Source organism: Octopus sinensis, linkage group LG4, assembly GCF_006345805.1.
Source record: "Octopus sinensis linkage group LG4, ASM634580v1, whole genome shotgun sequence".
NCBI lineage: Eukaryota > Metazoa > Mollusca > Cephalopoda > Octopoda > Octopodidae > Octopus > Octopus sinensis.
Genome location: NC_043000.1, coordinates 57,264,372 through 57,336,460, shown reverse-complemented (window position 1 = coordinate 57,336,460; position 72,089 = coordinate 57,264,372). Strand labels below are relative to the sequence as shown.

Below are 72,089 nucleotides of genomic sequence, written 5' to 3'. Positions count from 1 at the left end.
TATGTATGTATGTATGTATGTATGTATGTATGTATGTATGTATGTATGTATGAATGTATGTATGTATGTATGTATGTATGTACGTATGTATGTATATTTATATATATGGGTGTATGTTTGAGTGTTTGTGTATGTATGTATATGTGTAAGTATGTGTGTGTGTCTGTGTCTGTGTATGTATGTATGTATGTCATTATTCAGTTTTATTTCAAGATTTCTTGCCAATAGAGAATGAGCCAGTTTCTAATCTAGATCCAAAGTTCCTTCACTGGAATTTCAGCAACATCAATAGGGTATTTTTGCATGTATATGTGTATATGAACAGATTTGTTTGTTTGTTTGTATGTTTGTTTGTTTGTTTGTTTGTTTGTTTGTTTGTTGTTTGTTTGTATGTATGTATGTATGTATGTATGTATGTATGTATGTATGTATGTATGTATGTATGTATGTATGTTTGTATGTATGTATGTATGTATGTATGTATGTTACTCTTTTTCTTATTCTTACCTCTTCTCATTTCTTTTTCCTTTCAATAAAGTTTCAATGCAATCTACTCATTAGTTTCCGACTATAGCCAACTATGCCTCCCCTTCTTTGACCTTTGACTTCACTCTCATCACACCTTCACTTTACTCTACTTCCATTGTTAATGTGTGTAACTGTGTGTGTAGGTAAAAACAAAACTATCCAATCCTGATTAACTTTTTTTCTTTCTTCTCTGGTATTGGACACAAATTTACATCTTGACCATTCCCTGTCTTCCTTACTCATCTTTCACTCACACTGTCATGATTATACGAAATAAAGGTTGCACAGCGATATCAAAAATGAAGTTAGGTATATCAGTTTTCATGTATTTTCCACATACCATCAAAAAGATAGATTGCTTCTACTTCAATACTATAATGTTGTGCTAAAAGAAGTAGGTACAGGTTTGAAAAAGGAACAGTTGTTTATACACAAAAGATAACAAGTTTCATGTTACAACATGGAAAAAAAAAGCCAGTAAAATAAGTGTTGTTAGTAGGAAATGTATTCTACACATGTTCATGTTTGTAAAGTTAACTAAATGTGACATATGGTGTAAAAAGATAATTACTGCTGAGTAAGGAGAAATAAATAACCTATAGGCTTATTAAGTAGTGAAATAGACAATATGACAAAGTAATTTCTCAATCAGCTTTACATGTCATTATCTAAGACAGTCGAAGTGAGAAAATAGGCTAAGATTGTAAGCAAAAGGCCAGGCTCCCATCTATTTGATGCTGTGGTTATAGATCCAAGATCTGTAATTACAGAATCATACAGATGGAAGCTTAACTTCTTTTATACGGTCTCTGGTGCATCTTGTAATGGTAGTTACAGTAACCCTACTAAAAAATAATTATAACTTTAATTGTGGTAGTAATAATAGTTGCACTACCTCCATTCCATCAATAATAATTATAATAGTAATGATAATGATAATGCTAATAATTGTAATAGTAATAATAATTGTACTGACAGTAATAATATTGATGATAAAAATTATAATTATGATAATAATAATGATTTCAAATTTTGGCAGAAAGTCACCAATTTCAGGGGAGGGAGTAAGTTGATTAATTTAACCTCAGTGATCAATTGGTATTTATTTTATTGACCTATAAAGGATGAAAGGTAAAGTCACCGTCAGCAGAATTTGAACTCAAGACATAAAGATGGACAAGATGCGTTGCAGCCTTTTGCCCGGCAGCCTGACAATTCTGCCAGCTCACTGCCTTAATAATAATAATAACAGTCATTATTTTTATTTTGGTACAATCCCAGTAATATGAGGGAAGAGGACAGTTGATTAGATCAACCCAAGTGCTCAACTGGTACTTATTTCATTGACCCTAAAAGGATGAAAAGCCCAAGTTAACCTCTGTGGAATTTGAACACAAAAGATTTGAAATAAATGCCACTAAGCATTTTGTCCAGTACAGTAACAATGACAACAACAACAACAACAATAATGTGAAGAAGAAGAAGATTAATCCATATAAAAATAGTACTTACAGTACATGTAATGATAATGACAAGAATAACAACAACAATAATCATCATCATCATCATCATCATCGTTTAGCATCTGCTTTCCATGCTAGCATGGGTTGGACGATTTGACTGAGGTCAGGCGAAACAGATGGTTGCACCAGGCTCCAATCTGATCTGGCAGAGTTTCTATAGCTGGATGCCCTTCCTAACGCCAACCACTCCGAGAGTGTAGTGGGTGCTTTTACCTGCCACCGGCACAAGAGCCAGTCAGGCGATACTGGCAATGGCCATGCTCAAATGGTGCTTTTTATGTGCCACCCTGCACAGGAGCCAGTCCAGCGGCACTGGCAACGACCTCGCTTGAATGTTTTTCACGTGCCGCCAGTACAAGTGCTAGTAAGGCGACGCAGGTAATGATCACGCTTGAATGTTGGTTTTAACGTGCCATTGGCTCAGAGGTCAGCTTGTTGCTCTGGCCCTGATCTCACTCATATGGTACTACTCTTAGTGCTCCACTAGCATGGATGCCAGTCATCGAATTTGATTCGATTTCGATAACAATAATAATTTTTTTGTTGGCCACAAGGGATGCAAAACATTTAGGACTATACAAAAGCAAGGACAATGGGGATTTACAGACATGCCTATTGACAATAAAGACACTAATTTTGATCCAAAATTACGTTCACAATCAAAAAATTACAGAATTCAAATGTTTATCCTAATGAAGCAGCTGAGTATAATTAAAGTTTGAATTATATCTGTAAATTTATGCTTTCTACTTTTATTCTAAATATGTTGCTCTATAAGACTGTTTTAGCCATTTATTTATGTACATGCAAGTCTGTTTCACCTAGATTTACAATAATGTGATATATATTGGAATTTAATGATCTATTATAAATTGAGCTCTTAATGAACATGGATATATATATGTATGTTTATCTATCTGTCTGTCTGTCTGTCTATCTATCTATCTACCTACCTACCTACCTACCTACCTACCTATCTACCTACCTACCTACCTACCTACCTACCTACCTACCTATCTATCTATCTATATATATATATATGGAGAGAGAGAGAGAGAGAGAAATATGGCTGGTTCATGGGGTTACCCTGGGCTTCATGTCCATAGAGTGCTTAACTTTACTGCATTTCTTCAAACCCTAAACCTGTTGGCCTATTGTTGGAAAGCAGACTTCTTAACCACACCATGAATATAGATGCACGTACATATGTACATACATACACTCATGCATGCATACATACTTACATACAGGCATGCATGAATGCATGCATGCATACATACATACATAATAAACTCAGTGGAAGAAAAAATCTTATTTGCAAACAAGAAGGGCATCCAGCCATAAAGTGCTTCCATAACAAGTATCTTCCAAAATGATGCTGATTATGATGTTGATGATGAATGTAAGTGTGTGTAACTTTGTATGAGCGCATGTGAGTGTGTGGAGACATATGTATTTGTGTTTATTTTTATACTTCATGTAAATTAAACCAGTACGGTCATATAAAAATAATTGCCATTATTTTAACCAAAATTTTTTGTGCTAAGGTTTTCAAAGATTTTGCTTCCCAAATCATCTTTGAAGTCTTCATCAATAAATGTTAAAAATAAGTTTCAATTTTCTTAATTTTTTTATAAATAATTCTCTACATTTCTATAAACAAATAAAAAACTGAGGATTTAAATTATTTAAGAAGTCTAATATTAAAATCAATAGCACGATAATAAACTATTCTACTGTGTATTCTGATAATATCTAGTGTTTTAGCTCAGCTTTTTATAGATATTTCCCTCACCAGAATTTGCTATAAATAGAAATATACTATGTGCATGCATGCATGCATGCATGCATGCATGCATGTATGTATGTATGTATGTATGTATGTATGTATGTATGTATGTATGTATGTATATCTATATATAATGCATCTGTCTGACTGTGTTTTATATTGAACTGAACACGGAAATTGTTGACATTTCAAAAGGTTGAAGCTTTTGTTATAATAGAAAACCAATCTCAAGTTGATTGAAGAACTGATCTAGTGGAGGTTAGAATATTGATAGTCTTTTAATCCTAATAACTGCTGTGTGCAGTAAAAGATACAGTATCAGTGATGTGTTCTTTATTGTTCTATAATTTCTAATAATCTCTGGTATCTACAGAATGTTCAATTCTAATTTTATATATCATAATCTAGACATATTTCTGATAATAGTTCTTGTTTATTCTTTGAATTACAAAGGTCTTTCTTCTACAAAATTCACTTGAGATAACTTACATATTTTAGTCAATACTCTATTGAAAGCTTAATTATGAAACAAAAAAAAATCTATCAATTTTATCTATAAATTAAAGAATGTTTGTTTTTATTGTGAGGTCTGTAACATACATAGCAATCCTCTTCTGATAAACTGAATTTGTAACTCAGATTTGATTCCCAGTTGTAGCTAATATCATTCCTCTGGTGACCTTGAGAAAGTAATGAATATCATACATTCTCATTGCCTCTTCTCAACATCATCATCATCACCACCACCATCATCATCATCTTTTAATATCCATCTTTCATGCTAGCATGAGTTGGGTGGTTTGATAGAACAAGACAAGTCCAAATACTGCATCATGAACTAATGTCTGCTCTGGCATGGTTTCTATGGCTGGATGTTCTTCCTAATGTCAGCCACTTTACAGAATGTATTGGTTGTTTTTTTTTGTGTGAAACCAGCACTAGTGAGGCCACCATGCAGCTTACAAAACTAAGATTACTTCTGATTGAGTGAAGCTACAGTACAGAGAGAGGCAGCTTTATGAGAGGTTATAGCAGATGAGAGCTTAGAATATGAAAGATGGCAGAAAAAAATTTTGTTGTAGCTGAGCTATGGTTGCATATGATCATAAGAAGCCAGAAAATTGTTACCAAATGCACTTCATCAGAACCAAAAGTCTAAGAAAAAAGAGAACATTTATGGTGAATTAATGCGGAACTCACAGCACTTTTTACAGTGACTATGAATTCTTATTTGTACCTATCATCGTAGGTGTATTAGGTTATGTACCAACAAATTTGCACAAAAACCTAGAAATACTTGGTTTCAAGGAAAAAGAGCAAAAGAAACTGATGCAGATTCTCCAAATCCAATCTATTAGTGGCACAGTGGAGATTTTGTTAGATGTTCCAAAAGCTCTCCACCTGAGATTCTTATGTAAATAGATGCATACACTTGGGTGTATGCATCGACAGTTCAACCCACACACCAACTCAACCACATATTTTCAAACACTGGGACTCTCTTGACTCAAAAAGCCATATTACTTTGTTAGTGATTGGCTTGAACTCTTTCAAAGAGAACTTAAATAAAATTCAAAGGGTAGTAAGAACCATTCAAGCCATGTGCAAGGATGCTGTCAATAAGGAGAGAGTTAACAAGGATGGCAATGAATTCAATGTCCAGGTGGAAGTTCATCAGTGTTCAGTTATCAGCCCTTCCTATTTATCATAGTCTTTCAGACCACTACGGAGGAATTTAAGACCAGCTGTCCATGGGAACTCCTTAATGATGATGACTTTGTTCATATAGCAGAAACTATAGTAGAACTAGAAATGAAATTCCAGGTTTGGAAGCAAGACCTGAAATCAAAGAGCCTCAAGGTTAACTTGGGAAAAAACAAAGTTCTAGTTAGTAGGAGAACAGACAGGATGCTAATCCCTTCTGGTAAATGGTTCTGATATGTAGAAATGTTGTAGGTAGGCATTCCATATGGTGTACTCAGTGCAAACTATGGATACAATGCAGCAAAATCCCAGGAAGATTAACAGAGAAAGTAAACTTCCTAGCAAATACATAAGTGCAATAAACACTAACAACAAATGGGAAATAGATTTTCTGGAAAGTCCAGGAGGATCCTTACAGGTAGTAGTTAGTTTCTGTTATCTAAGAGACCTAATTAACAGTGGTGGTAGTAGGGTATGTGCAGAAAATGTAGTTGCTAAAATAAGAACCTGCTGGAAAAAGTTCAGAGAACTACTACCTCAGTTGTTAACAAAGGGCTTCTTTTTGAGTGAAAGACATATTGAACAATGCCTGTCTACAAACAGCATGTATGAGCATGTGATGTGGATGGATGAGGGTAGCTGTATAAAGAGGTGCTGATTGCTAAGCATGGAAAGAACCTGTGGAACCAGGAGACCCTGGCATACGCGGGCTGATGCAGTGAAGATTGGCCTCAAAATGTTGAACCTCTCAGAGGAGATGCCAAGGGATTGAAATGAATGGTGATATGTTGTGTTTGAGAAGAGACATCCATCTCAGCCAAAGTGAGGACCTGTCAAGCCTTGCCCCTCAATTCATCTTCTAACATCCATCTTTCCATCAACTTTCTGCAGTACTACCTGCTCAGATACTGTAAATGATACCACTTGCTCCCCGCTATTATTCACATTGTATCATTACTACTGTCCCTTACCACCCTCTCCTCCTCCTTAACTCACTCCTATTTCCTTTCCTTCACTCCTCCTCCCCCAAACTGATATTCATTACATACACCTTAATCCCCATCAATAACCTTCTGCCACACTATGTTCACAATAGTGTACAAGCTTATCCAGCCATCTTTTCTGTTCCTCTATTCCTATTCTCTCTCTCTCTCTCATATTCACCTTGTACTTTGACCATATATTTCTCTCTCTCTCTCTCTCTCTTTGTGTATGAGGAAGCCATGTATGTGAATCACCTGCTCCTATCCCTCTCTCATACTTTTATATTCCTCAATATTATACTTCACTCAGTTGAAGGGTCTTGCCTTGCAAATACTTGGTGACTTCACCTGTGGTGGTGCCACAGATACAGTACCCAGTGAAGTGGTTGACTTTAGGAAGGGCATCCAGCTGTAGAAACCATGCCAAAGCCAACACTGGAGCTCAATGCAGCCCCTTAGCTTGTCACCTTATGTTGAATTGTCCAACTCATGCCAACATAGAAAAAGGGACGTTAAAAGATGACAATTATGATGATGATGATGATGACATACATACATACACACACACACACAAGCACGCAACAGGCTTTTTCAGTTTCTGTCTACCAAATCCATTAGCAAGGCTCTGGTTGACCCAGGGCTATAATAAATGACAAGATAGTATCAGGATTTTGAGTCTCCTTTGATTCTTAAAATGCATGTCATACACGTATTAAATGTTCTCTAATTTTAGTATTAACAGATAACATTATGTGCAGAATATGATGAATGTATTAATAAAAAGCTACTAGCATTAATTATACATTACAAACACACAACTTATGATATCATTTATTGCAATAACAAACCTTTCTACCTCCTAGATAAAAGTGTCCTACAGAAAGGTACTATTTACTAATTTATATCCCATGGAAATACTGTGCAACTGTTAAATATTTGGCATTTTGTTGGTTTAAAAGGCTTCCCATTGGGAAAAATATACATGATATAGAGATAAAGGGTTGACATTTGAATGTATGTATTCAGTTAAACTAAAATACTTCTGATATTGAAATCTTACTCTTGTAGCAACAAGTTTACTTTTCTCATCATCCCTCCTGAGTATCACCCAGGGCCAAATTAAGGCCAACAGAGGCTCTAAGCACTCAAGTATATGTAAATGATTCAAAATGTAAATAAAAATTATTCAAAATGTAAACCATAAAGTAAATTTTTATTTTTCAAAATGAAACAAAATTAACAGTAAGATGGAAAATAATGCTTATTTTTTTATGATTCCATTTTATTTATATTTGAAAAGTTTTCTCCTTCATTTTTTTTTGTTTTTTAATTGCAAAGTCTCCAATGATATTGTTAAAATTAATTTTATAGAATCAGGTCTGGTTAACATGTGGTACCTAAATTGTATGTGTATAGTACAGCTTCTTTCTTTTTCAAGTATTATTGGTCTAATTTAACAATACTAAAAGAAAATGTATCAGTTCTTGAAGCATGGTAAGTTCTAGTTAAGTTACAAGAATTATAATTTCAAAGTCTTACTAGTATCAGGGTATTGATTCATATGTGAGAAACAACTATCTAAAACAGGGGTCTCTAAAGTGGTTGATATCGATCCTTGGGGGTCATTGGGACTATTCCAGGGGTTGATAAATGCACATCTAATTATTAATATTTATTTACTTATTTTCTTGTACATGCCTGGGGGTCGACGAGGGGTCAAGGATTCCATGAAGGGACTGATGGTCTAAAAAGTTTGGGGACCTCACTTATTGAGAGAATATATAAATCCTGGTTTTTGCATATCAAACAAGTTTTCCATTTGTTTATTTATTTCTGTTTCTACCTTACTTTGTTGAAAGTACATTTATTGTTCACAACACTGTTTTAGTTGATTTTCTTGAAAACTGATATATAACTTTCAAACTTACCCTTTTAATGTTAGGTGTTAGACATAGAATTTGGGAAGAAATATCATACTCCGGCAATTTATAACAATGTCTAAGTAAGCATAAATCCTATACAACATATCTAGGTGCAAGCACAGTTGTGTGATAAGAAGCTCACTTCCGTTTCCAGTTGTGTTAGTGTTGTTCTTGCAACATGGAGGTTGTTGCGCTGGTTTGCAGCTGGCGAAGTATTGACTGAAAGAGAAGCTCAACTGTAAGGTGGAACTTTTGTTTTTTGGGTCCAGTGGGGCTTTGATGTTTGCTGTAATTAGTTTTGTACAAACAGGAGATCCTCAGTGGATTCTGGACTCTGGTCTGCCTGCAGTTGAGTGAATAGTTTTTCTCACTTAATTGTGAGAATTGTTGTTTTGGGGGCATATCTCGCTTCCAAAAATAGTTGGATATTTTCACTAATTTTTCGTGAAATTTGTGGAAGCTGTGTTCCAGTTGTTGCATTCCAGTTTCTAATTGCACTTAATTGTTGTTTTGGGGGTGTATCCCACCTCCGAAAAATTGTGAAATATTTTGAAAAATTCTACCAATTTGTGTTCCTGCTGCTGTGACCCTGGAGTACCTTTTTTGGAATACCTATTGACTGGAGTACTTAGTGGCAGAAAAATTTGTGTCTGCTGTGTATTTGAACTGTTTTCCTCCGTTTTGCGACTTTCTTTTTGAACTGTTTTCTTTTCTTCTTTTTTTGTGACTTTCTTGTTTTGAACTTTTTTTCTTGAACTGTTATTTTTTTTGTGACTTTACGTTGAGCTTTGTTTTCTTCCAAGAACATGGCAAAGAAACAGGACTCTGTGTTGGAGTGGGAGATTGTCCCACCCAAGCAGTAGTTAAAAGACTTAAATGATGAACGGTAGTGTTGAGGACTTGTGCAGGGTAATGAACTCCTTCCTTGAGGATACATTTTAGTTTATGTTGAAGTGGTCTGACTTGGCACCGCCCAGGTGCTTGAATGAGGCAAGGTGCCTAGTTGGGTATGAAAGTTCCTAGCTGGGAAAAAAGGTAAGAGGCTTAGTGCCTCATTGTAAGGGCCTTGAGTCCAAAACAAATATTGGTAAGAGGTTTATTGCCTTAAATTGTAAGTTCACAAAAGAACAATGTAAAGATCGGCGGGCGCCTTTTGCCTTCTCTCATTAATATCATCCTGTTCATCATTCATCTCATTAATGTCTTTGTCCAGCCTGTAGCTTCTCCATCAGTGTACAGCTTTCATGGCCAATTTAATAAAATAAAGAAGCTTGCTTCCCAATCACATGATTTTGGGTTCATCCCACTGTGGCATCTTAGGCAAGTGTCTTCTACTATGGCCTCAGGCTAACCAAAACCTTGTGACTGGATTTGGTACATGAAAATAGAGCAGCATGTCATATGCATACATATATATATATATATATATATACCATTTATGTGTGTCTTCATGTCTGTGTTTGTCCCCCACCACACACACAATCACTTGACAACTGGTGTTGGTATGGTTATATCCCTATAACTTAGTGGTTTGACAAGAGATATTGATAGAATTAAGTACCAGACTTAACAAAAAATAAGTACTGGGGTCGATTAATTTGACTAAAAATTCTTCAAGGTGGTGTCCCAGCATTGCTGCAGTCTAAAGACTGAAACAAGTAAAAGATAGAAGATAGTCTATGTAGAATTAGAAATACAAAAACAAAAAAAAAAGCTTTTGAAGGAGACACGTTTACTCCTCTGAAGATTACTTCAACATTCCAGACTTTTATCGAAAAAAATAAAAGTTATTACATAGCAACTTGAGCAGTGTTAAACTGTAAGGTGGATTGCTAGATAACTCAATGAAAATAGCTGTAGAATTCAGCAACCCAGGTAATTTAATTAGAAATTGATAGCGCAATGGCAAGAAATGCAAAAGCTTTGAGTGATCACTATTCTCCCTTTTTATAGCAAGATGCTTTTTCCTATATGTCTAAGGAAAAAAACCATTCTTATAATAACCATCATTGTTATTATCATTTAATGTCCATGTTGATATACCACAAAATGTAAAGTATAATACCAATATAATGCCTGCATCTATATCAAAATAATTAAACAATTTCAAAACTCGATAGATAAAATGACTTCTTATTTTTTAAGCTCCTTTAATAAAAAAAAATTTCTTCTACAGGCTGTTCCAAACAATAAACCAATGTCACCTGTTTTGTCAAAAGGCAGTGAAAGCATCTAAGTTAATAAAGGATCCCACCACTGATGAGTCAAATTCCATATGCATTATAGGCAAAGGAAAAAGAATTTTGACCTCCTTGTCTTTCATAATGCAAATAAAATTAAATTTTCACAAGTGAAAATAAAAATGAGTTTGCATATCAATGGTTACTAATCTGATATTATGTTATATCAGTTATATTATTGATTGCAGTTTACCACCTTTTACTTCTTCTTGACCTTCTGCACAGAGGCATAACTGAAATGCAACATTGGTACCTTATGCCAGACTTGCCTCTTTTCCAAGAACAGAGACCTGGAAGACATCCTCCAATGGCAACGTGTTGATCTAGTTTCCTTCAGCAGCACCATATATATCAAGAAAACAAACTTGAAACACTACATCCACCCTATGCAGTAACAATACATAAAGCTCTCAAATTCTGATTTTATTTTTCTTCATCATCTCACAAATGTAACAGAGCCCCCCCCCCCCCTCCACATAAAAAAACAACAATCCTGATCACTTACTGATGCTCCATTAAGCCTAAAATTAATCAAAGCATTTTGTGACATAATAGCAGTGTTGTGAAAAATCACAAATATCCAGAGCCAAATCTAAAAGAATGCTATTTAGCAGATTGTTAAAGAGTCTCTCCCCAAGTCCACCCCTGAATTAACAAGTTCCATTACATCATCAGTTCAAAGCCATCCATTTCTCCTATTTTAGTCATCCTTTTACGCTAACAAATTTATTTAGCCCTTTTCTCTCATTCAACAACTATACCTGCATTAATCAACCAAAAGGTTTCCAAATTGAACAGCAACCACATCGACATTTCCTGACTCCGAGGACTCGCGAAGATTTCAAACGCCGTCCCTTCTTTTTCAACTAGATAATAAAAAAAAAAAAGAGCAGAACCAACTTTCATAATTTCGTTTAATATGAACTCAAAATGTAGCATTTTTAAAACTAATTTTGAAACTGAAATATTGAAGTACTTTTTTTAAAATTCTACCAATTTTCGGTAGCAATGACTCAAAGAACACTACACCATGAACGAATCAGCAAAATTGAATAAATGTCTACTATGGCAAATATAAAGCCTCGTTTTCGTAGTTAACTGAAGCATTTTGTATCAGAATGTTTTAAAAAGTAAATCTAATTTTGTTTCTATTTAAAATTTCGTTTAAGATTTTGTTTTAATAATTATAAATTACAAAATAATACATAACTTTTAATATCACTAAACGTACTTTATATCCTATTTGAGTTTTTAATCCCCCCCCCCAAAAAAAACCTGATCCTCACAAGCCAGCATTATACATAAAAATTATTAAATAATGAATACATTTTTACGAGTTAATGAACCAAAATAAAATAAAATAAAAAGTCAACGAGACTACTGGTATATGTTATTTAAAGGGGTTGAAGATAATTGTTACGAAACTTTTGAATGTCTTCTACAGAGCTGTAAAATGTTTACAACGATGAGCAACATGCGCATGAGTAACTAAACAACCATGGCGGAAGTCGCTAGAGCCGAGCTGTTATCCACTTTCCAGGTAAATAATAATAATCATTATAATGGAAAAAAAATCATAAGCTTTTTTCCTATCGAATGTTTAATCTCTAACGAATGACATCTTTAATGTAGATGTAAATTTTAAATAATACATATATGTGTAATATTTTAATATCATGACTTGTATTTCTCTAGCAGTTGGCTGAACAGCTGAGCTGAAAATGACTTGTTTCGACAACAATGTTGAAACTATGACATGGATCTTAGCCAATATCATTTTACATTTAACAATACATTACTCTTTACTTAAGACATTTTTCTACAGACTCCAATACTTATTATTATTTTTTTTTACGTTATGAGAAACTTCCTCAGTATTCAAGTTTTTTCATTATCAAGTTACAAAAAGAAATCAATGTTTAGAATAATTTTTGTATGTGATTTCTGCGTATATATATACATATATACACACACATTCGTGTAATATCTATATATCACTTCGCCCTCTCTTCAAATATATAAAATGAAAATGAGATAAAGCTTCACGTATTCTGACTTAGTGATATATTTTGAAAATATATATATATTCGTTGTGTGTGTGTGTATAGTGATCTTCTGTAATCTCGTCTCGTAATATTTTATTTTTTCGTTTACGACTCATATTTAATGTCCCTAAGAAGTTGGTTTCGTTTGTCTTTTTGGGGAAATTTATCACTTTGACCAATCATTTTGTCTGTGGCCGTTACATTACCTGTATTACACTGTCGCATAATCTATCTTTGTTTGGACCCAATAGTGAATGGCTAATCAAGTTTTTTTTTCTTGTATTAATTTACTTTGTTCTAGACCATTCTATCTCAAAAGTCTTTTTGCCTTGTTTCGACACACACACATAAATGTTTAAACATCGTATTTTGTTCATTGTACAGGATATTGAAGCAGAAAAACGTTAACTTCAATTAAACCATATAAAATTTTAATTGTAGTTTGAATGGAGTATTACCAGTATTTATATATAAATGAACGAAATTTATATATTTTTTCATGTTTATCTGTTGCCCGAATGTATTCTGTTGTAAGGAGTTCCTTTAGCTCCTGGATTAATTTTTGAATACTAAAAATACAGTAAAGAAATCTGTTTAGATTTTAATTCCACCCACAACATGAAAAACAGTAATCGTCAGACTTCCTCAATAGATTACTAAACGGAATACTGGTTAATAGATTTCACTTTCGTCTGTTGAAGTTACCAGTTAGTCTTCTTGGAATCAACCGCCTTATTAGTGTTGTGGATGTTTGCTTTAAAGGAATTTGCAGTGGAAATCGGAAAGTCAGAAGACTTTTTCTGGCAGGGACACTTTGGCTGTTGAAGAATCACTTTCTGTCTTTCATAATTTTTTTTTTATAATTTTGAAACGTTATTTTCTTTGTCGTTTTCTAAAGTGTATCGCCTTTCTATTTGGGTATTTATTCAATACAAATCTCATTAAAAAGCAAATTACTAAATAAGCACGAGCCAACGGTAGAGCTTTCTTTGTAGACGCTTAGCAATCCGGACAAAATCCATTTTTGTGTTCATATAGTTGAGTACAAGTCGAGCACTAGTGTTGAAATAATCCACTTCCCCCTCTACAGTTTATCACTGTACATATAATAAGGAATAAAAATTAAATATGTTAATCAATATTTTTATGGCTTTTCATTTTTTTAATCGAGAGAGTTCTGTTCTGTTACATTTTAAGCATGAGGGTTTTGTTCTAAAAGAAGTTAATCGAGAGTTGGTAGTGGTGGACCGAGACGCTATCACTCGACGTGTTAGAAATAGCAACCAAATCTCCACAAATCACACCCTGTCGCCTTAATAAAGAAGGAAAGTATACTGTGTCAGGAATATTAATGAGCTAGTCATGGTTGTATCACCTTTAATCATAGGTGTACTCAGCCAGAGCTGACGTGGGGTTATGCAACAACTAAATAACACGTCTGTCGAAAGTTTTGATTTTTTTTTTAACGTTTTACCTTCTTAGGCTTTCCTGTAAATCTCATATATCACTTGTAAGGATCACTATTGTATATACTCTGTCACTAAGTTTTAACCCTTTGCCTTTCCTGTGTATTGCACGTTATGGTTTGAGTATGGGGAAATGTTCCAGTACAGTGCCTCCTTGCATTCACCATTTATCGGTATCTACTCCAGTTGCCCCGAGCAACCCTCTAAGCAGTGTCCCAGTCAGTTCCTATCTCCCTGAAATACTTCCTCATCCGCCGTGACTATGATACATGTGGCCGACACACAAGCCGTCACCCCAACCGGATCATCAGAGAAGAAAACAGTACGCAGGAAAATCGAACAACATGACCAAACAGTCTAGGCTGACGCTTAGACATGTGATACGCAGGACATATTTCTTTGGTGTTCACGCATCATATATGATGCACATTCCCAATTGTTTTCAGTTACCAGAGTAACTTGGGACATATGGAAGGATAGATTTTACTCAGGACGTTTGAAACAAGGGCTAACTAACATTCTGAAAACAAGCTTAGACGTTTAGGACAAACTCATGAAAATGCTTTGGGGCGAGAATTATCTTGGAATAAAAAAGGGTGACTTGGAAAGCTTTTCATCACGAGTTTCTACTTGAACAGACTTGATTTGAGGTTAACAGCAACAACATTAGTGTCATGTGATTGAATCTATTTTACATTAAATCTTCCTTGTTTAACTGAAAATAAAAATCGTGGTCAACTTTCATTTAACCTTTCATATTAAGTTTTCTCTATGTGAGCTGAGAATGTTGAGCCACTGTTTTTGCTAACAAAATCTTTTCTATGTGATTGCAATACTGCTCAGGGAAGCCAGTGTTTAGTTCCAGTTCTGCTCTGATCTAGATTAGCTAGGTTAGCTAGTATAAATGGCTTTCAGGCTGTGCCCATACTGTTTTTTATTCAGATGTTTATCTTCCTGGGTTTCTTTTTTTCTTTTATAATAGTTGGTTTAACAAATAGAGCAATCTCAGAGAGGTTTCCTTCTAGCACCTGTGATATTAGTTTGTAGGATGGGTAAACTGAGTTATTAAGAGTGCATGTTGATATGTGATAAAAATGGATCATCCAAAATAGTAGTTTGGGCAAAAAGTTGTTGTTTAGCTGAGATTTTTAGAAAAAAAAAAAATCTTCACATGATGAAGTGCAAATTGAGAACGGTTATTTTGAAGATTTATCCAAAGTAGTATTAGTCTAAGGATGATATAAACAAAACAGTTAAATTCCTTCAGTATAATGTTCCATATGAGTTCTATATATGATACTATTTGGATCATCATTTAACCATCTGATTGTGTAGAAATGGATGGTTATAACATTTTTGAGTGATGTTGAGTCTCATAGAGGTGATAAGTGACCAAGACTTTTGGCAATTTGCTGTGCTTGAGAAGACACGTCAAGCTAAGTGAGATCATGGTATTGGCCATTGCCAGTGACATGTAAAAGACACTATGTAGAGTAGCTGGTGTTAGGAAGAGCATTTAGCTGTAGAAACCCAGCCAAAAACAGACTTGAACCTGGTGCAACTCTTTAGTTTAACAGCTCCTGTCAGACCATCTAACCCATGCCAGCATGGAAAACATGTTAAATGGTGATATGAAATGAAATTATACACAACACAATTTGGTTAGCATATGCACAGGCATAGCCATGTCGTTGAGAAGTTTGATTCACAAAGACATGGCATCATTCTGGGCTCAATGTTACTGCATTGTACTTTTTCAAATGCCTATGAGAGCCTTGGTTAGATGGAGACTATGTAGAAGTCTGGGATAGACTGGGTTTTTTTTTTGTTTTGTTTTTTTTCTGTTCTTCGGCGGTAAATAAATTTGGCATCTGGTTTTATGCCATTCCTTCACCTGAAATTGATTTTAATGGAGTCAGCTCTGTTGCAAGCATTTGGGTTAGGTCTCTACATTTATATCTTGATGCTTCTTACTGCAGCAACCCATGAGTAGTGGTTTCTGTCTTCCCATCTTTATTAGTTTAATGGACTTTGCTCAAAGTCAATAACTGTTACGCTTAATTGATCCAGCAGATTTTATCAAGCTTTCACAGTATTTGGAAGCCAGTGAGAAAGCACCTGTATCATTGTTTGATATCCTAGAAATATCAGCTAAATGTCTCTCAGATCACAGCCTTAAAAAAGACAGAACACATTGAATAGTGTAGTCCTGGATACACAATATCTATATCAAAAGGTGTATTGGTCATGATGGTTGGAAAGTCTTTGATTATGGGTATGCTTGATTGAAGTTGGCTCATGAATAACCTATTACTGACCTACTTAAATAATCTCTGTAACTTCTAGGAAATATTGCTTTATTTTATATCATCCATTAGACCGTCAGAAACTGTACACATTAAAGCTACTTGGGAAATATTAAGTATTGCAGAATAGGTTAGTTTGGTTGACATACCATAATTATTTCTCCAAGTTCAGTGTAAGGAAGAGCCAGGCACTGAATTTTTTTCTTTTTTAATTTTCTTTCCTTTGATACTTAATTGCTAGTTACTTCATTACTATGAGTCATTTAAATGAATTTACGACCCAACTGAAAATAATTAAAGCTGATTATTTTACAATGCCATTCAGCCTTGGTAGCTAAATTGTTTGGATGCTATTTGGTATGAATCGAGTAGTAACAAGAAGAAGAAAAGGTCAACTTTTAAAAGTATCACTGAGTTGCATGTATGACCTTGCTCTGAGTGATTTCTCTTTGGTTTGTATGATTGTTAAGCAGACTATTTTCTTTGCGTTTTGAATTCAAATCCTGTTGTAGCCTATCTGGATGGTAGACTTAGTCCAGTCACCCATTTGAATACTACCACCTGGTTCTTTGGTGCCCTTAGTACAGTCCCCTGTACTGCAAGCAATCAGGTCAGATTTTTCGTCTGAGGATACTTTGCTCTTAATAGCCTAAGAGGTCCTGCAAACAGTTGTGGGTACTGTTCTTCCTCCTGGCTGAGAAACATAAAAAAGAGGTAAAAAATCTTAAAGAAGCAGAACTATGCTCAAAGAAAAGTTTTCTAGTTGTGAGCATTTTTTTTTTTTTACAGGCATATTATATCTAGGACCGCGTTGTCCAATGCATCTTTTTTTAAGGACATAGTTTGAGCAACCATGTAGAGGTTCCATTAAAGACTCATAGTCTTTGTTTAATTTCATGTGTTTATGTTGTTTTCTGTATGATTACACCTCTATAATTATCTTCTTGAGCTTGCTCAGATTTGCTCAATTTGATCATCTTTCACAGTTTTGCATAGCTTATGGAAATGCACCCATTGATAAAGATTTCTGTGGGATGGCTTTGCTCTCCACAGTCTCATGTGAATTGTATGTCTCTCTCTCTCTAATGGCATCAGTGATTGCAAGAAGACTGCTACACAATCTTTGTTTGGTAAGATACTTTTTCCAGGAGATACTCAGAACAGCCTGTAACCTCAGCTAAGGTAAAGCTCAAAAAACTTTGTCTCTTCCACTTCTTCATTTTTATCATCTAATAGATATAATGTAGTTCCATCCTTTTAGTAGTGTTAGGTGGAAAAACAAAATTAAAATGCTGTTTTGTGAATATATTTTCAAATATGTATTATTTTTCTTGTTCAAAATAAATGTTAGTCACTTAGATTATTAATGCAAAAAGCATTAGCTCTTGTCAAACCTTACAATACTATTTCTACGCTGTACTTACTGAGTCTCTGCTTTTGCAGCATCTGTCTCCACTGCTGATTAGGCCACCTAGATAATAGAAGCTGCCATCTACTTCTAGGAAGCTTTCCAAGCATTTGGAGAAATTAATTTCTTGGGTGCTCTTAATACTACTCAGATGCACCTGCTACATGATGGAGCTTCTATCAACTTCTGTAGTTCTTCAGTTTGATCAACAGAACTGTCTGCTTGTTAAATTAATATGCAAGTGGCTTAGTGTTTTACAAACACTTGTACTCTTAACAGTCCTCTGGCTAAATCAGCATGACAATATATAACACAGCTAAATACTTGAATAACAGATATAATTTATGTGATTAGCTTAAGTTTCCATCTCTCCAATTTTACTCACAAGGCTTGGATTACTTTGGGCTATCATGCTGTAGGATTGAACCTAAAGCCTCATGATAACAAAGTGAACTTCTTCACAACTCAGCATACCTGCACTGTAAACCTACTTGTAACCCTCTTTTTTTGTATGCCTGTAGTTTACACTTTGTACACACTGTATGAAATTCCAAGGCTGGCCAATCCATAATTACATTTGAGTCTCCTGTTAACTAGAATGTTCATTTTTGCTAAGTTTACTTCAAGGCTTCACTTTTGCATTCAGAATTTTTGTAATTTCTTTGATGGATTCAACTATGGGAACTAGGTCATCAGTATTTAAAATTTCCCATGGGCAGTCACTCTTAAAGTCCTCTGTTATAGCTTGGAGTACTATGATAAACAAGAAAGGCTGAGAAACAAACTCTGATAGATACTTACCTGTTTGCTGAATTCCTTACTGAACTTGTTGCTCACTCTCCTCTGGTTGACAGTATTTCTGTTCATTGCTTGCATGGCTCTCACAAACCATTTATTTACACTTAGTTTTCTTAGTAACCACGAAACTACAGTGTGTGATACCCTGACAAAGGTTTTTGTTTTCTTGGTACTAAATATTTGGGCAACACTTGGCTCTTCTAAATGGCTTCATATCAAAATCAACTTGAAACTATTTTCTGTCAAATATCAGTCACAAGCTGAACATTCTAATTGTCAAATATAAGATATCTATAAAGAACTAGAGTTGTCAAGTCATTAAAATTTTGGATTAGCCCAGTTAAACATTACATTATTTCCAGAGTTGTTTATCTCTGCAGTATTCTTGGAACAGAAAGGTATTGCAGTATAAAGTATATATTCAGTAACAGTGCCATCTAACCTGCTATACTAAATGTGTAATTAAAAAAAAGTAGTAAAATTGTAGTTTTGATTTGAAAGTGTTTTTGTTTTTTATATTGAGTTCGGTCTAATAATATTCTAGATATTCCTAGGGTGGTGAGCTATTAATATCATTAGCACACTAGGCAAAATGCTTAGTGGCATTTCATCCGTTATGTTCTGAGTTCAAATTTTGCCAAGCTTGACTTTGCCTTTCATCCTCACCCGAAAGTGCCAAAATTTAAAAACAATATTCTAAGTATTCCTACACAGGCATAGTAAATGATATTGAATATGAAGTAAGCATAGCTGTGTATCTGGATTATTGGTTAATATCATCTCACTTTACCTCTGCTGCTGATGTTTTGGAAAAAGCATCTTCCTGTTATCTTTAAGCCCTCTGTTGAAAAAGAGACCAATAGTTTCTCTAAGTATAAGATTAGTTAGAACTAAGAGTAAGAGGTAAACATGTCAATAACTTAATTTTGATGACCAGTTATAGAAAGCTATTTTTTTTCTACTTATATTGATAATTCAGTTTTTGAAAACACATAAACATCACAGCTCTCATTTTTGGTCTGTCTTGAAATCAATAATCCTTATCATCTTTGATAGATACCTCAGATCACACCAGTGAAAGGGAGTAGTCGTAATCAAGGCCACCCACTATCTCAGTTAGCATCCATCACTCAAACTCTCTCTCACTACAGCAAACACATGCCATTACTGTCTCTCTTCCATTACTTCCTCTTGCTCCTTTCACCCATTCAACCTGCCACCATTGCCACCACTCTAGGTCATATCATGAAACTTTAAACAAATGAAGACACTGCAGGATTGAGAGGTTCCTAAGTCTCTTATTAAAGATGTGGCAACTCCTCTAATGCTACTGTCATAATAAAGTGGTGAGTATGAGAAGAGCATCTAGCAATTGAAACTATGCCATAATTGGAATGTGGGGTGTGGTCTTCCAAAGGTAGTAATTCTGAGTAAGATCTGACTCAAACCATAACAGCCTGTTCAACTCATACTAGCATGGAAAGCAAACATAAAAATGATGATATTATTCAAATCCCAGAAGAATTTACTTTTTCTATATTCAGTAGCCATTAAGATATTTAGAAGTCATGCATTAGAGCCTATTATTTAATTCACTACTCCTTCTAAATGTATGTGAGGCTCTGTATCTTTGTCAGAAATCATTATGGAATGGCCAAAATGGTAGAGTACAAGACAAAATACTTTTGTTTCATCCCTCTATGTTCTAATACTGCTATGCTTAATTTTAGTGCCCAGCCATCTAAGATTGTCAGTATCAGTCATCTGCTGAGGTTGATCACTTGTCTGTATTCCTCCACAACAAGTTTGCATCCCAAGTTTAAAAATATTAGACATTATCATGTTATTCATTTTTAGATCTGTTTTTGCATATCCCTGTGGTTAAGTGAATATGTTATTGGAGTATTATTTTATAGTTGGATGCCATTCATGTTACTTTTGTTTTTCAAGTAAAAGTCTTCTTGTTCCTCACAGCTTTGAAGGTGTCAAGCAAGTGGAGGATTTGTTGATGAGCACTGACAACACCACCACTATAACTTCAGTACACTGTAACTTGCATTGAAGCAAGTGAGATGCCAATACATAAATACACACACACACACACATTTATACATACAGTTTCTGTTTGCCAAATCCTCTCACAGGGCTTTGATCACCCCAGGGTTATACTAGAAGGCCCAAGATTCTATGTAGCGGGACTGAACCTGAAATCACATGGTTGGGAAGTGGATTTGTTAATCACACAGTCGAGCTTGCACCTATATTATCTTATGAATTTGTTATTGGATAGAATTTAAATTTCTTTTTAGAGTCTAATTGCAATGAATGTTATGAAACCAGCAAAATCTTATATCTTTTTTATTCTTAGATGAAATTTTGGAATATCAAACTAATCAATATTTGAGTATGTGTAATAAAATAGTTCTGAACCGGGGTCTGTATGACCCTTGTGGAGCCCATAGAAGATTTTGTCAAGATTTAATGTGCAATAAAGTGGTTATACTTCTACAATACACAATATATATATATTTTTTAAATACAATTCTAAATAATATTTAATTATAAAAATACAATAGGATTTTTTAAAGCTTCGAATGGTTATGAGGGTCCACCCATGTAAAAATAGGATCAAAGGTGTTTATAGGTGAAAAATGGTTAAGAACATCTGGTCTAATAGAAAAAAAAATGGAAGTAATTTTATGTTCTAAAAACTTTTACCTTAACACAAATACAAGTCTTGAGTATATGAAATGATTATAAATAGAAAAAAAGTATTTTATACCTGTCATTGCTTTATTCTCTGATAAGGTATTGCATAAGGCACCACCATTTTTAAAGCTATTCTAACATTGTTATTGCAGTTATTTTTAAGTGGTGCAATAAAGTACACTCAGTCAAGCAATCTGTAATTAGAAGACAATGCAGTTTCAGGCACAGGTGACACTTGGTGGGGCATCCCTCAAGAATCACCGGGTACCTGAAACCAGCCATTTAAAAAAAATCTGGAAAAACTAGATTCTTGGCTGATTGGGTCCACAGGGTCAAACAGCTTTTGACCCAACCCAATCAGCCAATGGCAAAATTTTAACATTAAGTAGCTTGGATCCGCTGCAACCCAGACACCGGCGGATAGTGTCCTCTATCCGCTCATGTTCTAACCCGGGTGGCAACTTGTAGACCCAAGCTCTTGTCAACTTCTTCCCACCATACATAGGAAGAAACAAAATCTCTTTACCCTCTAAGGGCTGGCTTGCAAATTTGCGAGCCTCCTCAGGGGTGTCAAATAGCAACCACACCGTTGCATATTTGACCCCATCCCTGGAGATGAATTTAATAGTTGGCAAATATTCTACCAACTCTTTTTCAATTTGAGTCTTTTGAAAGAGGGCGATGATGTCGAGCGACTTTGAAGAGAGGACAGTGGTGTTAAGGACTTACTCAGTCTTTCATCCACTGTTTGTGTAGGACAAACTCCCATTCCAACACAATGTTATTTGTCTTCTTTGCCATGTTTTTTTTTTAAAGTTCGCAAAAAACAAAAGTTCAGTGTTCAAAAAGACATAAAAATGCAAGAAGGAAGGGAGAAGACAAGAAACAGTTCAAAAAGCACGGCAAACTATTCTGGCTGTCCTGGTACTCCTGGCCAACTCTGTAATCCTCTTGGTAAGGGCACAAAACAGTCACACAAAACTGATAAAATATAAGCACAATTATAATAGGAGAGATATGCCCCCCCCCCCCATCACACTTCTCACAGCTAAATGAGATTTTAACACAACCAAAGGCAGACAAATGCTTGGAACTCAGTGGAGATTACTTGTTCAACAAAAATAAATAAACATGAGCAACAAACCACCACTGAATCCAAAAAAACAAATGCCTTACTTGGTAGCTGTGCTTCACTTTTTCAATAATTCATGACGTTGATATACAGTGACGTGACTCCTAGCAGTGCAAAGGAAACACTGACCAATGCATGCGCAGGGAAGCAAGCTTCTTAACACACAGCCACTCCTGTGCCTATATATATAATTTTTTTTTGAAATAAAATTAAAATGAGTGTAAGAGGAGAAAATACAATTTCAGTTCCAATAAAGTGTTACATCTCACAAACATTGAAAGATCATTGTTGATCTTTGTTATTCAAGTCTGCCCACTATTGCAGTATACAAAATATAATATTACATACTTTAGTTTTTGCAAGATAAAACATCTTATCTTGATAGTTGATTTTCATAATGTCAACAACAAATGGGAGAAGTGAATGAGAAGTTTATGCTCTGCATGATGGTAATGGTGTTGAAGATAACATGTAAATGGAAAATTTTGAGATTGCAGCTTTTATTGGAAAATTTCTGGCATTGAGCCTATAAGAATTTCCAAAAAGTTTTGAAGTTTCCTACATGATTTACCAGTAATGGAAACACGTTATTTATTCCTTTCTCTCTTTATTATTGAAAAAAAGGAATTTCAACTGTTTGAAAAGAATTTTCAATAAGCGATTGTGCTATTTTGAGTCTCTCATTAATATTGATCTTTAGTCTGAAACAACTAAAGAATGAAGAGTTACTTTGCTTTTAGTCTTTAAATTTTAACTTCTTTGTGACTACATTTCTCATGAATGTATACTGCCTGTATGTTTCAATTCTGAAAATAATCAAGAATTTGGAGAGATTTAGCCACCTTTGAAAAAATATTTTGTAGTAGGGTCCTTAAAGCGTTGGGAAAAATACCATGCAATACTTGTGGCTTTTCTGAGTTTAAATCCACCAAAGTCAACTTTCAGTTTCCTTGGGCCAATAAAATGAAGTACTAGTGAAAAACTGAGGTCAGTTTAATCCTTTTAATGTGGAAATTGGGTATATCCACTCAAAATTTCAATAGTCTTAACTGCAGAAAGCACTTTTATATACCAATCTATCTTTTGAGTAATGTCATGTTTATTGTGGCAATGTGATTCGCAGAAAATACCAACTCTATTTTTTGGTAAATATTTAGCATTATCACTGGAATAACCATGAAATTTAATTCCACAATTAAAGGATTACTTGACTAATCTCCTCCCTAAACTTTTTAGCCTTGTGCCTATGTTAGAAAATTATTAAGCTCATAAAATTATGATGGAAGGTTTTGATTTAAATATAGACACTTTAATAGAAAAGTTTTGTGTTACAGGATTAGTGGTCAGTCTCATGCAGTTGGTATCAAAAAGGTTAAATACATATTTTAGGTTCTTCATTTTAGAATAAATGCGACTGTGCAGGGAAATGTACAAGAAAGTGATTCTAACAGATTATGATAACATTGTTTAACATGATTTTTGTCCTTGGGTAGCAACTGTTATTCCCTATTTGCTTACCCTTAGAAAATATGGAAAATGGTTAATATTTCCTTCAAACTTTGCTTTTATTACATTTTTTTCTAACCCCCAAAGAATCCCCCACTACTCCTGCTCAGGACCAGTGGTCCTCATTGTCAGCAAATTAGAGACATGCTCAAGTGGTTAAGCTCAAGCAACTGATGAGCAAATCTGTGGTATTGAGCAGAATATTTGCTATAACAATGCTTCTGCTTCTGCAACCCAGCACTGAATCTGTCTGAAATGTAATGGAAAATAGGTCAGTTTCGAAACATTGATGTCCCTGTCACAAAAGCAAAGTTTGAAGGGAATAGTAGTCGTTTCCTTTGATTTCAAGAGAGAATGAAATAGGAAATAACACTTACTGACCAAAGACAAATAAATAAAAATTTTGCTACACAGTATCATGTTAAACTTTCTTTATACAATTCAACAGGAGGAATGAGTAAGCCTCTGGATAGTAGTTTACTGCTTTGTGCTTGTGAAAGCTCACTCACTCTGCATCAAAATATATCAGTAGGAAAAATTCAGGATTAGAAGCTGGGTATCCAGGCTCCAAGCAGATTTGTTTTCCCTAGACATTTTGAAGTTCTGTATCTTTTTTTTTTTTTTTTTTTTTTTTTTAAGTATTACTTTCCAGTTATCTCTTCCAGTAGCTGTTGTAAACCAACTGTTGCTTCATCAACCCTTAGATTTGTTATTCTTGTTTCGAAGTTGTACATTTGCAAGAGTGACAAATGAATAGCAATTTACTTAGATATCTTGTCTAATGTAGCTGAACATTTAGACTGAGCTAATAAAGGGACCTCTACATGGTTGCTTGACTTGTTAGAAATAGCAACTAAGTCACATCGCAGCCTCTTGATTTAAGAGATTGGACACTTTGGATAAGGTAGTCTTGGGTACAGAGAAAAGGAGGGATGGAATGAGCATGGCTGGATTGCTTTTAATCATAGGTCTGCTTGAACAGAGCTGACAAGATCACACATTATTTGGTGGCGTACAAATAGATTTATTAGCTTTGGATAAATAACTTTTAAGGGCTGTTAATTCTATATAGAAATGTATCAAAAAGTTAATGTTTTAAAATTTAGTTAATATTTTAAAATCTGTTAATGAGTGTAATAGTTCTTTGAATCTAATTGATAGGAATTGTTACTTATCTAGGCGAGCTAATAAAAGTTGGCATTTAAGGACCACTGATATTGCAATGGTTGTAATCCATAAGAGAGAAGTGAAGCTATTTCTAAAAAGGATTCTCTCTCAGTTGATAAAAGCATGTTGTAAATGTCAGAAGTTCAACACTATTTAACTGAATTTTGAGTTAAGGAGGCAGATGACAGGTTTGAAGAACTGGGGGTGATGAAATCAGTATGTAGAAAAGAACTGATTGATTGGCTTGACTTGCCCCAAATCTGGTCTTTTCTACAGCTAGTACAGAGATCTTTGCTCTTCATACTTACTCCACTCAAATTTTCTTTTGCCTTTCCTCCTCTTGTTATTTATATCCCACCCCACCCTGGTCTCCTCACTAACCATTTCACCCAGTACTTCTCTTCAATGTCATCTTTTGGAATCCTCTGCTTGCTCTTCTTTTTTTTGCAATTGTCACCTTGCAACTATTCAAAGGTAACATTAACTCTGTTGAACTTAGCAGTATGGGAGGACTTGTGAAATCAATGGATACAAGTTGTGGTGCACCTGAGCACTGTATACAATAATTTCATTATTGTTATTATCATTTCATCCAAACCAATAAAAATGAAATGAAATATGATTCATCTGATGTCTTGTGTGCAAGTGTTAGTAAATTTAACCTGCCAAGATCTAGAAAACAGACTTTATAGATAGATGCTAAGAAGAAACAATAACTAAGTAGAAAGTGTTTTAAGTGTTTTCATCTGGTTGCAGCAGAGGATAACTGAAATAGGTCAAGGAAAACGAATGTGGTAATGAAGATAACAAAACTAAGACTGGAATTAATTTTGAATATCTACACATTGTCAAAGGATATACAGCACTTCTTCTAATGGTCTCTCACTCACTGATGTTCATTTTCACTTGTTTGTTCATTATTTGTTTTTACATAGTAGCATAGGCTAAGGCACTTTTTTTATGGTTGGATGACCATCCTGTCACTAGCCTCATGAGTCAAGAGTGGCTTTTCCAGCACATCTCCCTTGCCATTCTCTAGGGCAGCCCCTTTTCTATTTTGTCTGCTGGGACCTTGAGGTGGTCTGAATTACAGGAAATTGCATGTTCCCTAATGTTTTTAAAGTGTATCAATAATAAAAGGATTTCATTTGTGAATTATATAATTGTGATATGTGTACAAACATATGGCTGTATATGATATAATGGTAAAGTTTGTGGTGCTTTTTTATTTTTATTTATATATACTTTTTGTCTTTAATGATTTAGTCAAAAGAGGATTGGCAGTGCCCATAGCTCTTTTCAAATCTTCAAGGCTGGTAAGGATAAGTCACTTTCAGACCAGAGATCCTAGTCCAAATGCTTGCAACAGTGTGTACTCCACATAAGTCACCCAAGGTCCAGGTGGTAGTGTCGAATTGGGCACCATATTAGAATACAGGTGGAATAAGTTGAGTTCGAGTCGGGTATAAGGTCAAGGTCAAGTTGTTGCCAAAAAATAAATAAATAAATACAATGCATAAATTGTTGAGAAACAAATACTATATTTGAAGGCATGTAGCCTAATGTTTAGAGTGAGACATTCATGATTGTTAGATCATAGTCTTCATTCCTGGACTGCGTTGTGTTGTGTTCTTGAGCAAAACACTCCGTTTCATGTTGCCCTGCCATCACTTTGACATGTGGCACATTGTGCACCTGTACCGACAATGTCACTTTGATGGAGAGAGTGAGCTAATGTGTCGCACCAACATTTGATCTCTATAAACAAAACATCTGTGCAGGTTGTTTAGCAAGAAGTTGTGGCACACTCATTTGTTTGTCTACAACAAACAAATATTTAAAATTGGTTTCAAATTTTGGCGCAAGACCAGCAAGTTCAGGGGAGGGGTAAGTTGATTATATCGGCCCCCAGTACACAACTAGTACTTATTTTACCGGTCCCAAAAGGATAAAAGGCAAAGTTGACCCCAGCAGAATTTGAATGCAGTACTTAAAGACAGAATTTGAACACAGAACATAAAGACAGATGGAATGTCATTAAGTGTTTTGCCTGGCATGCTAACAATTCTGCCAGCCTGCTGCCTTAAACAAATATGTGAAATTAAACTTTTATACTGGTGACCTTTTATCTATCCATCTGTTTTAAAGTTTAATACTTTGGGCAGTTTGTGATAGGAATAACAACTTACTGTAACAAAGGAAAACAGACTTTCTATATGATTTAATAATTGTTTTTACCTTCAATGACAACATTTTAACAAGATTTAGCTGGTTTTAATGTTAACCCCTTACCCGGCAGAAACGAATATATGCGTTTTGACCGAAATCGTTTTTTTCTATCTCTGGCGAGTTAACTCGTCAAAAGATAGACTCGCCAAAATTGACAGCAAACGAGTTCCTTTGTCTATTATAAACTCTTTTTTGACATATACGAGTATATTCGCTCACTTTATACATCTGGCAGTGACGATTTCTGCCACCTTTCGCTTGAGTAAGGCATTGAAGACCGATTATGATTTAGTCACCTGGAGACAGTCGAAGGGTTGGAAGGCACATTTTATGAATAATAAATAAGGTTTGAAATATACCTCGAAATCCCCATTCAAAACATAGTAAAATAAAACAATTAAAAAATATGTCTGAAACAATACATTTATTTTCAAAATAATTGTTGGGTAAGGAGTTAAAGAGTTAATGTTGATGTAGCAGAAATTAAAGGTGACCCAAGTACCTTTATCATTCTAAATTCATCGGGGATCATTAGAATTGGCACTTTTTTGTATCAGTTATATATTGAGTAAAATTGACTTGATTATAACTGCCACTTCAAATCTCCCACAAATTATATTTTATTGAATATATGTATTTTTTAACTTTCAGTTATTGCAACCTTTATACTTTAAATATCATTCAACCACGGCAGTGGTTGAATATATTCTTAAGTCCACCATTTCATCAATTATGGCAGCTTCCAAGCTTCACCACTAATTCAGTTCTAAACTAAATTGCAAATTGTTAATAGTTTTAAAGAGGACACCTCCTCAGCTACACTTTGGCATAAATAGTTTGAGATTTGGTTCAGTAGAAAAAAAAGTTACATCAAAATATCTGCAACCTCAAGGGGGTGCAGTAAGGCAGATATTCAGTTTCAATTAACATAATTTTTCAATTTTAAATTAAAAGTATACCTTTCTTAGGCTTAAATGATAGAAAAATGCATGAGGAATTCAGAATTGTTAGTCACATTGAACAAAAATTAGTAGAAAAAGAGTTATGAAGTAAAATGTTACGAGATTTCATGTCACTAAGGGAGTAATGCTTCAGCAATGAGAATAAAAAATACATTTCTAAAATGAATGTTTACTTTCTAAGGCAGTGAGCTAGCAGAACATTAGCGCACCAGGTAAAATGCTTAATGGTATTTTGTTTGTCTTAATGTTTTTGAGTTCAAATTTTGCCGACGTCTTTTCTTTAACTGAACACTTTCAAACTTCTGATACTGGTATTTTGTATTTTAGAAGCAGTATTTCATCTGTCTTTATGTTCTGAGTTCAAATCCTGCCGAGGTCAACTTTGCCTTTCATCCATTTCGGATTTATTCAATTAGACGTACAAGATTATTTAATTAATTTTTTTTAACTAAACACTTCCAAACTTCCGATACTGGTAGAATGTGTCACATAGAACGGGGTTTACTCTTAACGTTTTTGACAATTTCGTATTTTAGAAGTTATCCATCAGAAGTTACAGAGTGACACTGGACAAATTCGTTTTTGATGAGTGCCAATACACGAAACTCTCAGCATTTGACTTACTTCTATCTTCTGCCAATGATATATCTACATATTACCTATATGTGTAAAAAAAAATCTCATCACACAATCGAACCAATGCAAGTGCCTCTACCTGGTCGCTTGACATGCTAAAAATAGCAGCCAAAGTATTCCCCTTCCTAAATCACACGCCCATTGTATGTAATGTCCTAAATTATCCCTAAAAATATGGTTTGCTGAAGGCTGGAATGTCTATGATGATATGTTTGCAGTATCAGGGTTTATTTGAGGCTAAATTACAAAATTATGGTCAATTTCTATATTAACACCTGCACAATTTTCACTAAGAAAAATACAAAATTGATTTTTTGCATGGAATCCAGTACTCTAACCTCCTAATATGCTGCAAATCCCTTATTTTTGGTTTGGAAATAATGAGGTGAGGTTCCCCCCATCCAATCCCGGAATCATTGGAAATTTTTTTCTTTTCTTTGAATGAATTTCTATGACCTCTTAATATTGCAAAATTAGGTTACTTAAGGTGAGCCTGGTTACTAATGGTTTTGAGTCTTGTTGTTTGTAACTTTTGGTGATCCATGGTGCAATCAACAACATGGTAAAAATTCTTGCCATTAATTTGGTGTGGATGGGTAATATCAAATAATTCAATCATAACATATATTTAAATTAAACACGAAAAAAATTGAAATATTATCTTTCAATAGCTTATAAGGTAAAATCTTAAATTATTGACACATTATTAATTATCTTAAAACAGCAATGCCTGGAAAAATCATGGATTACATGGAAAACTGTGAGCATGAAAAGTCATATTCTTAAGATTATAAACATGGAAAAGTACAGGACAAGTTATTACACCTGTAAAAGTATAGGACAAGCTATTCTAGTAAGTAAAGAATAAGTAACTTTTTACTTAAAATATTGCAGCTAAAATTAAAATTTGAACAATTAAAACTTATTTTATTATAGTTTACAAATAACACTATACTTAAGTAGAATTTGGCTAATTTACTACATTAAATACAGAAAAAAGTGACTAATTTGACAAACTTACAAATTAGCTGCAAAGTTTTGTACAATAAATTTAAAAGATGAGAACTGTAAAGAGTGATAAATTAGAAGAACTGGCATTCTTTGCTGCAATATGTTAAGTAAAAAGTTTCTTATTCTTTACTTTACTAGAAGTAATAGCTTGTCCTATACTTTTACAGGTGTAATAACTTGTCCTGTACTTTTACATGTTTATAATCTTAAGAATATGACTTTTCATGCTCGCATTTTTCCATGTAATAAAGAATGTTTGTTGGTAAAATAACATCAATATTTAACATTTTCTCATATTTACTGATTCTCTCTTATATTTTGCAGGAAATAACCAGGATAGAAGATATTCAAATCTGTATTGACACTTTGGAACAACACAGCTGGAACTTAGATGTATGTTAATATTTATCAATTTTTAATTAATACAAAACTTAAACATTCAATAAAGGGCTTATGAAGCATAATAGCTGTGAGGTTAAGATGAATGGCTGCAAACCATATGATCATAAGTCCAAATCTTACTTCAGCTTTTGTGGTGATGTTCCCTGAGTATTATACATAATTCGGCTTGCTTCAGTTCTTGAGAAAAAGAAAGAAAAAAAAGGAAAGGAAACAAATCTATTTCATTAAGTAATTAGTAACAATGATCACAACAGAATAAAAATATTCCGCTCGTGCAAACATGTCAGATTGGATGTAAAGTACTGAAGTGGATTATAAATATCAATGAATAAACTTTCTGGTTTATTCTTTGGCTACAACCATATTGCGGCACAGCCCTTAACTCTTTCGTTACTATATTTCTGACCAAAATACACCCCTTATGTGTTTCAATTAATTTCTAACATAATCATAAATTTAGTCTGGTTTCATTAAACAACTATAACTTTTTTATTTATCAATATATTAATGTGATTTTTGGAAGATAATTTAATGAAATATTCTCAACCAATTCTATACTATAATTTTTGTCACAAAGTGACTCTAATTGCAGGTAGATACAAGTAAATTCAACAAAATATAAAATTATTAAAATTTTGTTCAAACATCGCTATAGAAAATGGGTTATTAGCTAATATTCAATTGGGTATACAACAAAATTTTACGATAGAATTTGTTATTCTGGGTAACTTTCTGATACCCATAATAATATTTATGGCGTTAGGAAGGGCATCCAGCTGTAGAAACATTGCCAAATTAGACTGGAGCCTGGTGCAGCCTTCTGGCTTCCCAGAACCCCGGTCGAACCGTCCAACCCATGCTAGCATGGAGAACGGACGTTAAACGACGACGATGATGATGATGATGGCAAAATAGTCTTAATTTCATTTAAGGTTGTGGGAAACCACTAACTATCCTTTCTTTCGCTTTGTTTACATTTAGCGTAACGGTTCGTTTCCGCCGTAATGATTTCAAATAGGCTCATTCGAAAAAGTAAAAAGAAATAGTCTAAGGCTTTACTCTCCTGGGAAAGTCTGTGGCTTGGTCCAGTTTCTTCAGAAAAATCACCGAAAGAAACAGTTTTTAAATTTTCACTCCATTCAGGTGCCAATTCATTTTCTTTATCGCTGTCGGAAAATGAAACATCAGATTCATTATCAAATACCACGTGCTTTTTTTTTTCAGTCATAGAGTTAGATTTATGAAGGTCTTCAGTAGAAAATCCTTCGAATTCTGACTCGCTGCTTGATATAATGAAATTCGTATCCATTTTTTGTCAGAATTACAAATTTTGAAAACACAATAGGAACAAATTTCGGAAAAAAATCTCCCAAAATTCACGGAATTAAAATTACACTTCGATTGTTGTACAAAACTGTAGATGGACGGTTTACGAAGTATAATACGTGTTTTCACGAATGTACTAAAGAGATTTGCTCTGATATTCTCATTTAAATATGAATAGGTAAATACGGGCGGGTTTGGGCGGTTTGGTCACATTAACCAAAATTTTTTTCGGGTGGCTTTGGGCGGTTTGGTAACGAAAAGGTTAAACTTTGGTACTTAAAGTTGATTGGGTGTAAGGGGACATAATTGGAGCAGCAGAGAGCACCATAAAGTATTTTTGACTGTGTGGTCAAATTTTTTTTTATTTTGATGAAATAATGAACAGAGATTCTTCTATCTCATACCAATATGTGCATGGGCTCACACACACACATAGAATGGACTGCTACTGAGTTTTGTTTACCAAATTTCATGTACAAGACTTTGGTCAATCCAAAGTTATGGTAGAAGAAACTTGCCCAAGGTAATGCACAATACAGTCAAACCCAAAGTAATATATTAACAAAGCAAATTTCTTAACCAAATAACCTTGCCTGAATGCATATGCTTAGCTATTGCTAGTGCCTTAGCTGTTTCTCTTGTTGCAATAAGAAAACACACATGGTCACCAATGTATTTTAAAATATATTGCTCAAGTTATTGTCTTGAAGTAGACCTATTAGATAATAGGGTCTCACCTACATTATCTGGAAATAAGATAAGATGGTCACCAATGGGATGTCTTTGATCATAGGTGTACTTGATCACAACTGACTTATGGTTAAACAATAGCAACAAAATATATATATTAAGCTTCATGTTTCTTCAGAACAATCACAAACATGAAAATGCTACACAAGTTTAGACATGTTTTCTTGATAGCCGATGTAATATATTTTTCTTCTACTGATTTGTATGAGTATTTCCAAGAGTTTTAGCTAATTTATATTGTCCCTGGGCAAAGTTAACTTGAGTATAAAGAAACAAAGCCAAATACTACTAAGTGTCTGGCTTACCTTGATGCACTGATTCTATCACCTTTGTATTTACATCTGAAAGAAATTTCATTCAAAATGTTTCAGTTGACCTTTCTACACTTAGGTTCAATCCCAGAACAGTGTGGTTGTGAAACTAACTTGGCCACATAGCCATACCTGTGCCCATTCCATATATATATTTTTGATGTTGTGAATGAGACTTGCCTTGGAGAATAAACACTTTATGTGCTTCTATAATATAAAGTATCCCTTAGGGCTTCACACTTAATTTCATGCCAAGAATATAATTTTTAAGTGTAGTTAACTAAAATTTATTCAAGGAACCTAAATATATTTCTTTTGAAACAGTATTATTACAAAAGGTAGTGCATTGTCATCATCATTATTATTGTAGCAGCAGACAAAATGACTTATAGTATTAATCCTTTAGCATTCAGATTACTGTCAAATATAATACATGTTCATTCACATTAATTTGAATTAATCATGTGTTATCTTGTAGTCTTGAGATTTCGATGATGTGATTATTTTTTGAATGACATTGTTGGATATGTGTGAGAGGCCAGATCTGGCTAGTTTGAACATAAAACAGGTTGAAAATTTGGGGTTGGATATTGCCAGTTTAAATGCTAATGGCTTAATCAGCACCTTTTGCGGTTTGAGTTAAAATTCTACTGATGTTAACCTTGATGTAGTTCTAGAGTTGATAAAATAAAATACTAATTGAGTATTGGATTGAAATAACTGACTTCACTTCCAGTACCACCTTCTCCACACCCCAGTCTGTTGTGCTGATCAGCATTGATAGATATCTGTAATCAATAAAAAAAAACCCAGTCAATCAACTGTATTGATCTGCATTCTTGCATGGAGTAACAAATAGTAATAACAGCAGTATAATTATAAATCCTAATTTATATTAGAATTTCTAATTTCAAATAAATTTGTGTCTCTTATCATTGAATTCTGTGTTAGGAAGTTGTTTCTCACATCTACAGTTTCTACAGGTGGCCATTTTGTTCTCATATGCACTAGTAGAGAGTTTGGATCACTAAGTTGAGAGAGTAATATCATCCAAGAGGTCTGCAGTTTACATTCTATTATTGGCACTGCATTGTCTGTGGCCAAGGCACTTAACTATTAAATGCTGAGTTAATCTATCTGTAAATAGGCACTGCAGAATACAAGCATCTAATGCTGTAAGAAGTTGCAGCAGTGTAAATTTGAAGAGTGGTTCATTAACTTGCTCTGCCGTGATCAAATATTTGTATGGGCATGGTCAGAAGAAGAGTTAGGTTTCACTTGTCAATAATGTTGATTACCAGTTGATGGCTATCTTTGGTCATGAAAGAATGAAATGATATTGACCCAATTATCTGCCAATTGGACAGATTTTCAAAAAAAATAAAGGACATATCAGTATATATTATATTGACCAATAGTATCTCTCCTGCTTTCATCAGTCTGTTTAACTATATGAAAACTTTTTGTCTTCTACAACTTCTAAGTGGAAAACCACATCATAAACTCCTATAAAAATTAAGGGCAAGCAGTTTTTTTCTACAGCTCTACTGTTCTCTTATAAACTGTAAAATGGTTGTGCGATAAAGGTGCATCACCATCATCATAATATGTTCACTTTTCTATGCTTGAATGGGTCAAATGAAATTTGTTGGGGCAGATTTTCTACAGCAGGATGCCCTTCCTGTTGCCAATCCCCTCTGGTTTCCGAGTAGGGTAATATTTCCTATGGCCAGACATTTTCTGCAGAAGACTTGAAATGAATAACATCGCTGGTATGATGATAATGTTCATTTTCAACCATCATGTGATGTCAAAACAAGGACACAATGTGTGCATGCATGTGCAATAGGCTTTTTAGTTTCCATCTGCTAAATTTACTCATGAGGCTTTGTCAGAAATTCAGATCTTCAGCCATTATGTTGTACTCTTGATCAAAGCATAAAATTCTACTTGTTTTATGTTGCTTAAGTGATTTAAAGAGGAGTTCTACTTTCTATTTCCATAAGATTTACTAATTGTTTTCTTTTTTTATATGCAGGAAGCTGTCCAAAGTGCTATCCCCACTGATGTATGTTCACCATCTGTAGACAGAATTGCATTTGATACAACAATAGTTACAACAACCCCTTCCGCCATAGCTACTGCCACTTCTACCACAAACACCACTCCAACAGGTTACCATGTTTCATATAATGATAATGAAACCAGTTACTCTAAGTCTTACTCCTTGTCGTCAACATCTACATCTGCCTTGTTTAAATCTGATTCATTTTCTGAAATGGGCTACTCTCAGCAGACAGTTTCTCCCTACCAGTTAAAGTTCATTGTGGAACACAAAAATGACTTTGTTGATTTATCTATAGAGAATACAAAAACTGTTGGTAGGTAAAAAGTATTCTTTTTCCCCTTCTAACAAAACATCTTTTGTGTTACAAAAGCATTGCATTCTTGAAAATCCTTGCTATAACTTGAAGCCCATGTCATGAAACCTATTTTCCCATTGATAGGAAAATACATTTAGTGTTACAGAGCTCTAAATGGTCATTATCCTATATGGCAAGATTGTAAGTAATGCAATGCTTTTGTAATATTGGGATGACTTTTTTTCTGTTTTTTTTCATAATGATTTTAGTCATTTTTATGTACTATATTCTTTGTGTTTCTCATTCCTTATAGTAACGATCGTTGATATTCTCTGACTGATTTCAATCATTGGGTTGCAACCATACTTGGGCTGTTGAAGTTAAATTTTTTATTTTTTTAGTTGAGTATATTTGCTCAGCCTGGTATTTATTTTAGTACTTTATGCTAGGAGAATAGGGAGCAGAGCAGGTAAAGTAATCTCAGTTTATCAACTGACTAAGTTTATTTATTTTTTTCCATAAAGAGATGCATCTCATTACCTCAAGGTATTTTTGTTTGATGCCTCAAATTTACACGCATGCACACACACACATACATACATACAATCATGAGCTTCTGTGTAGTTTCCCTCAACCAAACTCCACTCATATGATATTGATCAACTCAAGACATCTGCCCAAGTGCAGCTCAGTGGAGTCAAAGCTGGAGTTACACAGTCACAAAGTATGCTTCATAACTGAGAAACTAATATCTTGAAATATATATAGGACCTGATATCATTTAGCCTGTCTGGTCAACCCTGATCAACCAAGCCTATAGACTAAGGCAGTCCGATTGCTGCCATCCCACAACTTGCAAATTAATTAAGATGCAACTGAGATGAAAAGAGTGACAGAAGATTTTGTTATTAAAAATGACAGAATAAAAAAAGTAATATTAATCTGTTTATCTAGTTAAAGAATTGAATAATACTAATTAGTATAAACTTTAAAAAAATTAGTTTCAATTAACTAATGTCTTCATTAAATAAATAAATAAATAAATGGGTTAATAAAATTCTTAAAATAAGTTCATTTACTGTAATGTCTTATGCCACTGATTGTTCTTAAGTATCTCTTAAATGAAAATTATCTGACTACATGTTAGTGTCTTTGTTATAACACTGTGTAATATGATCTCTATCCTTGGGTAGCAGCTGTTATTTCCTATGTGCTTACTCCTAGGAAGTATGAAAACTTTGCTTTTCTTACATTTATTCAAATACCAAAGAATCCCTCTCAACACATGGCTATGATGCTCTCCTACTACTCCTGCTCATGATCAGAGATCTCATGTCATCCATTGAGGGACATGCTTAAGTGGTTAAACTCAAGCAACTGTCAAGCAAATCTGTGGTGTTGAGCAGATTATTCGTCTTAATGATATTTCTGCTTCAGCATCTCAATGCTGAAGCTGTCTGAAATGTAATGAAAAATAGGTCCATTTCAAAACATTGATGTCCAGATCACAAAAGCAAAGTTTAAAGGAAATAGAAGTCATTTCCTTTGATTTCTAGATAAAAGCTAAGAGAGAATAACTTACTGGCCAAAGACATAGAAGAAAAAAATTTGTTACACAGTGTAATTATTTCTAACTTCTTTTTTGGAAATGATAGAAAAACTTGATTAAAATATTTTGATCATTCAAAACCCTATTTATTTATTTTGATGGTTTGATGTCCATCCTATTATAAATCATAGATAGAATGATCTCCATATATTTACTATGGTGGCATTGTGAAGCACTAAACTAAAAGCTGTCATTGCTTCTTATTGTAATAACATTGCTTGACTTATTCCTATATAGACTTTTAAAGAATTTATCACATTTTGAAAATGTTGAGTGAGTTCAGGTTTTAAAACTACAAGACTACTAAGTCTTTTATCATGGGGTGAGTTTTATTGGAGATGTACTCGCATAGCAAGTGATTTGATCTGAGATCGTGTGCTGGAACGAAAACAATTGCAGCGTGGAAGCCATTTAAGAAACACACAAAAGCCGTTTGATTCACTTCAACATTTAAGTTTAATTTGTCAAAATATTTTCGTCGCTAAAATCCGCGACCTGTTCGCTGACATAAATCCGTGCTGCATCTCTGTTTTATTATTTGTTGGATTACCAATGAACACTTCTTTTCCTTTTAGTTATTGAAGGAAATCTTGTTGAGTCAAGAATCTTGCAAACCAAATATCAAAGGAAAGACATACTAAAGTATTTTACTCTCACTTCCGTTCTGAAAAGACATGAAATAATTTTAGCATAGCAAACTTACAACCCACAATTAGGAAAGGTTAATTAAGTTCATAATAATTATGTACACCTTTATAAATTATATTTGTTTATAGCCATATGTAATTTTTTTTATCTAATTCTGCTAAACAACTAAGTTCTCCCTACATTTTGCAGTGATGAACATGATATCGAATTGCAGTAAAATATATTGGTCCATTGAGAATTGCTTTTACCAGGCACACTGCATGGCTTGAGAATGAGGCTCAAACAATTAGCATTTTTACTCAGCTAGTTACCTCATTCCAGTTTGCTTCATTATCACTTATTCTTTCATATCACTGAAAACTAGATCTTTAGATTGGTTTGTTACATTTCTGGCAAATGAACTCTCCTCATTCCCTCCAAATTTTCAGTTTCAGCTGGGTCTCAAAATCAGAACTTCCTTTGTGGCAAAAGAAGTGTCAACTGTTTCAAATAAATGTTTTTTTTCCCTTTGTACTTTCCCAGGATTTTTGAAAAAAGAATTATCTCGGCGTCTAAGTATACCTGTGAATTACCTTCAATTGAAAGGTTGGCCTTCATGTAGTAAAATAACAGATTCGGTTAGTATCCTATTTTATTCTAATTTCTGTATTTAACATGTCATTGTTAATTCTTAGAGCAATCACCAATCACTAAATGAAATATGTTATTTCGTATTTGAAATAACAGATAAGTTTTATTTCGCTTTAATTCACATAAAAAAAAGACACCATTTTCTGCTAAGTTCTAATTCCTTTATCATACGGTGGTGCCCCAGCATGGCCACAGCTTTTGGTCTGAAACATTTTTAAGGATTTATATCTTCCTCCTAATTTCATTTCATTTTAGGCTTTGCATACTGGTTGTGTCTGTTTTGTCTTTTTGTTATTATGAGTAACAAGTGTGGTGTGTGAGATTATTTTTTTATTCTTTTTCCATATTTGCAGTGCATTTTGAATGAATTAAATTTACCCCAAGAAACCAAATTAAAAGTACATAACACACAAAATAAAGCTGCAACATCATCTCAGACAGGATCTAGAAATACAGTTACTGCTGACAGGTGAGTTCTAATGTTTTTCCTCTTATACCTTAGTAAACTTTAACTTAATGGTGTATTTACTAGTCATTCTTTCCACAATTGTATGTAGACTTTTTGTGGGGGAACATCTTGAAGAATGGTGATGTTAACTTCCACAAAATGGAAATGGCATCAGGACTTCTACATTGTGTGTATGCATGTGCAAGTAGTGTATATGTGAATGAATAGAGCACTTAGTTCCTCATTCTCTATATGTTATTTGGTACAAGCCATTATACTCTGATTACTTATAGATCATATTAAGACATTGGGAAGATTTCTCTAATGATAAAACCTAAACTCACTATACTTTATGAAGTGAATCATTCTAAAGGAATAAATTAAGAGTGAAGTCTGAAACTCATCATCATCATCATCATCATTTAGTGTCCGCTTTCCATGCTAGCATGGGTTGGACGGTTCAACTGGGATCTGGGAAGCCAGAAGGCTGCACCAGGCCCAGTCTGATCTGGCAATGTTTCTACGGCTGGATGCCCTTCCTAACGCCAACCACTCCGTGAGTGTAGTGGGTGCTTTTTACGTGCCACCGGCACAGGTGCCAGACGGGGCTGGCAAACGGCCACGGTCGGATAGTGCTTTTTACGTGCCACCAAACGAATATAGATTTATAAAAGATTATATTCATCTAAATACTGTAAAAATGTGATGAGCATTAGTACATCATTAGTCTTCTATATGATACATCACCATTAACATTTTAAAGTCTGCTTATCCACTTCTTCCCATGTCTTCCTTACTTTTCTTCTTCCATGGATTGCCTTCTTATTTCAGTGCATTACTTTTTCACATCAGTATACCTATTCGCATTACATGTTCATCTAGTACAGCCACCTTTCCCCCTCACACAGTTGTTCAACCTACAAGAAATTACATTCCTCTCTGACCACATCCTTATCATCATCATTGTTTAAAGTCCTCTTTCCATGCTAGCATGGGTTGGATGATTTGACATGGAGCTGGCCAGCAGGGAGCTGGCCAGGCTCCAACTATCTGTTGCAGCATGGTTTCTATGGCCAGATGCTCTCTTCCTAACGCCAACCACAGTGTGCTGGGTAGTTTTTGTTTTTTTTTAAATAAAAGTTGGGGTTTGCATTCATTTCATTACATCTGAATAAAAGATGGGTGTTCATGGCTTTAACATCTTTGATTAGAAGTCTGTTTGATTTGAAATTGACCTGAGGTCAAATAACATCAGCATGCCCTAATACATTTTCAGTTTACTTGTGCTCTTTCTTCTATGCACATCCAGCGAATCATGTTTAAAACTCCAACATTCATCCCCCAATTCTCACCACTATCCTGATTCTTCTTTTTTTTTTTTTAATTTGCTGTTTTACTTTGCTAACACAAGGAACATTGATTATAGATGCATATTATTTTCCAAAACTATCATGTAATATTATTTTACAAAAATAACTTAGAATTTATTAACAACTTTGATTTTCTATTATTTTTCAGTTCTAAAACAACTTCCACTTCATTTGGTGTCTCTGATAATTCCAATAGTCAAAAGGTATGACTTTATGCTTTTCTCTCTTTTCCCCTACCTCAACAGTTTCCTTTGTTTATAATCAGTAGTAATTCAAATTGTATACTCTACAAATGAGCAAGCTCATTTGTGTGTGTGTGTGTGTGTGTGTGGTGTGTGTGTGTGTGTGTGAGAGAGAGAGAGAGAGCAAGTAAGTGATGTATAGTTGAGATGACAGTGATTGATGTCAATAAAATAGTGATCTGAGGCAGTGTTTAGGAGGATAAGTGTTGAGGGTGTATTGGGTACCAATAGAACCAATGCAGTTTCTCTTTACACAGCTATTGTGATACAAAGCAGAGAGAAGTAGAAGAGTAGCTTGAGTATGGACAGATCTCTCCATACTTGCATGAGTGATCTGATTTTCTACATCACTGCATGTTGCCAATCATCTTGGTCCCTTGCCATCCCTTCCATGACAAACATCATGACATTATTTTTCACCACTTCACTTCATGCCTTCTTCTGTCATCCTCTTGCATAGGTTTCGTTCACTTTCAGTTACGATCACTTCTTTCTATAGTTGTCATTCACTATATGCATCACATGCCTATACCAGTGCAGCCCTTCTCTCTTGCACCCTATATCTGATTCCTCTTATATTGAATTTTTCTCTCAGTTCCTACTCTGTTACTCATTACACATTCAGTGATGCATTTTCACTTCATTTCAAGTCTTCACAAATCCTGTGTATTCAAAGCCCACATCTTGCTACCATGCAACATTATATTCCATATACAAACAGTATACAATGTACCCTTTTTCTCTGAAGGAGAAGCCCTTTGTTACTATCAAAGGTAATATTTTCCTGAGTTTTCTCCAGCCTGTTCTTATTAGTTACCATGCTTTTAGGTCACCTCGGTAACAAAAGCTGCCAACTACTTCCAGGTTTTTTTTTTTTTTTTTCGCTTTTTTTCAAGCCTAGCCAGGCTCGTTGGGCCTGGTTTCCCGGTTTCTATGGTGTTTGTGTTCCCCCCAGCTGGACGGGACGCCAGTCCATCGCAATGTTACTCAAGAAACAAGAAGAAAGAGTGAAAGAAAGTTGGGACAAAAGAGTACAACAGGGGTCACCACCAGCCCCTGCCAGAGCCTCGTGGAGCTTTAGGTGTTTTCGCTCAATAAACACACACAATGCCTGGTCTGGGAATCGAAACCGCAATCCTCCGGCCACGAGTCTGCTGCCCTAACCACTAGGCCATTGCACCTCAACACTTCCAGGTTACCTTCTGAGTATTTGAGAGAATCTATTTCCCATGTGTTCTTTGTGCTTAATGTCTATTGCATATGAAGTCTACTGTTTTTTTTTTTTTGTTAGCCTACCTGTAATCTCACTACTCTTTTGATGTGCCCATTATTTACATTGAATACATCAAAAGTGGAATAGATTTCCATCTACTTCTTTTCTCCATATCAAGCATGGCCATTTCCCTGATGATAACAGTCCAGTCTTTTCAAGGTTTACTTTGAGCCTCTTGATTCCAAATTTTGCTTTCAAATCAAGAATTTTTTCTCTAAAACTACAGATCCAGTAGGAAAAGCTGTTGTCAATTTATAGAAGTTTTCTTGGACTGTAAACTTTAAACTGTGGTATGGACACATAAAAAGAGTAGTGAGATTACAGGCAGGCTAACAAAAAAATTCAGACTTCATATGCAATAGACATTAAGCACAAAGTAGATGAGTCCCTCATGGACCCGTCATTGCCAACTCTCATAAATTCTAGGAATTGGGGCTTTGTCCTAGCTAAGTGCTTTTCCTGCAGCTAAGTGAACTAGAGTAACGTGAAATAAAGTGTCTTGCTCTAGAGCACAACACACAGCCTAGTTTTGGAATCAAACTCCCAACCTCCTCATTGTGAGCTCAACGTGCTAACCACTGATTTGGGTGATGTGTGTAAAAATCCATATTTTAATGATAAAGCAGATTTTTTAACCCAGGGTGATCCTTTTGTGTGCTGCATATATTATACAGGTGTGCAACAAATTTTGAAGTGAGTTACATTATATCAGGAAATTAAGAAAAACTCAAGTGTACTTAATACATTGCACTGGTACATGTGTATTCCTTTGATGCAAAGGGATTTATTCATCCTTGTTTAACCCTTTTGTGACCATATTTTTGTTGAAATATGCTACCTTTGCTTCAATTTGTCCTCATTCTCAGTATTTAATGTCCATTGTCCATCTTAGCATGGTTTGAATGGTGTGACCAGAGCTAGGGAGCTGCACCAGACTCCAGTCTGATTTTGCATGGTTCCTATGGCTGGATGCTCTTCTTAATGCCAACCACTTTACAGTGTGTGCTGGGTGCTTTTACATGGCGCCACCATGAGTGCTTTACACTACCAGAAGGATCAGTCTTAACACTTCTGTTGTGGAGTGCAGGTCTTCTTGAGTATGGCAAGGTACCAGGTACCTCAGTCCTTCATCTCATGTTTTCCTAGGTCTCCCACTTCCACTTGTTCCATCCACTAAATAATTTTAGCATTATTAAGCAGGTGTTTTGAACAAAAAAATGAACATGAAATTTTGATGGAAAGTTATAATTTAGATAACTTTAAAACAAGGAGCAGTCTTGGGCAGGATGGTATCAAGAGTTTTTTAATATTTTTTTTTTATACTTGTTTATATAATGAAACAAGTAAAAAAGCAGATATACTGTAGAATATTTAATACCTTATTCAGTGTGCTATGGATTGAAAATTGTTAAATTGCTGCATTTGGAGGATTTGCTTGCTACATTAAGCAGGTTGAAAGGGTTTTTATGAATTTATGAACTACAGATATTTTGTCTTCACGTTTCTTTCTTCAATCCTTACCTGTTTTTCTAAAGTCATAATGTCAAGAAGGAATGTCAACTCAACATCATTGTCATTTGGCTCAAGCAGTGACAAGCATGGAACATCAACATTTGTGCATGCACAAACACGAGTGATATTTTTAATTTATGAATTGACTGTTTTCGGTATTTATATAAATGATTGATGCATTCTACAGCATTGGCAGAATACTAGACATTTTTAGTTAGACTGATTGTAAAAAAGAAAGTTTTAATGATTTGGTTATGTCAACAAACTGTACAAAGCCTTTTTTTTTTCACTCCTTCAAATCATTTTTTGATAGCTCTTTTTCTTAATTATAAATCGATGCTACTCAAATACAATTCATATGGTAAAACCAACTTTGAATTCTTCTAATGTGACCCTCTGTATTATTGCTCTATTAGCCAGAGAAACAGCCAAATCTTTCTCCTGTCACATCTTAATATCTTAACAAGAAGAGCACATTGAATAATATAGTCTCTAGTATGTGTATTTCACATTATAAAAAAAGTGGAATGGCTAACATCAGGAACAGTTTTTGATCAGGACTTAGAACAACAACAAGAACCTCAAGATTTAGTGGTTGGTTTCAGATTTTTTATGCGTGATTATCAAATATTTTCATGCAGTTGGGGAGATTAGTATTTGTCTCATTACTCTCGTTTAGATGTCATTGCTAATTACTGTTACTGTTTATTGCAGGACAAAGGAATGGAGATTGATGACAACGATGATGATGATGATGATGATCAAGTTGATGACTATGATGACGATGACGATGTGGATCTCATAAATGAATACATGTGGAATGACACTCAACCTAAGTTTGGTCCATTAAGTAAGTAGTAACAATTATGAAGAAGGTATTAAGGGCAATGAGCTGGCAGAATCGTTAGCATTTCTTCACGCTGAGAGTTGCTGAAGCATGGAACAAACTGCCGGCATCGGTTGTTAGTTGTCGGAGCACTGCATCCTTCAAAACTTCCATGCTTTCTGAGATTCGCCAACACTACACCTGATTTCCTCCCCTCCATACAAGCATGTATCTGACTCATACATTGTTCGCTTTCCAGACATTTGTACATTACTGCATACACTTTATACGCACTTTCTGACAAGTTGTGGTGCACCTGAGCACTATATACAATAATTTGATTATTATTATATTATTATTATTCATTGCTTTGAATTAATGCATCATCTTGTAACTTTGGAATTTCACTGTGATTGTTTATTTTTAGAATGACATTGTAGTGTAGGTGTGAGAGGCCAGTTTGACCATAAAACAAGTAGAATATTTTGACCAGATATGGCTGGTTTAAATCCTGTAATAGTCTGGACTTTTATTTGTTGGGCCTCACAAATCAGTGTGGTAGTTTCTATGTAGTCATTTCAAATTGCTGAAAGCAGCAGCCAGATTGATCACAAATCATTTCTCACTGTCTACTATTCTGAAGACGGAAGAACATGTTGAGTAATGCATATACAATTGAGATGATGTTTGCTAGAATTCTTTTGATTTTGACTGTGAGTCTGTTTGATCAGTGCTGACCTCAAGCTAATCAACAATTACCACCAAATATTCCATTATAGTGTTATAGCTAATTTCTTGCTGTGAGCCATATATTAGTAGCATTTCATAAAAAAGCACATCAGTTCAAGATATGGATGTGTGTATACTGTAAAATCAGCATGAAAGCTAAAACACTGGTGCTCTTCAAACAATCCTTTGCAATATTTACTCCAAGTTACAAGCACTCCTCTGTCAGTGTTGCCATTTTAAGTGCAGTGAATCACTACTGTTTGACTTGTTGCAAGCTTAACCAATGACACTGTTGTTTACAAGTTGTGATATGAAAACAAAACAAAAAAAGTACAATTTTACTTACTAAAAGCATTCATTTTTCTTTTACCATTTCTTAGTGCCAGAAGATTTCACAGATGAAACTGTAGCACTGGAACAGTTCACTCGTGGATTCATTGATCGGTAAGATTAAATCTTAATCCTTTAGGATTTGAGATTATTCTGTCAGATGTAATGTATATTTATTTGCAATGTTTTGATGATGTAATTATTTTCAGAATGACATTGTAGAGTAGGTGTGAAAAGCTGGATCTAGCCAGTTTGAACATAAAATAAGTAGAATGTTTGGCACATAAAAGCACCATCCGTTCGTGGCCGTTTGCCAGCTCCGTCTGACACCTGTGCCGGTGGCACGTAAAAAGCACCCACTACACTCACGGAGTGGTTGGCGTTAGGAAGGGCATCCAGCCGTAGAAACACTGCCAGATCAGACTGGGCCTGATGCAGCCTTCTGGCTTCACAGACCCCAGTTGAACCGTCCAACCCATGCTAGCATGGAAAGCGGACGCTAAATGATGATGATGATTATATATGTATATATATATATATATTTATATATATTTATACTTTAAAAAAAAATTTTTTTGTATGTATATGTGTAAGAAAAAATCTTTTGCTATTTAAGCAACCAGTAAAACATACATGTTTCTGTTTGAAAACGGCTACTTGAAGCTTGAAACTCATATCAGAGTAACTCACAGTAAACATTATTTTTAAGATTGAAATATAATTATCCCCCCCCCCCCCCCCCCCCAAGCCATCTCTACTCATTTTTTCAATTTCAAATATATATATGCTGGTACCACATAAAATGCACCCAGCCCACTCTATAAGGTGGTTGGTGTTTGGAAGGACATCCAGCTGTAAAATCCTGCCAAAAGAGACAGTGAAGCCTAGTGCAGTCTTCTGCCTAGCCAGCTCCTATCAAACTGCTTAACCCATGCCAGTATTGAAAACAGATATTAAATAACGACGAGAGTGATAAATGCGTGCCTGGCTGGCTGTGCAGTTAAGAAGCTCATTTTGCAACCATGTGTTTTTGGGTTCAGTCCCACTATAATCTGAGTTGTTTCTTCCTCCCTTTCTCACCACCAATTTCAGAAACCCTGCTAAAAAAAAAGGGAGGGGTAGGAGGTCATGGACTGCCCTTCCTTTTCTGAATGAGTCACAAAAAGAAAAGGACACATTTAGACATAATTCCATTTCTTTATCAGTAACTTAACAGTTGAAATAAACAGTCAAGTACCATCATTTGAATCATTGATTTGTTTGGTTTTTGACCATTTTTAGAAAGAATTAAACTTGATGTGGCTTTTGCTTTTTTTATTGATATGTTTGTCTTTCAGATTTGGAGAATGCCATCCTGAATTCTATATCGGATCATTAGATGATGCTATTAAGGATTCCTTGATGTTAAAAGCCAAAGAGGTGAGATGCTTTAAATTCTTACTTTGAGGTACTTAGAGAAAATTAATGAAAACTAAATTTCTGTTGTGTATTTGTGTATGTGTTTGTATTGTTGCTTTTGTATTTTGTTTGAGCAATATAATTATAGTACTAAATATGAAAACATAAATAATATTCTAGACTATCAGATGACTGGTTACTGTAAGAAACTCCCTACATTCTGCTAACAATTACTTTGATGAGAAACTCAAAATTGATGACTCAATAGGATTTTAAAAGTTCTCAAATAAATCAGTGTTATATATACAATGATGTGACAAATCAGTTGAGTTACTAATCAGTCAGCTCTGACATGGTTTCATCCTCTAAATGGATTATTTAATTTCAATCATGGCTCATGACTGGATGTGTTTTTAGTGAATAATTTTTTTATGGTTTAGTTGGAAGGGAGAACAGTAGTGCCCATTACTTTTACTAGGTCTCCTGAGCTTAGCAGTAGGGAGAGGGAACTGAAAAATCTCAAAGAGTGTAGCAATAAGAAACAGCATATAAACATCTGAGTTATTCTGAAATCACTAAGTACAAAAAATATACAAAGACCTCTCAAAACTAAATTAGACACCCTGCATTATATTGTTTTGTCTGTGTGGACACTTCCCATTAGTACAGTGCTGAAATGGGTTAAATTATTAGAAATTGCACAAGGCTGGTACCTGTACATGCTGGTGCCATGTAAAAAACACCCAGCCTACCCTGTAAAGTGGTTGTCATTAGGAAGGGTATGCAACTGTAGAAACCATGCCATAACAGACAGTGAAGCTTGGTGCAGTCCTTGCTAGCTCCTGTTAAACCATCCAACCCATGCCAGCATTGCAGAATGGACATTAAGTGATAATGATGATGTCTACTAGATATCAGTGTTTAAAAGCATCAAATGACATTTTGTTTCTAGAAGTAAATCTTTCAGGGTGAGTGAAAAAAAGTTGTGTATTTACTTTTGCTATGTTTGTGTATAGGGGGTTGATAAAAAAAAATCAGCATGGCTGCAGTCTATTAATTGAAACCAATAAAGGAATTTCTATCTTATTTTTATCAATTCTGTAATAAATAACATCACGTATAGATTTTAACCCTTTAGCTTTCAGATTTCCCTGTCACATGTAATGCTTATTTATTCACATTAAGTGGTGAGAAAAGATCTTCAAACACTGGGCCTCAGTGAGGAAATGACAATGGACCGAGAAGTTGTGATTTGCTGTACTTGATAAAACATGTCAAGCTCAGTAAAATCACTGTCTTCCACACATGCAGGCTTGTCCTTTCAGGTGTCAGTGCCACTTAAAAGGCACATGTGCCAGTTCTGCATAAACACATCCTTGACAGTAACATGTAAAAAGCACCCGTCACACTCTGTAAAGTGGTTGGCATTATGAAGGGCATCCAGCTATAGAAACCATGCTACAGCAGACAGTTGGAGCTGGTGAGCCGAAATCTGTCCTGACTCCATGTCAAACCGTCCAACCTGTGCCAGCATGGAGACCAGACATTGATGTTTTGAATTAATTATGGCTTATATTGTAGCTTCAAGATTTCGATGAGGTGATTTGTTTGTTTTTAGAATGACATAAGTAGGATATTTGCGAGAGGCCAAATCTGGCTGATCTAAACATAAAACAAATACAATATTAGGGCCAGTTTAAATGCTAAAGGGTTAATTGAAAAATTTTTTTCTTTTCACCAGATGTTTTTCTTACTGTCATCTTTTGATTTCTCTTCCAGAGGAAACCACTGGCTGTGTATTTACATGATGACAAGAGTATCCTCACAAATGTTTTCTGTTCGAAGGTTTTATGCTCTCTAGAGGTTGTTAGTTACCTCACTGAAAATTTTTTTGTCTGGGCATGGGATATGACAAATGACAAGAATAAAAAACGGTAATTAATTTCTTTTATTTTTAATTGTATTCTTTTTTTAAATTCTAATTCACAATTTAATATCTATCTAGGTCTGTACATCATTACTAAATCAAAAAGCTTCTTCAGTTTCATTTTTGTGAGATGATTTATTCAAGAAGAATATTGTTTAGTGTTGGTGTAATGATAAAAATATTTGGCCTGTTCCATCTACAGTAGTTGGCAAAGAAAGGGCATTTATCCATAAATAGATCTTCTCTTCAAAACTTTTAACAAAAAAGCCTTTGTCAGAATTTAGAGACCACTGTGTTACTTATCCTGCCAATCTATTTCTTTAATAATGATAATAATAATAATAATTATTATTATTATTGTGGTAGTCAGCTGGCAGAAATGTTAGCATGCCGGGCAAAAACTTAATGGTATTTCATCTGTCGCTGTGTTCTGAGTTCAAATTCTGCCAAGATGGACTCTGTCTTTCACCTTTTTGGGGTCGATAAATTAAGTACCAGTGAAACATTGGGGTCAATGTAATTGACTAGTCCCTTCCCCTAAAATTTCAGGCCTTGTACCTTTAGTAGAAAGGATTACTATTATTACATCAAACTGGCAGAATCGTTTGCTTACTTGACAAAATACTTTGTAGCATTTCATCTGGCTTGACATTCTAAACTCAGATTCTGCCAAGATCAGTTTTGCTTTTCATTCTTTCAGGATTGAGAAAATAAGTACCAATTGCAACACTGAGTTGATGTAATCGCCTAGCTCCCTCCTTCCAAAATTTTGGGCTTTATGTCTATAGTAGAAAGGATTATTATGTCTAAGTTGGGAGCTAATTCTCAACTTGGCTGGAAGAGATAAATGTTTCTTTGATAGGATGGCGATTTAGCAAAAGTATCATTAACAGATGATCTAATACTGTTTTTTCAACAACTAAATAAACTGAGGAAATGCAGAATTGAAGAGATCTGTCCCAAAATACAAAGGAATGATTGCAGCAGATTCCTGAGTATTTAGTCTTAATACCATTTCCACTTCTTAATGATTTGTCTTTTTAAATGTTTATGCAGATTGCTCAGTAATGCGACCAAACATTTTGGCAGTGTTGCTGCAATGCAAATTAAGAATTATATACCAAACCAACTACCTTTATTATTGATCATCAGTCGTGCCAGGTCAACTAATGAAGTTTCAACTGTGATACAAGGTCAGTTAAGTGAAACTACTCTTGATTTGTGTTCCATGTTGAAAAGAACCTGTTTAAACATTGTTCTTAAATGTGAAATAGCTTGATTACAGAAAACAATACTTTTGTAGTAAGTAAAGCTGGGTGGTAAAGAAGCTTGACAGAGATGTGTGTGAGAGAGAGAGAGTTTGGAAGGATATATTATCCAGGCAAATACCGTATTGGCTCTCAGTTAAGTTCCATTTAACAGCTAGCCACTTCGACCAATATTTAATGTCTGTGACTACTATTTGCTACTAGTCACTCTCTGAATGCTTCTGATCGTTAATTCCATGTACACTTGACTGGATAGTAAAAATTGTCTGTAGTATATATTATTATTAATAATATATACTACTTGTGTGTCTATGGGTTTTTGTTGGTAGTTCATTGACATGACCAATTCTTCCTGGCCTATATTCTCTGAGTTCTCAAACTGTGACATTGTGTTGGTGTACTGTGTGTATGACAATTGGAGGAATTACCAGTGTTGTGTATACCTGCTTCTTGTATATATTGAATTTTTTTATGGTACCCAGCTCTAGCTAGAGCAGCATTATAATAAGTTGTATGCGATTCAAAAACTTTATTATTAGCAGATTATCTAGAAGTTCTTGTAGAAAAAGTCTAAAGAAATTTTTCCTATGCCTTTCTGACTGTACTTTGCTACTTCTGTCCAGAAAAAAATAAGGCATCATCCCTATAGAGATCCCTCTGTTACTTCTGTAAAGGAAGATTGAATTAATTAAAGGATAAATATTCCAACTAAGTTAGTGACCTGAGCAGAATCGTACGAGCCCATTGCTATATCAAATGCCTTCTCCCTATCTGATCTACTCCACAATCTACCATCATAATCTATTAGAGTGGCTCGTGCGGTAAGTATAATATCTATTTTGTGTTGAGACAAATCAGAATTTTTCATGCTATAGATCAGGGATTGATTAGGAATGATCAGGTTAATAGTGGCGTAATAGCTCTCTATATTTAGTTGCAAGAATTTACTATTCTTACTAATTTCTAGAAGCTTAAACCATCCAACCACCTCTTGGGTATCGGACCAGAGGGCTAATCTAATTTTAGACTTAAGAACGGGTATTACCTTATCAATGATTTTTTAAATAACAATGCCTATATCAAATTTAGGACAAATCAATCTGAGGGGTTGGACTGGCTCCTGTGCCGGTGGCATGTAAAAAGTACCCACTACACTCTCAGAGTAGTTGGTATTAGGAAGGGCATCCAGCTGTAGAAACATTGCCAGATTAGATTGGAGCCTGGTATGGCTGCTGGCTCTCCAGCATGGAAAACGGACGTTAAAGGATGATGATGATAATATTTAATATATTCTTTGATGTTTTTTTTTTAACCCCTTTGTAATTATATTCCTCAAGAAATATACTACCTATTTGTTTCAGTTTGAAGATAACAAACTAGGGATTTAATTAAATAACTTTTGTATTGTTAAACTGATACTTGAGAAATAACTTAACAAGAGGTTCTTTGATAAGATTATGATGAAAGATTTTTAACTTTTAAATTAGATATGAATACATTAAAATTATGTTCTGTATCCTGAAATCAGGGCAGTTTCAGGTGGGTTTGTATTAAAAGTTACTCATTTTCAAATAATCCAGCAACTGAAGAGACATTTTAGATTAGTTACCTGTGTACTATTGTGCTGCAATATCAATGAAGAAAATTATTGGAATTTGAAAAAAAAAGTCTTTTATATTTCTAGGTTCAACAAATCTGGATGAACTTATGTCTAACCTAATAAGTGCTTTTGAACTTTTCCAAGACCAACAAAGGAAAGATATGGTGGAAGAGGTATAGTGTTTTATTCAATCCTTTCTTTATGCACTTCTTGATATTTAGAGATAAGCATGGCTGTGTGGTTAGGAAGTTTGCTTCATAACTGCATGATTTGGGTTCAATTCCACCACATGGTATCTTGGGCAAATAACTTCTACTATAGCCATACTGATTGTAGAAAACCTGTCATATGTACACACACACATCTGTGTATGTATTGTGTGTGTCTGATTAATCACGCTCTGTACTTTTCCCCAAAATATCATTGAGCTACAGCCAGTGACATTTGTTGTCACTTCCCAGCCAATAAATTCTTATAGCTATTTGGTTTCAAGATGAGTACAGTAAAACCTTCCTTACTTGAAAATGCATTCATCCAACCCAACCCATGCTAGTGCAAGGGCTTCATTAAACAGGTGTTGAATAATTGGTAGGGCTGATTTTGGTTGCATATTAAATCTGTGTTCATTTAATGTTTTTGATGGTACCATTTATTTACACAAAAATATATAGAGGTTTTTGCTGAGAGTAAACCCTACACCGGTAACGTCTAGATAAGCATTTATTACTAGAGATATGAGGGCATGTTGTGTAGGAAAAATACACAATCGTGTGCGTGCGGGCGTGCTTACATACATGCTTGCTTGTTCTATTTTGGGCAACTGTCTAACCAAGCTATTCCATCTGAATTTAATACTTTTGAATTTAGAACACAGTATGTTGTCAAGTATGAAAATCCCTTTGTTTGGTATGGAAGTTCTTTTATTGACTCATAACATGTTTCAGAAATAACTTGATTGCCAACATTTCAGTGAGTATGATCATTGGGACTATTTGCTCACTGACAAAGTAGCTGAGTATTCCTCATACACTTGTAAGTTTAACATGATCTTCAGTCAGATTTAGCATGAGTGTGTGACAAGCAGCCTTCTTCAGCTTCATCTAGTTTCATGTTGACCTGAGCTTATGGTAGAAGAGACTTGCTTAAGGCTACTAAGTTTGTAACATTTGCTTGTTGTATAAGTGCCATTACTAATTGAAATACCAAATATTTTTAATCAGAGGAAGAATTGGTGTTGATTTTTGAATGAAAGAATTTTTTTGCTATAAGCAATTTTAAAAACTTTATTAAATTTGATTGTAATTTTTTCCACAGGATAAGAGAGAAATCCGTGAATCAATTAAACAACAACAAGATGAGGCTTATGCTGCATCTCTTGTTGCTGACAGACTGAAGGTTTGTAACAGAGTTAGTTGTTTTTAATTTAATTTGTTTTAGGATGGTGATTGGGAGTAGTATTAGAACACTGAGGAAACTACCTTGTGGTACTTGCTTAGGTTCTTTACATTCTGAATTCAAATCCTTTTGGGGTCAACAAAATTAAGTGCTACCCAAGTACTGGGGTTCATGATATTGATTAGCCCCTTCCCCTAAATTTAAAGCCTTATGTCTGTGCTAGAAACTTTTTTTCATTCCCCACTGTCCCTGATTTATGTGAGTTGGTCAAAGAAGTGGCAGTTCCCATGGTCTTAGCAGTCTGATGAGGTTGATGTTTCAGCTTGAACATTTTCAAGCCAATGTTTGCAGAGTGCTAAGGTCCTAAGGGAGAAGAACTGGGAAGTATTTGGCATTGTATCTGGGAAATGTGTTGAGTATTAACCATGTCTGGGTTACACAGACTGAAGAATTCTGTTTATTTTTCATTCCATGACATCAGGAGGAACGTCGACAGAGAGACATGGAAATTGAACGAGAGGCCCAAGAGAAAAAGGATGCTGAAGAAAAAGAGCGGGTAGAGAATGAAAAATCCAAAGCAGTAAGCAAAAAAATAAATTTTTAATTGTATTCTTTTTTTTCTTTACAGTCATTGTTCCTTTGTTTTATATATCTATGTGTTATATCGCACGTTCGGATGGCGTGCCTTCACCAATAACGTACCTCTATTCAACTACCAAACTCGCACTTCCAGCAACTTGACTCAACAGAACTCGATGTCTAGTCTACTGATGGCTCTGGCTCGCTCTACGCGACGCTTCTATGACTAGCTATTATGTTCACTATTTATATGTATCGGACTAGCCTACTTATCGTCTGGGAGCGTCCACACTGCACCTCCCCCTTTTGAGAGTTTTTTTTTTCTAAACCCGAATTTATCAATTTTATTTCCTTGTTGAGAAACTGGCATATCGTTATCTCTTAGCGTTAATTTCCATCATTTCTGTAGGCTTTCTCTTCCTGTTTGACCTATGTGTCAGTTCTGCTTGTGGTTCTGGGACCTCGAACAAATCATACCATATATCCATTGGTTCCTCTTGCCTCTCTTGATTTTTGCTATATCTCTTTTTTAATTGGTTTATATGCTTTGTGTGTTCATATTTTGGTCCTTTTACCATGTACATCCATTACCCAAACATCCAGTTATACTTCCTTGTTCCCAGTCCTGTTTACCATTTCTATATATTTTAAAATAAACTTCATCACCTGTGTTAAAAAATTTCGTTCTTCTTCCTGAATTTTCTATTTTCTGTTTCCTACTCAGCAACAATTTATCAAAAATAGAACAAATTTTTCTGGAAAGCATCAAATCTGCAGATGACCTGCCCGACTCTGCATTTGGTTTCGGTGTTATTCTATGCACCTGCAAAAACTTTGTCATCTTTGTATCTTTAAGGGTTTCCTGTCTGGTCTTTCTTAAAGCTCTTTTGAATGTGTTGATGAATCTTTCTGCTAACCCATTTGACCTTGGGTGGTATGGCAGAGTTAACACATGCTTCATTTGAACCAACTTACAGAATCTTTCGAACTCCTTCACCGTGAATTGTGTACCATTATCTGACACGATCGTATCTGGCACCCCATAATGAGTGAATAATTCTTCGAAGAAGTCAGTCGTCACATTTGTGGTTGGCCTTGAACATTTACACACTTGAGGCCATTTGGAATAGCTATCCACCACGATGATACGAGAGCCATTTATTGGTCCTGCGAAATCCACATGCAGTATAGACCATGCCGAATCCGTTTTTGGTCACGATTGAATCTGCACTAGGGGTGCTTTTGCTGCTATAGCACATCCCTTACACTGTTTTACCAGTCTCAATTTGCTTGTCCATATTCGGCCAATAAATGTAACTCCTCATGAGGCTCTTCATCCGGACAATCTCTGGACGTCTTACATGGAAGTCTTTTAATACTCTGTATTGCAGTGCTTCAGGTATTACCACTCTGTGCATATAATAACTCATCACTTACTGAATAGTGCTTTGAACCTGCGTCCCCACTCATATTTTTCGTGTTACTCAACATATTTTTTAATCTTGTTTATGAGCCTATCTTTTCCTGATTCCAGTTAAATTTGTTCCAGCATTACCGGCAAATCATGTACTACATTGCACAAGATGGTCTTCAGTTCCATTTCTAGTTTTAACGATGCAATCATCGTGTCTTCAAAAGGTTCCTCATATTTTGGAATTAGCCTAGACAACCTGTCTACGTGTCCCATTTTGATTGATGGCAAAAACTCCATCTGGAAATCGTAGTTCAACAGGGTAGTCCCCCATTGCTGTAAGCGGTTTGCTGAGTACGTGGGGATACCCTTTTTTTAACCAAAAATAGACAGTAATGGTCAGTGATCCGTTTGCAGTGTAAACTTCTGCCCATGTAAGAATTTATGGAATTTTTTTACTGCGAAGATTAATGATAACGCCTCTTTTTCAATCTGGCTTTAGTTTATTTCCCCTGGTAATAGAACTCTTGATGCATGTGCAATAGCTTTGATTTTACCATCATTAAATTTATGCAGTATCACAGCTCCTATTCCATATTCACTGGCATCCAATGCCGCAATTATTTTCAGGTTTGGGTTGAAATGGGTTAATGATAACTCTGATGTTAACTGCTTTTTTATTTCCTCAAAGGCTTTCTGACATTCATTTGTCCAATCCCATTTCTGAAATTTGCTGACATTACACAAGATGTGCCCCTCCCTTTTTTTATTTTTTGGCTTATTTCACTGTTCACTTCCTGTGCATATTCTATGCAAGGTTCATGCAGTTTTGCTTTCTTTCTCTGATGAGTTGTAGTGCACCTGAGTACTGGATACAATAAGTTCATCATCATTTAACATCCATTGTCCATGCCTTTAACAACCTGTCCAACTCATGCCAGCTTGGATAATGAACATTTGCTATTTTGGCATAAGTTGGACAAGTTTGCTGTAGAGCAGTCTTTCATGTGAAAATGAAATTTCTCAGATCTGTTCTGTGAGTTTCTTACTGGGCCTTTTGTTTGTGTTTGGTAGGATTGCCTGGTCATATTTGAGGCCATTTTTACTGTATATATCACAAGAACATTTTGTTTAGGTTTTTAACAAAGATCATAAAAACCATGTCAAAACTGATCTTGCCTGTGCTGGTGCCACATAAAAAGCACTCAGCCCACTCTGCAGAGTGGTTGGTGTTAAGATGTAAAAAACCCATGCCAAAATAGACACAGAAGTATGGTGCAGGCTTCTGCCTGGGTGGTTCCTGTCATACCATCCAACCCATGCCAGCATGGAAGGAGGACATTATACGATGATGATGATGAATGTAGAAAAGATAAAGACACATGAAGATGAGTGGCTTAGTAGATAGGGTGTTGAGCTTATGATCATAAGTTTGTGTGTGGCATGTTGTGTCTTTGAGCAAGGCACTTTATTTCACATTGTTGCAACTGTCTCATCTTGGATGTTCTGTTAGGTTAGGGGTAGGAAGGCCAAGAGAGTGTCTAGGTCATGTGTATCTGAAACCTGAAGCAATTTGCATAAAACGTGTGCTACAAGGTCGTAATCACTTGTGAGTAAAGGCTGTGTTTTGTTGTTTTTTTTGTGTTTTCTTTTTACAGAATACTGAAACAAAACATCTTTAATGCACCAGTAATATATGACTTTATGGAACTAGATTTAGCCTGTTTGACACCATTTCATTCAAGACCATCCTTGGTTCTATAGTTCCCTGTTTTAAAGTGATCTAAATTAAAAGCTTCCATTAAAATATGTTAATTTATGTTCTAAACATCAGCTTAACAACAAAGTTACTTTACTAAATTCAATATTTTCAAAATTTAATTGAAATAAAGGTAACATGTCTCAACAGAAACATGGTAACAAAAGGTTTAACCAGTTTTGCATGCTAACTGTTATCAAGAATAAATAGAAAATTTCATGGAAAATCCCCATAAATAGTATTTAGTTGTTACTGGTCGTATTTTGATTTTATCTTTTATTTTTTTTTCTTCTTTACAGCAAAAAAGAGAAATGTTAGCAAAAGAACTTCCAAACGAACCTTCTGAAGAATGTAAAGATGGTATTACCCAAATTCGCTTTCATCTGCCAAGTGGTGACTTCATCACCCGGAGATTTCGTGGACATGAACCCTTAAGATATTTATTCTATTTTCTCACATTAAAAGGTTATCCAAACGACGATTTCAAGGTGTTGTCAAGATTTCCACCACAAGATGTGAGTTGACCTTTTTTTTTTTCTTTACTGTATTCTACTTTATTGATATATGGGACCTAGCATCCATTTGGAAATGGTAGGCTTAAAAATACTACAGCAATAAATGTGAAAAAGCCGAGTCATCTATTCTCCACTTCTTAAAGTTTGGCATCATCATCATTTAAACATGCATTTTTCATGTTGGATGGTTTGAATGGAGCTAGTAAAGCCAGGGGCTGCACCAGGCTCCATTGTCAGTTACTGGCATGGTTTCTATGACTGGATATGCATCAGAAACGCTTATGATCAAAGGCATTCCAACCATTTCATCTTTTGTGGATATTGAGTGGTACATTAATCCATTGTGCCCTTTTTAAGAGTATGGTGTGATTTGAAGCAATTTTGTTGCTATTTCTAATAACCATGTACAGGCTCCCATGGTTTGCTACCCTGCTAACTCTGTTGGTAGTTGATATTAACTCTGTTGATAGCATTTTTTTGTTGAAAGACACAATTGTTACCTCTGTGTATACCAGAAGCTATTTTTATCCCACAAAGTCTTAACTGTGGAGAAATGAAATTTTTACTGGTAACTTGAAGATGTTATTGCTAGGAATGTGACACAAACAACTCCAAGGACCCAGTCCTTGGTAACTCTGCAGTGTTAGAAATATTTTCCCTTTTTATTCATCAGTGTTTTTCCAAGTGTTGCAGGATAGAGATCATTTCAAGGTGATATGTATTTAAGGATTATCTTGGTCACTGAGTAACTTGCCAGTCATTTGCAAGATTTTATTCACCAGGGTCTAGTATTAGATGTTGTTGAAACACTCTCCCTCCTCACAATTCATTATTGTAAAATTTTTCTCAAGACACTAACCTTTACAAAGGACCAAGATATCTGGTACATTGTTATCATCAAGAAGACCCATCTGTCACAACAGAAATGATACCAGTGCTGGTGCCACATAAAAAGCACCCACTACACTTTGGAGTGGTTGGCATTAGGAAGGGCGTCCAGCTGTAGACACCCTGCCAGAACAAACAGTGGAGCCTGACAGCCTCTGGCCTTACCAGCTCCAGTCAAACTGATCAATCCATAAGTCAGAAGACTGCACAAGCTCTACTGTCTGTTTTGTTTAGGTTTCTACAGAGTGTATTGAGTGCTTTTTATGTGACACCAGCAGCAATGAAGTGAGCGAGTAACTTGCAAGCAAAGTATAATCTGCTGCAATCATTGTGGCAATGATTAGGCAATTAGTGGGGGACAGGGTAAAACATACTGTATGGATTATTAGACTGTTAAAATTTCAATTGTTAAAAAATATATATTAGCAACACAGTCAGTATTAATACAGAGAAGTAATATTTATCTCCACTGTTAGAACAAACTTTACTGGTAGTTACCATGAGAAAAATCTCTCATATTGGCTTTCAGGACAAAATGGACTTTTGTTTATATTGCTAGTGTGGAGACAAATTGCTACCATCTCCAGCACTGAGACCACCAGATCACGTGTTTTTGATCTTCCTTGGTCTTATCAGTGATGGGTGCTCAACTGCCAGAGATGGAAGGTCGAAATCACATGATTTGGTGGTCTCAGTACTGGAGGTGGCTGGGATTTATCTTCCCACTAGTGATATAAACAATAGTACACTTTGCACTAGAAGCTAATATGAGATTTTCTCTCATGGTAACTACCACAGTAAAGTTTAACTTTCTTGCTGTATTGCTTATGGTTATGTTATTATTTTCAGGTGACTCAGCTAGATGAGCAGAAATCTTTTGAGCAGCTCAAGTTGTATCCACAAGTAACACTGTTTATAGCAGAACGATAGGAGTATCACTGAAAGCTGAAAGGGACTCAATACTGTCTTTTTATTCTTTTTTTTTTATTATCTTATTTTTGTGTGTGTGCGTGTCAGAGAGAGAAGAGTATTCAGTGGCTGGTTTAAGAAAAATCTAAAATACAAAATAAATAAATAAATAAAAAAAAATCTGCAAGGCTGTAATTTAACCATCACTGATTTTATCTGACTTGATGACAATCTATTTCTGTTCATTGCAAGCACAGCCACATTGAATCTAATATGCATGCGTATGCCTGTTTGGATGAGTGTGTGTTATATATATATATATATATATGTATATATATAAACTAAGTTTAGCTGTAAAAAGCTGAATGGAATAGAGTAAGAGAAAATTTGAAAGATAAAAAAGAGGGGGAATAAAAAAAAAAAAAAGCAACCAAGTTTGTATTTTAAGAGATTATTATTATTTTGGACATATTTCACTCTTTAAAGATACTGACTCGAAGAAGATAAAGAAGAGGGATATAAAATACTGTCTGATATAATATTAATAAAATAGTTACCGCCACCACCACAATAATAGTAGTATGAAATAAAAACTGTTGTCTGAATTGTTAAAAAAGAGAAGAAAAAAAAAAACTGAACAAGACCTGTGCTGATGGCTAATTTACATGTTCCTTGTATGTGTGTAATGTACAATATATTTGTGTGTGTTTATGCATACACACATACTTGGTTGTATGTTGATCTAGCTTTTTATATAAGGACATGATACACACTGCCTGCATCACAAGAATTAATTACAATTGTTTCTACTGCCTAATTTGTTTGTGCAAATTCTGTACATATATTCACACACACACATACAGATAAATGCATACAGGCATGCCTGCACACACACACACACACACACACACACAACACACACACACACACACACACACACACACATTCTGTCTCTTTGTCCCTCTGTTTCTCTTTCACCCTTTCCCTTTGTCATTTCCTCATTTCTATGCTCTCTCTCTCTGTCCTTTGTGTATACTCTCTCTCTCTCTCTCTGTCCTTTGTGTATACTCTCTCTCTCTCTCTCTCTCCTTTGTCCATGCTCTGTCTGTCTGTCTCTCATGCACTCCTTTTCTCCTTTCTCTACACATGCACTTGAATACCTCTCTTCTAGGCCAAACCTCTGTAGTTTTACTCTTAATTTAGAAATAATGAATGAATTAATTACTTCACTCTCTTAATTTCTTGTCATCTCATTCACCACCATTTGCATACCAATATCAATACCACCCTTGGCTTCACTACAGGAATACCTGATACCTGCTGAAATTCTTTCGAACAGCACAATTGTTTTTATTTTATTTTGTTATGTCTTGTTTTTATTTTTATTGTTGTTTGCTTGATTATTAATTATTTTTTACAAACTAAATATTTTATTTTAGCTTCGGTTTCTATTAATTTATATGTTAAGTTCTAATTTCAGAGGCTTATACCTATTATTTTTGTTGTTATTATGTAATTTTATAAGGCGGCAAACCGGTAGAATTGTTAGCACACTGGGCAAAATGCTTAGTGGCATTTTGTCTGTCGCTATGTTCTGAGTTCAAATTCCACCAAGGTCGACTTTACCTTTCATCCTTTTGGGGTCAATTAAATAAGTACCAGTGGAACACTGGGTCGATTAAATCAACTAGGCCCCTTCCCCAAGTTTCGGGCCTTGTGTCTGTAATAGAAAGGATTATTATAAAGGCAGTGAGCTGGCAGAATCGTTAGCACACTGGATGAAATGCTTGGCGGCATTTCACCCGTCCTTACGTTCTGAGTTCAAATTCTGCCGAGGTTGACTTTACCTTTCATCCTTTCAGGGTCGACTAAATAAGTACCAGTTAGGCACTGGGGTCTACTTAATCAACTAGCCTCCTCCCCCAAAATTTCAGGCTTTGTGCCTATAATGGAAAGAATTATTATGTAATTTTTAAAATTACCTTACAACACATATATCTGTACATATTGTTCGCAAGTTTTCTTATCTTGCTCCTGCTTACACATACAAAGTTTTCTTATAAATTTGTTTAAATACCAGGCTTTTCTCTTTTACATCTCTGTCCCCACTCTCAATTTCTTTTCTTTTAACTCTCTGCATATCTAGTTTAACACGTTTTGCTCTCCTTTTCATTTACACACACACACACATACACACAAACCTTGAACATGATAAAATATAGGGACGGTGACCCTGTCCACACATTTGCTGTATATTTCTGCATTGCTGTATATATTTTTTTTCTGTTTTTTTTTTGTTTTTTTTTGCAGGTATGATGACTATTTTATAGCATTAAACTTACATGCAAGCATCCTCCTCTTTATTTTCTTATTTGGTAGAATTGTTAGTTTATTGGATAAAAATGCTATGTGGCATTTCTGGTGGCTCTTTACATTCTGAGTTCAAATCCTGCTGTGATCAACTTAGCCTTTCATCCTTTAGCAGGGGTCAATAAAATAAATGACCAGTCAAGTACTGGGATCAGTGTAATTGACTAATCTCCTCTCTCTAAAATTGCTGGCCCTGTGCCAAAGTTGGAGGCAATTACTATTGTTGTTATTGAAGATGGTAGAACTGTTAGAAAGTCAGGAAAAAATACTTTACATTATTTGTTCTGGCTCCTTGCATTTCTGGGACAAATTCTGCCAAGTTTGACTTGACCTTGCATCCTTTTGGGTGGGCCAATAAAATAAGTACCAGTTGAGCAGTGGGGTTGATGTAATCAAGTAACCCTTCCTCCAAAATTTCAGGCCTTGTGCCTATAGTAGAAAGGATTATTATTAAGACAATGAGCTGGCAGAAGCGTTAGCTTGGGGGTCGATGTAATTGACTAGTCCCCTTCCCCAAAATTTCAGATCTTGTGCTTATAGTAGAAAATTATCATCACCTCAAACGAAAGCCACATAATTCAATTTTACTTATGCACAGTTGAAACACCTAATTCTTAATTGTTGCAAAGAGGTAGTGGTTTGGGCTAAATGCTTTTCAGTATTTACTTTCGTCCCTCTTACTGAGTACATCTTACTGTAGTTGATGAAATAAATACCAATTATATACTAGGTTTAATTTGACTCTACTCTTCCATTGCAAATTTTTGGCCAATATGATGAATCACCACCATTACAAATAGTGTCCTTGAATTGAATTTTTGTATTCCTGGTTTGGACTACTTTACATATGGTGCTAATGGTGGTGCAGAAAAATCAGTAAGTGAGAACCAGTTACATACTGGTGATGATCCATGTTTCCTCCTATACAACTCTGCGTTTTTAATATTTATTTATTTATCTATCTAAGGATGTCAATTTCTAGTTATTTAATTAATCTTCCATGTTTTCCATGGTTGATAATATCTAGTCATTCTTGCTGTTGTTTTCTAAGTTTGACCTGCGAAGAAGTGTATGAGGGCTCCAAAGTACTTAAAGATTGAGGAGTAAGAAATAGGACAGTTATCATTGTGGTTCATGTCTTCATAATACTATTCCTTATTACTTTTATTATATACCACATTGTTCAGTTTATGTGTGTGTGTATACGTGTGCAGTCAATTTTTGTTCACTAACTTATGTTATCATTATGCTGGTATTAAGGTTTTTATGATGATAAACTAACAATGAGTAGATGCAATTGCATGTGTGTGTGTGTGTGTGTTTGCTTGCTTGCACTTACTTTCTTAGCTCATGTTACTATTTAAATACTCTAAATAAGTCTGTGATAGTTTGAATATCTGGAAACAAGAAGAATGTATCTCTGTGCATTACGTTTCCCATCAATGAAATATGTTTGAAGGTACACAAGTCTAGGCTAGTTAGTTGTATTTCATCACTATTAGCACTTGTTAAGACTGCTGGCAGTGCTGGCTTACCAACAAGCCAAACTTATTGAACTTAATTTTTATTAACATTTCATATTATTTTACTCAAATACTGTATTGGTTGTTTAGATTCAAAATCCACATATCTTACCTTCCTGCTAATAGGGAAATAAAGGTGAACTTTAAATTAACTTTTCCTGTTGAATTATGTGCATGTGTATGCTTGTTGAGGTCTCTTTTGTTCTTTTTACTTTGAAACAGATTAACTTAATGCTGTTTCCTTTCTCTCTGCATTTCATTTAATGAAACCAGAATCAAATTCTTTTACAAATATATAAATCAGCATAAATATATCTCCCTCCTTCCTCTTTTTGCATGCTTCTTCTTGAATATTTGTACATTTTTTTTCCTCTCATGAAAATCTGCTTAATTTCATAATTTCAAATTTTAATTGTATTCAAGGGAAGCAATAAAACATAAGTTGTTTCGTTCTTAATAATTCTATTTTGTTAACAGCTTAAAATTTCTTAAATTTTACTAATTATGTTAAAGTTTACATATATATATATATATATATATATATATATATATATTATATATATATATATAAACAAACTAGGAGGGAAAATCTTTTAAGTAACTTCATGTAATTTTTTTTTTGTTTTGTTTTAGGAATTAGATTTTTGTTTTTAATTCTATAAATTTCTTCTCAGTTTAATTTATTTCTCTTTGCTTTTTTCCTAAAACTGATAATTAACAAATGAAATAAAATTGAGACAAATTTGGTAAAATCTACAAAAATGAAGAATTCTCCAAAAAAAAAAAAAAATGAACCCCCACACTTTGACTTTCTTTTACCGGAATTAAAGCTATTGATATTGTATGATATTAAGATGGAGTTAGATGGTAGAAGACTGACAGAGAAGCAGACTCTTGATTCACTGTTCTGAGTTAAAATTAGTTGGGTGAGATGTCTCACTTATAATGTCTTCATATTCTGACTGGTAAAAATTAAAAAAATGTTTTTCTCTTGCCATATGAGATTTGACTACTGTCACTGGAGAACATGAAAGGAGTTAACTGCAATGTAGCATAAGCAAATCCTAAGGCTCATTTTTTTTTCCTTTTTATTCTTAATGATGTTGCATGGCCGAACATGAAATCAACTTTTTTTTTTGCAAAGTGAGAAATAGTTGATTAAGTCAGCTACATTTCTGTTACTAGTACCTTCATTTCAGAGGAATGGGAAATTAAAAAAGAAAGAAAAAAAAATGTCTTAGGTGGTTTGGAAATCTGTATGTGGTGGAGAGAGAGACTAGACATGCCAATCCTCTTTTTTTTTCTTTTTTTTTGTCATCTTGGAGTGCTAATAAAATTTTATGTTCAAATCTCACCAAGGCTGACTTTTTGCCTTTTTCAATTTGCAGTGATTTCCCAATACTAGACTATAGTAATATTCAAACAAAAATTTTTTTGTAGGCTTTTAATGAACTTCTGTTTCTCTTTAGACTCTCTCTATCTATTTGTGTGTGAAGGCACACAGCCTAGTGGTTAGCAGGTTGCACTCATGATTTCAAGATCGTAGTTTCATTTCCTGAGCTAGGCATTGCATTCCTTTCTTGACCAAAACATTTTGTGTTTCTCTGTGATCACTTCAACATCTGACATGTGGCACACTGGGCAACTGTACAGTGTTAATTTGATGGAATCCTCTAATGTACAGCACAAACATTTGATCACTATACACAAATCATCTGTGCAGTAGGTTGTTCAGCAAGAAATTGCAGAATCCACAACTGTCAGCTACAGCAGAAGGGACACTACCACCATATATGTATGTGTGTATGCATGTATATATGTATAGTGAGAGAGAGAGAGAACTGCTTCTGGAGTAATAGTATAGCTGGTGAGGACTTAATCATAATTGTAACTGAAATCACTTCACACCAAACCCAAAATTTCATTGTTCTCGGAAGCCATTTCAATCAATGGAAACTGACAGCTCTGTTGTCACTTGATGGAAATAGTTTAGGCAGATTATGTAATCAACCTTTACAATAGTTGTTTTGCACTGCCTCATTTTTATTTTTATCTAGTGAATTGTTAATGAATTATCTAATGATAATATTTGCTTGTTTGTTTCTTTTTTTTTTTCTTTGTTTATAAAAAACTCAAGTTTGAAGTGCTTCTTGATATCTGTAAATTATTTTAGAACAAGTTGTAAACTTCTTGTTCACTTGCACTGCAATGCAGTTACAATTTCCAGTTAAAGGCATGAACATTACAACAGTTTCCTCCCTCTAAAACTATAAGATTTTTTTTTATTTGTTTGGTCTTTTGTAATAAAAAGATTGTAAAGGGACTAGAATGAAAAAAAAATAATGAACAGATGTACCAGATTAAAACAAACCCCTTACAGGATGTGGTTTTGTCCCTGTGAATTGTGTTAAAATCTTACAAGGGTTTTGTACAATTCACAAGAGTAGTCTTCTGTAAGGAAGGAAACAGAGGCACCATTTAATTGATTTCTTGCATTGGTACAAGATCAAAGAATTGCAGAATTGGTGGCAATAATCATTGGAATCTACTCTATTGTTGTTTATGTTATGGATCCTCAAGAGATGAAATATAGTGTTACCTCTATAAGGATCTGAAATTAGATCATAAATACCAAATATGAATTGTTCCTCTAACTATTTGACAGATTATATTCAATTCCATTGTTCAACTTCCTCTGTTCTGCAATATTACTCTTCTGACATACTGTTATGCTTTAGTTGATCCTGTATCAGACTTTTTTTCTATGAAAAAGTGAACAATACAGGCCATCCATATAAACACAAGAGAAACTTGATCACAAAGTCAAGTGACTGACTCAAATATAGGAGCTTGTGAAATAAGGAATACTAAGATAGAAGCAACATTTTAATAATTTTGATTTATTTATACTTTTTTCTAAAGGATTAGATTGGCTGAGTTCTATAGCTTTCTATTCCTACATGCCCTTTTAACAACTTGGGTAAGGCATGGTATGCTATTGCTAAAGACTTTGACTTTTTGCCCTGAATCAATAAAATGCATATTGACAGTTTTTTCTGTTGTTTTGTCCTAGGTAAAGGAATTCAGTTCACTCTAGTAATGCACTTCTCAGTTATATGATGCCCTTGTTTGTGCTAGGATTTTACACCTTATGACTCTTGAAGAAATAAGTCCAATATTTTCAGGGCAAACTATTGCCTTCTTCAAGAGGACTGACTTGAATTCAGCAATGCTTATATAAGTTGTATCTGTTCTTTCATCCATTTTCAGTCAACTGCAAACTACAGGCTGTTTGTCTAACACCTCAGACTTGGCAATCCATAGTCCTATAAAGAAAGATTCTAGTCATATTTCACACTGGCTTGCTTTTAGTGATATATTGCTTGAGATGACCTTCAATAATAATTTTAACAAAGGCATTTAGTAAAAGGTTTTAGAGAGGTTATTATCACTTGAATCAACTGCAGTACATAACTAGTACTTTATTTTATTGACATCCCTCTTCCAGAAGGGCAAATGGAAAAGTTAACCTTGGTGGGATTTGAACTCAAAATGTAGAGCTGCAACAAGTACTGAAAGACAATTTGTCTTGTGCTCTAACAATTTCACAAAATATGGTGATGTAGTTTTAGGAGCTGATTAGATGTCCCACAGTATATATATCTCTATCACTGAACATTCTGAATTCAGTTACTATTTGAGGGACAACTGTAATTTATCAGTCTTTATTGAGTCTATTGAAGTAAGCAGTACTCATGTACCAAGTCTAATTGGTCAACTAAACCTTATGTGAAACATTGGAAGCCCTTATAAAGAAAAAAAAGTTGTTACATTTTACAAAGAACAGATGAAGTGTAGAAAAGTCCATCTTTTGCAGCAGGTATTATATATAGTTGATTGAATCAAACTCAAATATATGAAAGGGACAAAGTAGGCATTTAGTAGTGTTTGAGTGCAGAGGGTCAAAACTAAATATAAGGTGTGTAATTATATATATATAGGTATTCATCAACGTTTGATTAGTGCCAGTGCATAGAAACTCTGTCTTTGAGTTACTCTATAATTTCAGCTGGTTAATATATATATGTGTGTGTGTGTATATATGCACACGTTTTGAGTTCTATTTTCCTGCTTGTTTCACCAAACCTCTTTCATCATCTGGTACAGGACCTAGTGTCAGGGTGTTGCAATTGCAAGATCATGGTTTCAATTCCCAAGTCGAGCAGTGCATTGATCTAATGGTTAGGGTGTTGTGGTTTCAATTCCCAGACCAGGTAGTGTGTTGTGTTCTTGAGCAAAACACTTCATTTCATGATGCTCTGCAACCATTTTGATGTCTGATGTGTGCTACACTTGTTCTCCTGTACAGGCAATGTTGACTTGATGGAGAGGGTGAGCTTATGTGTAACACAGACATCTGATCACTATAAACAAATCATCTGGATGATGGTTCAGCAAGAAATTGCAGAACACTCATTTGTCATTTGACAACAAGGAAATACATAATTTATCCTGGTGCTCTACAATTTCGCCAGCTTGTCCCTCTCTCATGTTATTGTTAAATATAACCATTGAGATTATATATGATGAACATTGATGGTGGAGTAGTTATAATACAGAAACACCGACCAATAGATTCACTGTTTATATTGTATTCAATAGCACAGGGATTCCCAAGAAGGACTCAATTTGCTAAGCTGAATATAAATATAACTTGTTCTAATGTTAGAACTATTTGTTCCAACATTAGCATTGTAAAATTCCCTTTTTTATTTTTAACCTGTGGATTCTCTTCCCTATATGTCCCTAAATCATATTGGTATGTTTGTTTTTCTATTGAATTCAAATGTTGGTTCCCGATTATAAACTGCATGAAATAGTCAATGTATGCTCATGTACAAGCACCCATAAAGTCTGGTGGATATTTACTCTGCTACAAGACACTGTAACATCATGTGAGGTATATGCAAAAAGAAAATCATAATGAAATACATATGTATATACACTTATCTATACATATATACACTTATCTATACATACATATATATTTGTGTGTGTGTGTGTAGGAAAACACTTAAATATAAGAAATATTGAAACAGAATATATTGCACTTCAATTATTCAACTCTACTTGAGTAAATTAATTTTTTTTTCTTTTATACAATAATCCCAAATTGTAATTTGATGCCATTTCTCAATGTACAAACTGCATATTTATTCAAAAGATACCCAATTGCATTGATATAGAAGAATCCTGAAGATTCCAAAAGTATTTAGTTTCATTTTAGTTTTCTTCATTTAACAAACATATTTTAGATGATAGTTTTATTGAACAAGAATGAATATGAACTACAAGGAGGTGTATAAATATATACATATGTATGCATATATATATATGTTATATACACAGATTTATGCAAATATTTACATATGTGTATATATATATATGTATATCAATCAACAGTTTGACTCAGCTCCATGCAATTTAAAGTTTCAAAGGCTTATTGCACAAGACTGTGCAACTTGTCAGGCATCTTCAATTTCTCCAGATGATTGACAAGATAGGTTCATTCTAAAGCCTACGGTTGCATGGAGTTTAGTCAAACTATTATTAAATAACATATGCAACTCCTGCCAAAAGTGTTGAGTGTCACTTTCTTTTGTTTGTCCACTCTCTTGTATACACACACATACACATTTGTGCATACATGCATATGTTTAGAGTTATCTACAAGTCAACATACAGCAGTTTACAGACTTAATAATATTAAAAAAGGAAATAATGTGATATGAAAACTATTACAATTTTCCTCTAAATGAAAAAAAAAAAAGAAGCTTTTTCTGAACTTTTATTTTATTATTTTCCATTTTGTAATTGAATGTAAGCATTAAATATTACAGTCCTGTATTTGTTGTTGAGTTTTACTTCTAAGTACAAGAAAGTTTGTACATGTATATACAATCTTCAATATCTGTAAAATGATTGATGTTTTTACGCTAATAGTGTAAAACCAACAAATATGATACATATGTAAAATATTTATCACTACACATCTCAACAGATTTGTAGACTTTGTCAAAGCCTTGGATTCCTATATTGTACTTCTGCATGACTTTCCTCTCCATGTGTATATTTTACTTTCTTTCTCTTTATCAGTCCCAAACCACGAAATGCAAGTGATATATCAGCATGTGTGCAAGTGTACATAAATATATGTATGTGTCCTGTACATGTAACTTAGATTTACTTGCATTCATATGTGGGTAAATATATCCACATGCTACCTAGACACCCAAATGCCAAGTGTATTAATTCCAAATCTATCATAATTCTTATAAATTTCTTGCAATAACAATAACCATTTGGTTTTATTTTGTTGTTTTATTAGAAAAAAAAGATCCAGCTAGTGTAACTTATATTGTTTATATTTTGGGTTTTGGTTCTCTAATAGTTTTATTACTGAAGACAGATAGGAAAACATACACACCACTTCTGTGTCATCAAAGTCTTTCCTTCATTAGACCAAACAAGTAGAAGTTGAAGGGTGTCAGACCTGGGTTGTACTGTGGATGCAGGACCACAGAACAGCCCCATTTGTCAATTGCTTACTTTGTTGCTAAAAGCATATATGATCACACGACAGTGTGGATAATATATAGCTTCTTGTTTAACCTCTTCTTCCTAATGGCTTCTAAGCTTTTTTGGTGTCTCAATGAGGCTAGTATGCTCTGCTGGATGTGTAATGTAAGTGTACATGTTTGACAGTGTTAGTGTATTGAGAGAGAAGTTAGGCATAAGAAAAATTAGACATTGTGTGCAAGAGAGAAGACAGCTCTGATTTGGTCATGTGATGTGAATGGATGCTGACAGCTCTATAAAGAAGTGCTAATCTCTCAGAGTAGATGGAACACGTGGAAGTAGAAGACCCAAGACATGGGATGAAGTACTGAAGGATGACTTCAGGATGCTGAATATTTCAGACAAGATGACAAAGGACCTTGGTACCTTGCTGTACTCAAGAAGACTCATGCTCCACAGCAGAAATGTTAAGGCTGGTCCCCCTGGTGAAGAGGATTGGCCTGCCAGCACCATGTAAAAAGCACTCGTGCCTGTGCTACATAATACTGTTCATCCAGTGCTATGTAAAAGCACCCAGCACACTCTAAAGTGATTGGTGTTAGGAAGGGCATCCAACCATAGAAATCATGCCAAATCAGATTGGAGCCTGGTGCAGCATGGAAAATGGACGTTAAATGATGATGATTATATGCACATATATATATAAATAACTGTATTTTTTTTTTTTCATTTTAAGAAGAAAGGAATTAGTTTCTAACAAAGTAAAAGTCCCATGACTGGAATTTGGATAACAACAATAATTGTTACATATTGAACTTTTCTAAAGTCATGCTCTGTTTTCTTTGCATGACAGTACAATCCTACCTTCCTCAATTCCTGCTCTAATCTGCTCAGCATCTCCTGTGCCTGATCTATCCTCTCTGTTAGTAATGCCGGGTTATCAGCATAGTCATCATCATCATCATCGTTTAACGTCCGTTTTCTGCGCTAGCAATGGTTGGACGGATAGGTCAGTTATTATTACTGCTTGATGCCGTTTACATATGTGCTGCTTGTTAGGACACAACAACCTCTTAAGCAGACCGGGTGCAGATATAAGAAGTATATGGGAACCAGTATTAAGGAAAGATAAGAAAATATTAGATTTATAAGCCCTAAAATTCATTCTATAATTACCCACAGGCATATGGCGTAGTGGTTAAGAGCACGGGCTACTAACCCCAAGATTCCGAGTTCAATCCCTGAATAATAACAATATCGAATAATACCTTAGGAATGAGAACCTAGGTTCGAAATGTCTCCAAGAAACCTGATGAAGGCTGGAGGGTATATCAGCCAAAACGTGTTAACAATAAAGAAGATGAGGACAAATATCTGTCAAATGTAAATAATAACTTTGCTCTGGTGTTCTCATACAGCTTACTTATTGCTCTCAGAATTCTTGGTGGAATATCATATGCTTTAAGTATCTTCATCATCATTCCTCTATGTACTGAATCAAAAGCCTTTTTTGAAGTCTACATAGATAATGATAGCGTTCCTGTTATGGCTCTGAACTCCCTCTATCAGTTTTCTAAGCGTGACAATGACATTTTGATTTGGTCGCAATTGTCTGTCTATCTTAGGTTGTATTCATGTTGACCATTTTTGCAACAATGGATGACAGACTGATACTTCTGTAATTCCCAGTATCTCTTAGGTTTCCAGTTTTAAGCAGCAGTAGCAAGTCTATCTCAGACCAAGTATTCAGCCACGAAATGCCTGTGTCAGTGAAATACCTTGGTGCGTAGACACAAAGTACTGAAAAAGACATCATAGAAAGGAAAGCTCTTGCCTGGAGTGCATGCCATAAATTGAGAAAGGTATGGAGTTCAAAGTTAGCAAGGAAATTGAAAGTAAGGTTGTTTCTAGCAATAGTGTTCTATGCGGGGTTGAAACATGGACACTCACTAAAGCATTGAAAAAGCAGTTGGACGGTTGTTATACGAGGATGCTTAGAATGGCACTCAATGTCTCCTGGAAGAGTCATACAACAAACGCCAACTTACACCAGGGACTACCAAAAGTAACGGTGAAGATACAGCATTGAAGGATGAGGCTAGCTGGACACTGCATCAGACATACTGATGAAATTGCTAACAAGCTAGTGCTCTAGCAACCAATGGAAGGAAGAACCAGGAGAGAAAGGAGAAAGATAACCCATACTGACAACTTGCTGAAGGATACTGGTAAGGAAGGGGTGCAGGAGCTGAGGACTGTTATGGAAGATTGAGATGAGTGGGGAAAATGTGTGGAAACAGTCTTGGGGCATCCTGAGGGATGACCTAGATAAAGTCATGCATATTTTTACTACCCATTTACAGATTGTATCTATAAAATGTATGTTCATCATTCATTTTCCTTGCCTGAGAATTTGTTTCTGACTCATCACTTAGATATGTAAACATAACCATGTGCACCAATAATTATTGGTATAAGTGTGAGTCATATCATCATCTTCATTTAATGTTCATTTTCTATGCTGGCATAGGTTGATCGGTTTGACTGAAACTTATGTGGCACTAGCACCTGTGCTTTGAATGTAACGCCAGCACAAGTACTTTTTATGTGACACCAACACTTGTGCTTTTATGTAGCACCAGCACTGGTATTAATTCTGCTATGATGGACAGGTCTTCCGTATAAATATAGACCAGAGTAGAGGAGCTGCACATTTCAAACCAGTTGTCTATAAATACTCTCCTTTCCATGGATTTTAGAAGAGATGGTGACATGCAGGGTAGCTAAACTCTGAGTAAACATGAATTTTCTTTTTAATCTCAAATAATTATATCAGGCCTTTTTTTAATGTGAATGTGTCACCAATATTCATTGTGGTATATGTGTAGGCATTCAGTAGTAGAGGTGTTGTTTATATTAATCTCAGAACAGTTTTTTCTGAAGAAGACATTGTATGTTGTTTTTGCAACATCATGTTTGGCGTTAGGAAGGGCATCCAGCTGTAGAAACATTGCCAGATAAGACTGGAGCCTGGTGCAGCCTTCTGGCCTCCCAGATCCCCGGTCGAACCGTCCAACCCATGCTAGTATGGAGAACGGACGTTAAACGATGATGATGATGATGTCACTGTGAGAG

At 34.8% G+C, this 72,089-nt stretch overlaps 1 protein-coding gene across 1 annotated transcript; it reads left to right on the top strand.

Moving 5' to 3' along the window:
• The first annotated feature begins 12,121 nt into the window (after positions 1-12,121).
• On the top strand, positions 12,122-59,115 carry LOC115210993 (FAS-associated factor 1). The gene is made up of 16 exons (XM_029779828.2): positions 12,122-12,229; positions 30,389-30,457; positions 34,892-35,234; positions 37,996-38,090; positions 38,457-38,572; positions 40,070-40,124; positions 43,663-43,798; positions 44,884-44,947; positions 46,171-46,252; positions 48,011-48,165; positions 49,215-49,351; positions 51,111-51,199; positions 52,341-52,421; positions 52,903-53,001; positions 56,470-56,685; positions 58,423-59,115. The coding sequence occupies exons 1-16, from the start codon at positions 12,188-12,190 to the stop codon at positions 58,501-58,503; spliced, it is 1,860 nt and encodes a 619-aa protein (XP_029635688.1). The 5' UTR covers positions 12,122-12,187; the 3' UTR covers positions 58,504-59,115.
• Positions 59,116-72,089: the final 12,974 nt, after the last annotated feature.

Bases quoted from the DNA above. Each gene is read 5' to 3' on its own strand.
- LOC115210993 (XM_029779828.2), top strand. From the start codon at position 12,188: ATGGCGGAAGTCGCTAGAGCCGAGCTGTTATCCACTTTCCAG. The intron at 43,799-44,883 runs GTAAGTAGTAAC...ACCATTTCTTAG, and splicing joins ACCTAAGTTTGGTCCATTAA to TGCCAGAAGATTTCACAGAT. The intron at 56,686-58,422 runs GTGAGTTGACCT...TATTATTTTCAG, and splicing joins CAAGATTTCCACCACAAGAT to GTGACTCAGCTAGATGAGCA.